The 72,089-nt window shown below is 39.7% G+C and overlaps 1 protein-coding gene across 1 annotated transcript; it reads right to left on the reverse strand.

The window, feature by feature from the left end:
- HACD1 (3-hydroxyacyl-CoA dehydratase 1) lies at positions 30,575–50,551 on the reverse strand. The gene is made up of 7 exons (XM_018057156.1): positions 50,243–50,551; positions 40,038–40,155; positions 39,837–39,855; positions 39,668–39,756; positions 38,035–38,156; positions 33,189–33,367; positions 30,575–30,749 (listed from the first exon to the last, which is right to left on the reverse strand). The coding sequence occupies exons 1-7, from the start codon at positions 50,497–50,499 to the stop codon at positions 30,667–30,669; spliced, it is 867 nt and encodes a 288-aa protein (XP_017912645.1). The 5' UTR covers positions 50,500–50,551; the 3' UTR covers positions 30,575–30,666.

A 72,089-nucleotide genomic window follows, 5' to 3' on the forward strand; every position in this document is an offset into this window, starting at 1 on the left:
CAACATGCATGAACATGGACAAGACCCTAAGGGAAAGAAGCTATACAGAAAAGGCCACCCAGGTCATATTCAGCTGTGTGCTTTAAATCCATTGGGGTTTTGAAAATGAGGGAAAGTCTCAAGAACATTTTCAGAAAAAGAAAACTGGATCAGAATGGCAAGACACTTTCATGCTTTGCAGCAGGTGGTAAAAATGGAAGTGGGCCTGAGGATTAAATTAGAAAATGAAAACCATAATGATTTCTCATTTGAGGGTTATGTGGGTGTTCCCTAGGAGAATGTCCTTTTTGGGGTAAAGCACAATGGAAGTTGTCATGTAAACCGGCACAGGTGGTAAATTAATGATGACTGGACATCTGAACGTACAGATGAAGAGTACATTGTACTTCTATTGCAAGTTTTCTGTAGGTTTGAAGTTACTAGAAAGCAAATAACTTTTCAAAACAAACATGTCAATGCCATGCCAGAAAAGTAGATAAGACATCAAAATTCATGATAGGGGACAAGCCATATCCAGATTCAGTTCACCCCAAAGGGTTAAGCTACTCTTGTAGGAATCCACATACAATGTTCCCACAGCACCTTTTAATGTTAGTAGTCACTATGTCTTGGGTATTGTGAATGAGTTGGGATACAGCAGAAACAACTGTATTTTTTAATTACAATTTTCACATTGAATCACCAAAAGGTAGAAATAATACATGAACTGAGTAAAGTTGCATGATACAAAAGTACTACACAAAAATCAGTTGAGCTTTTTTAAACACTAATAAAGAAGCAGAAGTATCGAAAAAATTAAGGAAACAATCCCACTCACAACTGCATCAAAAAGAACAAAATACCCAGGTATATGTCTAAATAGTGATGTGAAAAACCTGCATAATGAAAACTGTAGGACACTTGTAAAGAAACTGAAGAAGAAACAAAGAACTAAAAAAAAATTCTTTGGTCAGGAATTAGAAGAATATTGCTAAAACATTCATCTAGGGTTTTCCCTGGCGATCCAGTGGTTAAGACTCGCATTGCAATGCAGAGGGTGTAGATTCAATCCCTGGTCAGGGAGGTAAGATCCCACATACCTCAGGGCCAAAAAGCAAAACCATAATACAGAAGCAACTTGTAAAAAATTCAAAGAAGACTTTAAAAATGGTCCACATTAAAAAAAAAATCTTAAGAAAAAAGCTCATCCAGCCAAAGCATTGGATACATTCAATCTTGAACAAAATGAAAATGGCATTTTTCACAAAAACAGAACAAATAGTCCTCTCAGTTGTATAGAACCAAAATGGACCCCAAATAGTCAAAGCCAATCTAAGAAAGAACACAGCTGGAGTCAACTTTGCTCCCTGACTTCAAACTACACTGCGAAGCTACAGAGCCAAAACAGGGTGGAACTGGCATAAAAACAGGCACCAGAGGAACAGAACAGACAGCCCAGAAATCAACTCCACACGTCTATGTCCGTTGGGCTTTCCTGATGGCTCCATGAGAAAGAATCCGCCTTCCAAGGCAGGAGACGCAGGTTCGATCCCTGAGTCAGGAAGATACCCTGGAGAAGAAAATGGCCACTCACTCCATTATTCATGCCTGGAAAATCCCATGGACAGAGGCGCCTGGTGGGCTACTGTCCACAGGGTCACAAAAGAGTCACAATTTAGCAATGAAAACAATAACAATCTGGTCCACTAATTTATAACAAAGTTGCCAAGGTCATATACTGCAGAAAATTCCTTCAAAAATGATGGCAAGGTAATACTGTAATACTTCAAGGTCCTGGCTAATGCAAAGAAAGCAAAACAAAAATAAGGGTTTTAGCACAAGGAAGAGATAATTAGTCATTATTTAGAAAGTGTCTGTAAAATCAGGTACAGAATCAAAGTCTTTAAAATTAAGAAGCATTCAAAAAGATAACACCTCCAACATCAATTTAAAATCCAATGTTATTTCACGTTATCATGAAAGACCCAATACAATATATGTTTTACACATTAGAAACTGTGGTGCTTTATATGCGATCAACCTACCAAAGTTGGAATGATATTTTGAAAAATTTCTCTTTAGGTTCAAAACATGGTCAGCTATGATAGAAATTAGAGTGAAATTAGAAAGGTTTAAATAAAACAGAAAACGTTTTATGTTCTGAAAAAAAAAAACAACCAAAAAATGATGCCAAGGAAACTAGATACCACACACCAGCAGACCACAACCTGTTTGATACCAGGGACGGCTTTGGAGAAAGACAATATTTCCACAGAGCAGAGAGGGGGTGGGGATAGGTTCGGGATGATTCAAGCACATTACATTTATTGTGCCCTTTATTTCTAATCTATTGCCATCACTGATATGACAGGAAGTACCGGTCTGTGGCCCCAAGGTTAGAGACCCCATCACACACCAGAGAGACACACTAGGAACAGTCTACACCACAGCCAAAAAACTACCTGAAACCCACATTTTTCCACACCAAGCCCTTCCTCTGGGGGCTCCTATGAAAATTAACCCCTCCCTCCTCAGCAGCCAGCCACATTCAGAAAACTGCTCCCCAATTTTTCTTCACCTTTCACTCCAGCAGTCGCGCCCCTCAGCGGGTCCTGAAGACACTGGGTTCCTGTCTGCGTGGACAGGACCCAGAGTTTTCCAGAAGCTCAAGCCTCAGTGTGTTCTGAGGACAACGACCTCCTGTCTGTGTCCCCTCAGTCAGGCGTCGTCCAGAACCCAAAGCCATGGTGTGGAGACTCCCAGATCCAGGTCAACCAAAGTTGTGACGATAACTGGCCTTGCAGGAGGCCACAAGTTACTATGAGATTCCGTGAAAAGAAGCCGTGGGTGCTGAGGCCGACATGGTGCGTAGCAGGAGGACCGATGTGGTTTCACAGGTGGGTTGGCCTCCTGGTGTCCGTCCGTTAAGGGCGGGGCTGTCATGAGCGGGGCGGGGCTTTCCAGGGCGGGGTCGGGGCGGAGTGGGGCGGGGTCGGGGCGGGGCAGGGCGGGTGGGCGGGGGTGGGGTGGGGCGGGGCGGGTGGGCGGGGTGGGCGGGGTGGGGCGGGGCGGGGCGGGGGGCGGGGCGGGGCGGGGGGGCGGGGGCGGGGCGGGGGCGGGGCGGGGCGGGGCGGGGGCGGGGCGGGGCGGGGGGGCGGGGCGGGGCGGGGGGGCGGGGCGGGGCGGGGGGCGGGGCGGGGCGGGGCGGGGCTTGGGCAGGGTCGCTCCGCCCACCCCTCAGGGCTCCAGGGCAGCTTAGTTGCGGCAGAGTGGAGATAGGCAGCCTGGGGTTGGGGCTCTGCGGGGACCTGGGCTCCATTGCACGCAAGCGGCACCGTCAAAAACATTAAAAAAAAGAAAAACAAAACTGGAGGCCCTTTTATCAATAGGCACCAGCCCATGGGCACCTTATAGAGAAAGCAAATCTGTGATATATCTATTTCCTTTGAAAAATATGGACGTTCTTCAGCAGCCTGTTTGCTTTACGTCCTGGGCACCAGCATCCTTCAGTATTTTCTTTGGCTTTATGAAAAAGTCTTTGCCAGTGGAACCTCTGTGAATGCCACAGTCACATCTGGCCCATAAAACTTCCTACATGTGAATCTGTACATCTTTTCTGTTAGGCTCCCTGGATATAGACAGGCTTATTGTTTTCCGACGCCGTATGTGAAATATGACACAGCCATGGGAGAGAGCCTGGATCCCCAGTCACTGTTTGGAGCGAGCTGCTCACAATCCATTGTTGACTTTATAGTAAGTTTCTAAGACATTTGTATATACTAGTTAGAAGTGCTAGTTTTCCTCTGCTACCCCTTGACTTTTAGTTTGAGGTTTCTAATTAACTTTAGCAAGCAGTTAGTAAGAAATAAGCTGAACCTTTGTCCTGCAAAAATTCCACATCAGAACTTTGTAGTTCCCATGCACGTAACCCTGATTCTATAAGGATAACCCTTTCCCTAAGGATGTTAATTCGACTTAGTATGGCAATCATTTTGCAGTATATACTTAGGCTGGATTATTGTTGTACACCTGAAACCAATATAATGTTATAGGTCAGTTATATTTCAATTAAAAAGAAAACTTCCAATTTGTGCTCTGCCACGCCCCTTCTTATGTTTTCATCTAAGCAAAAACTCATACTTTTGGTGTCTAATTATCATATCAATAAGCATTTTAAAATGTCCTACCTGATATGTTTGGAAGCAGGAGCATCACTGGTTGACTGCTCCACAACCAGTTAAACCAGGTGGGTGTTTGGCAGACATAAGTAACCTATCTAGCAGCTAAAGGAAGGTCAAGAGCAAGGAAAAAGATGTCTGAGAGTTTATGGCCAGGAAACACATTCATGTGTTGAAATTCAATCCCTGTGTCTCTTATGATTCAAAGAGTTTAAAAGTCAGCGTGGTTTGGAAAATTCCAAGAGTACAAAGGCTTTGAAGGAGAAGGCTAAAAAGAGTGGTCCAATTTCTTGGCACCACCAGATTGAGTTGACAGAGTGTACTGTCCTCAGCAGGGATGATAACACAGAGACACAGGCCAGCACTGGCGACCTCCTCCCATGCAGACGTCACTCTTGATCTTGGCATGATTCTGAGTCCTTAGCATAGCACCCCAGCAGCCACTAACCATCAATCAGTGAGTCGAACATGAGAGATTGCCTCCACTGCTCCAAAGCCTAGGAATTTTCTCTAAAACTCCTGCAATTTTAGTTAAAGGCTGTTTGCCCTCAGACAGTGGAGAGGGCCTTACAGAGCTGACAAAATTATTTAAGTGCCTTGAAACAGGAGCACAGAATCGGAAATTGGAACTTTCAAAGCAAAAAGGAAAATACTTTCAAAATCTTAAAAATCACAAATTTCACCATTAACTTTACCTGATACAAATAGAACAGAAGTGTGTAACTTTCCATCTATGTTTAACTTATCAATTCAATTAATCTAATCAAAATTGATGTGTGATCGAAGTATTATTAATTTTTTTTAATTTTCATTGAGATGTAATTGATTTACAGTGTTGTGTTGGTTTCAGATATACAGCAAAGTGAATTATTTATACAAATATATATACATATGTGTGTGTTAGTCGCTCAATCATGTCTGACTCTTTGCTGACCCCACAGACTGTAGCCTGCCAGGCTTCTCTGTCCATGGGATTCTCCAGGCAAGGTTACTGGAGTGGGTTGCATACCCTTCTCCAGAGGATCTTCCTGACTCAGGGCTTGAATAGATATATATATCTCTATTATATATGTCTATATCTGTATATGTCTATATATATATAATATATATAATAATGTGTATATGTCAGTTCCAATCTCCCAATTTATCCCTCCCCCCCTTTACCCTCTGGTAACCATAGCCTATTTTCTACATCTGTAACTCTATTTCAGTTTTGTAGATAAGTTCATTTGTAGCCTTTTATTAGATTCCACAAATAAGATTTGTCTTTCTCTGTCTGACTTACTTCACTCAGTATGAGAATCTTCAGGTTCAGTATTAGTTATTTTTATACTTAACCATATAATACTTGACAGTTTTTCTAGAAAAAGTACTATTAAACAACACCCAAATTAAATATCAACTATAATATGACAACATGTATGGATTGCTTCACCCCCTTGCCTCTACAGGTCCCCTTTCTATCACAATGTGCCCTGTTCAGAATGACCATCATATATTAGTTTTGTATCTACTTCTATTTCATAATCCAGGCTCTTCCTACACCTCCATCCTCATGTCCATCACTTCTCAGAAGGCACCTGTGTACCAGCCACAAAGAACTACTTGGAGTTTCCCAAATTCCTCCAGAACGGTATGCCCACGGCTGCAATAGCCTCTACCCAACATGACCTGTCCCATCTCTTCCACTTCTATGGAACCCACATAAGCCTCCAAGCCGCCTGACCGCCTCTGTGGACTCTTTACTGGGTTAGCTGCCTCTCTTCTGTGCCTGCCTCCACTCCGCCATAGCATCCTCACAAAGCGCTCAACACACATAGTTTTAGTTCCAAGCTGACTTTTTAACGGACTGTGACACCCTTAAGAGTAGGTTAAACCTCCCATCTTTCCATGCCCAGAGCACAGTGTTAACATATAGTTGTTTAATGAATTTGTTATGAGATTGGTTGGGTGATTTCTGCAGATCAGAGCTGTTTTGAAAAATAATGCCCAAATCACTTGTTAACCTAACTACACACCTCAGAAATTTTTAGTTTGCAAAACTCAGTGAAGCAGCATGATTACTAAGATCTTGTAGATTTTAGATTTGTTAAGACTAGGTTTTTTTTTTTCAATTACAATTTACCAGCAGTAGTTTACCAGAAGTTCCTAATGAAGTGCTTCTCTTTACTCATCAGATGCTATTTACAATAGTCAAGACATGGGAAAAAACCTAAATGTCTATTGACAGCTAAACGGATAAAAAAGATTTTATATACACAATGGAATACTACTCAGCCATAAAAAAAGAATGAAATAATGCCATTTGCAGCAACATGAATGGACTTAGAAATTATCATACTAAGTGAAGTAATTCAGGAAGAGAAAGAAATACCATATGATATTGCTTATATATCAACTCAAAAATATGATAAAGATCAACCTATCTACAAAACAGAAACAGACTCACAGACATAGAGAACAGACCTGTGGTTGCCAAGGAGGAGTGTGGAAAGGAAGAGTTGGACTGGGAAGTTGAGATTATCAGATGCGAGCTTTTATATATAGAAGGAATAAGCAGTAAGGATAAACTTTAATGCCTATCATTCTAATGAAAACTTTAAGCTTCACCAGATAAGAATTCATCTTTTCCCTGGTGTATAAAAGTGTGGGTGAAGATTTGCGCTTAGGCTCTGAGACGATGATCAGTCAGTCTCCTGCCAGACTGGCCAACAACTGGAGAATGAGACCATGGACTTTTCCCTCACAACATCTCCAACACAGGCAAAGCAGTAGATTCCATGAGTCCCTCTTCATGGACCAAAATAGCTGTAACAGGTAATCAGAGCCCTAATTCCCATGGCAATGACTTTTAGGCTAGGAATGCACTCTAAGGGTACATACTGTCTTAAAAGAATAAATCAAGCTACCCAGGGAAGGAAAGGATCTGACCTAAGGCACTTCTGATTGTTCTTTATCATCCAAAAAGGAAGATCCTCACCTGGAGTCTTTCTACTTCTAGAAAAAGATCAGAAAACTACAGCCTGATTGCTAAACCCACCCACCACTCCTTGCTGTAAATAATTTTTAAATTAAAATAATTTTATTTTCCCTCCCCGATGTACTCACATTTCTTTGGGCCTCTACTTAGCACTCAATATTGATTGCTGTTTTTCAGTTGCTAAGTCATGTCTGACTCTTTGCGACCTCATGAACTGCAGCACACCAGGCTTCCCTGTCCTTCACTATCTCATGGAGTTTGCTCAAATTCATGTCCATTGAGTTGGTGATGCCATCCAACCACCTCATTCTCTGTTGCCCCCTTCTCCTCCTGCCCTCTATCTTTCCCAGCATCAGGGTCTTTTCCAATAAGTTGGCTCTACACATCAGGTGGCCAAAGTATTTGAAGCTTCAGTTTCAGCATCAGTCCTTCCAGTGAATACTCAGGGTTGATATCCTTTAGGATTGACTGCTTTGATCTCATTGCTATCCAAGGGACGTTCAAGAGTCTTCTTCAGCACCACAATTCAAAAGTATTAATTCTTTGGTGCTCAGCCTTTCTTATGGTCCAACTCTCACATCCATACATGACTACTGGAAAAAAAAACGTAACTCTGACTAGATAGACCTTTGTCAGCAAAGTGATATCTCTGTTTTTTAATACACTGTCTAGGTTCATCATGGAGAAGGCAATGGCACCCCACTCCAGTACTCTTGCCTGGAAAATCCCATGGATGGAGGAGCCTGGTAGGCTGCAGTCCATAAGGCTGCTAAGAGTCGGACACGACTGAGTGACTTCACTTTCACTTTTCACTTTCATGCATTGGAGAAGGAAATGGCAACCCACTCCAGTGTTCTTGCCTGGAGAATCCCAGGGACAGAGGAGCCTGGTAGGAGGCCACCTATGCGGTCGCACAGAGTCGGACACGACTGCAGCGACTTAGCAGCAGCAGCAGCAGCAGCAGTTTCATCATAGCTTTTCTTCCAAGGAGCAAGCATCTTTTAATTTCATGGCTACAGTCACTGTCCACAGTGATTTTGGATCCCAAGAAAAGAAAGTCTATCACTGTTTCCATTTTTTCCCCATCTATTTGCCCTGAAGTGTTGGGACCAGATCCCATGATCTTAGTGTCTGGAATGTTGAATTAAAAAAAAAAAACTGTATTGGTTTTATATACATATATATACGTATATGGGGCTTCCCTGGTGGCTCAGAGGTTAAAGTGTCTGCCTGCAATGTGGGAGACCTGGGTTCGATTCCTGGGTCGGGAAGATCCCCTGGAGAAGGAAATGGCAACCCACTCCAGTGTTCTTGCCCAGAGAGTCCCATGGATGGAGGAGCCTGATAGGCTACAGTCCATGGGGTCGCAAAGAGTCGGACACAACTAAGCGACTTCACTTCACTTCTATATATGCATATATAAAGGATATATATATATCCTTTTGGATAGTGGCCTACTGTATGAGAATGCAGAATTTTTTTTTTATTGCCCACTCTCTACAGTACCCAGCAGAGCACAGCTCAGAATAGATCCTCAATAAATATCCATGGTAGGCTTAAATTGCAAATTGCTCCTGCAGTGACAAGAGTCTTAATATTGAGAAAAGATTTTCAGAATTTGTGGTTGGTCCCCACCCACACATACCAGTACACACACGTTATTTTTCAAATGCATTTTCTTTTTTGGGTATTATTATTATCATAGTCTGTTTAGAAAAAAAACCCCACCAAATCAATGTAAGTTTTTTAAAGGTCATATTCAGATACTCTCCATAAATATAAGCCTCTCTGGAGCAACACTTAGAAAACATTGCAAAGTAAATTAGATGTTTTGTTCCTTTGAGGCCAAGTATGTTTTCATTTCTGTGAGCAAATAAAAAAATATTGATTTTTCCCTTTCTTTTACTAAGAAAAATTCTTTAAAATACAATAGGCAAACTGCTTCCATGCTACAGAAAGCCAAATGTCTAAGGGCACTGAAATATAAAAATTAGCACTGCATCTCATAACTTAAGGCTATCTGAAGGGAAAACTGATGAATGCCGTGATTTGAAAACTTGAGGCTGGCTAGTTTTTTTTCTGCTTAATATAAGAAATGCCTCCAGTACCCACTTCACTTCCATATATTAATATTATTGGCATGAATGTCTTTTCCTACTAGATTGCTGTCCTCAGAGCCTCACTTCACTCCTATGTATTGAAATTATTGGTATGTTTTTCTTCACTAGATTATAAATTCCTTGAGGGTTATATTCTTGAAAGTTGTTGGAATTTATAAATGGATTTTTCCTCACTAGACTTTAAGTTTCTGGAGGGCAGGAACTGTCCTTTATGTATATTCCAGCAGCACTGACCATTGATCTTTGCACAGAGCATTCACTCAACAAATGTGAAATTCATCTTGCCCCATGGCTACTACTCTATTTGACTTCCTTTGTTTGCTAAAAGGACCTATCCCAGACTTAGAATCTTGTATTAACTGTAACGGGACTTCCCTGGTGGCTCAGATGGTAAAGAATCTGCCTGCAATGTAGGAGACTGGCTTTCAATCCCCAAGTTGAGAAGATCCCCTAGAGAAGGGAATGGCTACCCACTCCAGTATTCTTGCCTGGAGAATTCCATGGACAGAGAAGACTGGCGGGCTACAGCCCATGGGGTTGTAGAGAGTTGGACACAACTGAGTGACTAACACACACACTCTCATTAACTGTAATGAAGGTTCAGAAGCTGTAGCACAGATCCAAAGTAACAGTCATGCATTTATTTATAAACTTTTAATTTTATATTTGAGTATAGCCGACATAACAACGTGATAATTTCACATTGTGATAATTTCAAGTGGACACCAAAGGGACTCAGCCATACATATACACGTATCCATTCTCCCCCAAACTCCCCTCCCATCCAGGCTGCTACAAAACATTGAGCAGAGTTACCATGCTTTATGGTAGGTCCTTGTTAATCATCATAGTTTATTTAATTTTTACTTTTTTGACTGCATTGTATGGCTTGAGGTATCTTAGTTCCCTGACCAAAGATCAAACCCAGACCCTCAGCAATGAAAACACAGACTGCGAGGGAATTCCCCAAAGTAACAATATTTGAAATGATCCAGGTGTAAGCTTCCCTCCAGGGGAGCCCTCCCTGGGCAGGTGACTCTGGGATGCTGTGTACTCATTTTTCCTGATGTCTGTTGCATAATTCTATGGGGTCCAGTTCACACTGTGGACCCTGGGAAGGATACCCACTATGTCATTTCCAACTGCACAGTCATATTCGGCAGCCCTGTACCAGCTCCACGATGGGAGAAATCCATGCTCCTATTTCCTATTGCTCTGTTATTTCTGGGGAGCTCCAAGCTGGATTGCTCCAAGCATCATGCTCCAAGATAGATTGCTGCCACTGCATCCACATTTCATTAAGAGCAGAATTACTGGAAGCTGCCTGTGTCACTGCTACTCATATGCCATCATCTAGAACTTAGTCATACAGGCATGCCTGGATGTAAGGGACCCTGGGAAATAACTTTATTCCCCGCGGCAAGTTGTACCTCAAGGGTTCAATTACCATAAAAGAGGAGAACAGATTTGGGGGATGACTATAAGTCTCAATTACAAAGTAGAATGTCACCTTTCATTTGTCACTTAATGTTTCTAGTTTTGCAATCTTTATTCCAGCTCTCAGTCTCCTCTGTTCCTAATAACCAGGAGAATTTCATTTGCTGCCTGAATCTCTGCAGTATCACCTGTGAAGAATGACAGCTTTGTTTCTCTCTTCCTCATGCTTTTTCCTCCTCTCCTGTCACTAGGCAGGACCTCCAGGCCAAAGCTGAATTGAAAACGTAATAGCAGACATATGTTTCCTGTTACGAGAAGGGAAACATTCACTAGAGCACTAGTCCTCAACCTTTTTGGCACCAGGGACTGGTTTCGTGGAAGACAATTTTTCCACAGACGGGGCGGATGGTGATTTCAGGATGAATCAAAGTGAAAGTGAAAGTCTCTCAGTCATGCCTGACTCTTTGTGACCCCATGGACTGTAGCCTGCCAGGCTCCTCTGTCCATGGAATTCTCCAGGCCAGAATACTGGAGCGGATAGCCGTCCCCTTCTCCAGGGGATCTTTCCAACTCAGGGATCAAACCCAGGTCTCCTGCATTGCAGGCAGATTCTTTACTGTCTGAGCCACCAGGGATGATTCAAGTTCATTACATTTATTGTGCACTTTATTTCTATTGTTATTACATCAGCTCCACCTCGAGCATCAGGCATTAGATCCTGGAGGCTGGGAACCCCTTCCCTAGATCACCTTCATTAAATATGACATCTGCTGTGGATTTTTTGTAGATAAAAGGTACTCGTTTAAGAAAATCCCTTTCATTTTCAACTTAAAGCACAGTGTAGCTACAACCAAGAGTTTCTAGCGATAAAGTACCTTTGGGACTCCAGGATCCCCTTTCTAATGCCTCTGAGATTTCTTTGGATACTTAGAGACTCAACAGTCTCCTGCTTGAGTGTTTCTATTAAACAAACCCTGGCTTTCTGTCAATAGGATATACATTTAAGACATTTAATCTCTATCAGTATAGCAATGTTTTGTCATTTGTTTTATTCATTCATGTACTCTTTATTTCACAAAAGATTTTAGAAGATTTATTTATTATATATACCAAACTGGGAAAATACAAATACAGATAGAAAATAACTTCATGGAATGTCTAGCTAGTATAGAAAATCATCACTAGGGTGTAATTAACACATAACCTTATACAGATCACATGCTATAGTATTATTAAATTTGACCTGTAAATTTTTTGGATGTTCTTTATAATCAGTTTTGTACCGACTGTAAGAAACAAGTGTATCAGTTATTCACAGAAAATAAAAGATTTCCTAGCACTTTAGTTCAGTTCAGTTCAGTTCAGTCGCTCAGTCATGTCTGACTCTTTGCAACTGCATGAATCGCAGCACACCAGGCCTCCCTGTCCATCACCAACTCCCGGAGTTCACTCAGACTCACGTCCATCTAGTCCATGATGCCATCCAGCCATCTCACCCTCTGTCGTCCCCTTCTCCTCATGGCCTCAATCCCTCCCAGCACCAGAGTCTTTTCCAATGAGTCAACTCTTCACATGAGGTGGCCAAAGTATTGGAGTTTCAGCTTCAACATCAGTCCTTCCAATGAACATCCAGGACTGATCTCCTTTAGGATGGACTGGTTGGATCTCCTTGCAGTCCAAGGGACTCTCAAGAGTCTTCTCCAACACCACAGTTCAAAAGCATCAATTCTTTGGCCCTCAGCTTTCTTCACAGTCCAACTCTCACATCCATACATGACCACTGGAAAAACCATAGCCTTGACTAGACAGACCTTTGTTGGCAAAGTAATGTCTCTGTTTTTAATATGCTATCTAGGTTGATCATAAATTTCCTTCCAAGGAGTAAGCATCTTTTAATTTCATGGCTGCAGTCACCATCTGCAGTGATTTTGGAGCCCCTAAAATAAAGTCTGCCACTGTTTCCACTATTTCCCCATCTATTTCCCATGAAGTGATGGGACCAGATGCCATGATCTTAGTTTTCTAACTGTTGAGCTTTAAGCCAACTTTGTCACTCTCCTCTTTCACTTTCATCAAGAGGCTTTTTAGTTCCTCCTCACTTTCTGCCATAAGGGTGGTGTCATCTGCATATCTGAGGTTATTGATATTTCTCCCAGCAATCTTGATTCCAGCTTGTGCTTCTTCTAGCCCAGCGTTTCTCATTATGTTTCCTAACACTTAGGATTTGGAAAAAATTCTTTAATCTCTTCACATAGGTAATGTAGAGGACATTATCCATACTTAGAGAAATGCAGAAGCAGATTGCCTGTGATGGTTTATTGATTCCTTCAAGGTAATAGGGCATTTCCAGAGCAAAACTCACTAAACACAATTTTTCAAGCTACCTAAATATTTGGGACTAAGTAGCCAGTTACTAAATTAGCCAGTTAGCTAGTGAAGTAATGCTCAAAATTCTGCAAGCCAGGCTTCAGCAGTACATGAACCATGAACTTCCAGATATTCAAGCTGGTTTTAGAAAAGGCAGAGGAACCAGAGATCAAATTGCCAACATCTGCTGGATCATTGAAAAAGCAAGAGAGTTCCAGAAAAATATCTATTTCTGCTTTATTGACTATGCCAAAGCTTTTGACTGTGTGGATCACAATAAACTGTGGAAAATTCTGAAAGAGACTGGAATCCCAGACCACCTGATCTGCCTCTTGAGAAACCTGTATGCAGCTCAGGAAACAACAATTAGAACTGGACATGAAACAACAGACTGGTTCCAAATCAGGAAAAGAGTACGTCAAGGCTGTATATTATCACCCTGTTTATTTAACTTATATGCAGATCACATCATGAGAAACACTGGGCTAGAAGAAGCACAAGCTGGAGTCAAGATTGCCGGGAGAAATATCAATAACCTCAGATATGCAGATGACACCACCCTTATGGCAGAAAGTGAAGAGGAGCTAAAGAGCCTCTTGATGAAAGTGAAAGAGGAGACTGAAAAAGTTGGCTTAAAGCTCAACAGTCAGAAAACTAAGATCATGGCATCTGGTCCTGTCACTTCATGGGAAATAGATGGGGAAACAGTAGAAACAGTGGCAGACTTTATTTTAGGGGCTCCAAAATCACTGCAGATGGTGATTGCAGCAATGAAATTAAAGGACGCTTACTCCTTGGAAGGAAAGTTATGACCAACCTAGACAGCATATTAAAAACAGAGACATTACTTTGTCAACAAAGGTCCATCCAGTCAAGGCTATGGTTTTTCCAGTAGTCGTGTATGGATGTGGGAATGGACTATAAAGAAAGCTGAGTGCTGAAGAATTGATGCTTTTGAACTGTGGTGTTGGAGAAGACTCTTGAGAATCCCTTGGACTGCAAGGAGATCCAACCAGTCTATCCTAAAGTAGATCAGTCCTGGGTATTCATGGGAAGGACTGATGCTGAAGCTGAAACTGCAATACTTTGGCCAACTGATGTGAAGAGTTGACTCATTGGAAAAGACCGTGGTGCTGGGAAAGATTGAGGGCAGGAGAAGGGGATGACATAGGATGAGTTGGTTGGATGGCATCACCGACTCAATAGACATGAGTCTGGGTAGGCTCCAGGAGTTGGTAATGGACAGGGAGGCCTGGCATGCTGTGGTTCATGGGGTCACAAAGAGTCGGACACAACTGAGCGACTGCACTGAGCCAGTTACATTCTTCCTTGTTCTGAGGGGGTGGGACATGCAGACTTTTTGTTAACCTATAATCTTAAAACTTTCTTCAAATAAGTTTGTAAATCTCCTTTCTAGGATTTATTTTAATATGACTTGTGTAGTGCACATTTGAGTTGCAATTAATTTCTAGTAAAGGCTTCCTGTGACTGCTTAAAGACAGAGGGACATCCCCAGTGGTGCAGTGGTTAAGACTCCCTGCTTCCCAATAAATGCTGGAGAGTGTGTGGAGAAAAGGGAAACTTTACACTGCTGGTGGGAATGCAAACTAGTACAGCCACTATAGAGAACAGCATGGAGATTCCTTAAAAAACTGGAAATAGAACTGCCATATGACCCAGCAATCCCACTGCTGGGCATACACACCGAGGAAACCAGAATTGAAAGAGACACTTGCACCCCAATGTTCATTGCAGCACTGTTTATAATAGCCAGGACATGGAAGCAACCTAGATGTCCATCAGCAGATGAATGGATAAGAAAGCTGGGGTACATATACACAATAGAGTATTACTCAGCCATTAAAAAGAATATATTTGAATCAGTTCTAATGAGGTGGATGAAACTGGAGCCTATTATACAGAGTGAAGTAAGCCAGAAAGAAAACCACCAATACAGTATACTAATGCATATATATGGAATTTAGAAAGATGGTAACGATACCCATGTATGTGAGATAGCAAAAGAGACACAGATGTCTAGAACAGTCTTTTGGACTCTGTGGGAGAGGGTAAGGGTGGGATGATTTGGAAGAATGGCATTGAAACATGTATATCATATGTGAAAAGAATCACCAGTCCAGGTTCGATGCATGATACAGGATGCTTGGGGCTGGTGCAGTGGGATGACCCAGAGGGATGGTACGGGGAGGGAGGTGGGAGGGGGGTTCAGGATGGGGAACATGCGTACACCCGTGGCAGATTCATGTTGATGGATGGCAAAACCAATACAATATTATAAAGTAATTAGCCTCCAATTAAAATAAATTTATATTTTTAGAAATCTTACTCTAAAAAAATAAAATAGAAATTCATGCTATCTAAAAGCCTGAGCTTTTAAACACTACACTATATTGCTCCTTTTTATCATCTTACATTGCAAACTTAAGAAACAATAAATATATAATTTTACATTTTCCAGTAGTCATGTACAGATGTGAGAGTTGGACCATAAAGAAGACCAAGTGCCGAAGAATTGATGCTTTCAAACTCTGGTGTTGGAGAAGACTTTTTAGAGTTCCTTGGACTGCAAGGTGATCCAACCAGTCAATCCTAAAGGAAATCAACCCCGACTATTCATTGGGAGGACTGATGCTGAAGCTGAAGCCCCAATACTTTGGTCACCTGATAAGAAGAGCCAATTCATTATAGAAGACCCTGATGCTGGGAAAGATTGAAGGCAGGAAGAAAAGGAGATGACAGAGGATGAGGTGGTTGGATGGCAACACCAACTCAATGAACATGAGTGTGAGCAAAATCCGAGAGATGATGTACAGGGAAACCTGGCGTGATGCAGTCCACGGGGTTGAGGAGAGTTGGACACGGCTGAGCGACTGAAGAAGAGCAACAAGCATATTATGTAGAAATATTAAGGAATATCATCAGAACAATGTAAAAGAAAAGAAAATGTTTTAATCTACAGAAAGGAGTTTAGGGCAGGGAAAGACCAACCCAAGTGACTGCTATTTCTCAATATAAGCTTGCTGGAATTTTTTATTTAGGTACTATATACATGTATAATATAATAAAAAAATTATATAACAACAACAACAACAACAAAAAGACTCCCCGCTTCCAATGCAGGGCACACAGATTTGATCCCTAGTTATGGGACTAAGATCCCAAATGCCACGTAGCAGAGCCAAAAAAAAAAAGATAGACAGACATAAATGAATCATCACTCTCTGCATCCAGAGGTGGCTTCTTGTCCTCTCCCCTTGACTCCAGGTTGACCCTAGGTCTGCCTGAACAACAGAATGGGCTTCAAGTGATGCTGAACCAGTTCTGAGTCTCACCTTTATGAATACAGCTTCTCCTCCTTGCTTCCTTGGGCTTCCCCGGTGACTCATTTGGTAAAGAATCTGCCTGCAGTGTGGGAGACTTGGGTTCGATCCCTGGGTTGGGAAGATCCCCTGGAGAAGGGAACGGCTACCCGACTTTCACTTCACTCCCCTTCTTGCTCAGGGGACGCAGCCTCTCTGCACCAAGCTACCCCAGAGAAGCCAAGACCAGACAAAAAAATCCATGCGAAAGCCAGCCAAGAGGCCCAGCTCAGCTCCCAGGTGACAGCCACATGTGCGAGTTATCACGGGTGCTCTTACCCATTGAGTCCCAGGTGACTGCAACCTCAGCTGACATCACATGGAGAAAAGGAACCCCCCAGCTGAGCCCAGTCAACTCAGAGGCTAGTGGGAGAGTAAAATGATGAGCTTTAAGCCACTAAGTTGTTTTGAGATGGTGGGGTCTTTTCTTGTTTTGCTGTACTGCACAGCTAGCAGGATCTTAGCTCCTCAACCAAGGACTGATTTCAGGACCCAGCAATGAAAGTGTGAGTCCAACCCATGGAAAGTCGTGGAGTGGTTTCTTTACAAAATACTTCTCATCCACATTTCAATTCACTGCATGCAGTCTTGCTCTGGCCATTCACACTCCCGCAAGTCTGTGCCAGTAAAATTCATAATTTAACAAATTGTTGGGAAACACGATAGACATGTCCCATTCTTGCCTTTCTGAAATTCCCACTGCATTTGATTACTGATCTTTCCCTGTTTAAAAAATGCATGGGTGATATTTTCATATAGTTCAGAAACTGGAAAGCTTAAAATTGTCACCAGCAAGAAGCTTCCTCAGTTTTTTTTCCACACTTGGCCAATTCCACTCCCATCTCTGCCCCAAATAGGTAAAAATCATTCGTATTTTGTAAGATATCTTCCTTGAGTTTCTATGTATACAAACAAATATACATTATGTTTCTCCTCTTCCCACTTTTTAAACAAAATATGCATCTTACACACACTAGTCCATATTAACAACACATCCTGGAGGATTTTTACATGGTAGGAACTTGATTTTTTAAATCATATTCCTTAAAAAAAAAAAAAAAAACTTCTGCCATATGACTAGTTTTAGATTAAAATGCTGTTTATCCCACTGAAGAATTTCTAGACCACCCACAAAAATGTAAGAGATTTTAGAACATAGGTGGCTCTTTCCTTTTCAGATTCACAAACAGCCCCCCAAAAGCACTATTTCTGAGGCCTGCCCTTACAAGGAGACAAAATAATCAGTAAGTAGATCATAATGGGTTTTTCCTATTTCATCTTGTGTAAGATTTTTTTGATTGTAGTGTAAGCGCCTGACATTAAGCTTCTGATTGCTGAAGCATCTATTTCAGAGATGTCTATCTCGAATAAACACATTGCCAGATGCACAACAGGACAAAGGGTCAGGCACCCCCAGTTGTGAAGTCCCCCTTTACAAAAGCCCTGGGTAACCTAGATAACTGATGATACTTGAGTGTTCCCACTTTCCCCCTTTCTGCACTTTAATTCCTGCTCTTATGTCTTAAATTCACCTATAAAGAGTGAACCCAAGAAACCCTAGATACCGCATCCGTGACCCCAGTAAAGGCAGAACCCAAGTTAGCTCTCCTTCTCTCCCCACGATCTTGCTGTGTGGCCCTGTGATGTGTCTGTGTAATCCACAGAGACTTGTGAGTCACAAACCTTGTCTTTTCAAAGTCCCCTGGTGGTTGTTGCTGAGGTGTGTCTTGCAATCGTATCAAGAACCACAAGCGTTGGGCCAGCCACACCATCACAAGACTGGCTCCAGTCAGTGGAGTGTCTGTTGGGGCTCCCCCAGGTGGTACGGGCTCAGGGCATTTCTAGTTAATAGCATAAAACATAACTCTGCCAAACAAATATTTCAATTTCAGAGTTTAAGTAGACCCATGCTTGTACTTGAAGAGACAATGGAGACAAAAATAGAGAAAAGAATGGGACCCGAAACACACAGATCACCTCCACTTGTGATAAGTTCAAGAGACTTTCCCATCTCTGCTCAGTGTTATGTGACAGCCTGGGTGGGAGAGGAATTTGTAGGAGAATGGATACATGCATATATATGTCTGAGTTCCTTTCTGTCCACTGAAACTATCACAACATTGGTTAAAATCGGCTATGAGTGTCATCGTGTGCTTTCAGTTCAGTTCAGTTCAGTCACTCAGTCGTGTCCGACTCTTTGTGACCCCATGAATTGCAGCATGCCATCACCAACTCCCGGAGTTCACTCAAACTCACGTCCATCGAGTCGGTGATGCCATCCAGCCATCTCATCTTCTGTTGTCCCCTTTTTCTCCTGCCCCCCATCCCTCCCAGCATCAGGGACTTTTCCAAAGAGTCAACTCTTCACATGAGGTGGCCAAAGTATTGGAGTTTCAGCTTTAGCATCATTCCTTCCATAGAACACCCAGGGCTGATCTCCTTTAGAATGGACTGGTTGGATCTCCTTGCAGTCCAAGGGACTCTCAAGAGTCTTCTCCAACACCACAGTTCAAAAGCATCAATTCTTCAGCACTCAGCTTTCTTCACAGTCCAACTCTCACATCCATACATGACCACTGGAAAAACCATAGCCTTGACTAGACAGACCTTTGTTGGCAAAGTAATGTCTCTGCTTTTCAATATGTTATCTAGGTTGTCATAACTTTGTGTCCAACTCTTTGTGACCCCACAGACATCCCTGGTGGCTCAGACAGTAAAGAATCCACCTGTAATGTGGAAGACCTGGGTTCAGTCCCTGGATTGGGAAGATCCTCTGGAGAAGAACATGGCAACCCACTCCATGATTCTTGCCTGGAGAATCCCCAAGGACAGAACCTGTCAGGCTACAGTTCATGGAACTGCAAACAGTCAGACATGACTGAGCAACTACTTTATTATTTTATTATTTAGACTGTAGCCCACCAAGCTCCTCTGTCCATGGAATTATCCCAGAGTGGGTTGCCATTTCCTCCTCCAGGGTATCTTCCTGACCCAGGGATCGAACCTGCGTCTTCTGTGCTGAAAGGTGGATTCTTTACCACTGAGCCACCGGGAAGTCACTTTTAAAATCAGCTATACTCCAGTAAAAAATATAAAGTTTAAAAAAAATACCAAGAGACCACTGGTGGTCCAGTGGCTAGAACTTCATGTTCCCAATGCAGGGGGCCTAGGTTTTCATCCCTGGTTGGGGAACTTGATCCCACATGCCACAACTATGACTTGGCACAGCAAAATAAATAAATAATCTTATTTTTAAAAAAGATCTTTCCTTTAATCTTGTAACAGTAATGTATATTCAAGTAAAGCAGAAATGAAATGTTTCCCTGACATATACACAGGCATCCCACTTTGGTGAGAAGGTCTTGTTCAAATTATTCTCGTTAGAACAATTTGAGATTCATAAAAGGTAAAAGTAAATTAGTTCTTACCCTACCCCATACCATAACACTCAAAATTTCAAATGGAAAGAAAGTTACACAAGCCATAGAAGGATAAGAAAATTACTTAAGATTTTAAGATGTCTAGGTCTTTTTAAGCAAAACATAAAACCAGGGGAAACTTTGGCAGATTTTGTACCTGAAAATTTAAATCTCCTGTAAGACAAAAGCCATTATAAACAAGCTAAACATAAGTGCACCATAGAAACACATGTGACAAAGAATGCACAGATATATATATATATGTGTGTGTATATATATATGTATGTATACATATATATATGTATGTATGTATACATATATATGTGTATGTATGTATACATATATATGTATGTATGTATGTATACATATATATGTATGTATGTATACATATATATATATGTATGTATGTATACATATATATATATGTATGTATGTATACATATATATTGGAGAAGGAAATGGCAACCCACTCCAGTACTCTTACCTGGAGAATCCCATGGAGGGAGGAGCCTGGTAGGCTACAGTCCATGGGGTCACAAAGAGTCGGACACAACTGAGCGACTTCACTCACTCACTCACTCACTCACTCATACATATATATATATCTGCTTATCCAAATCAATAAAAACGACTAAAATTCAACAAAGGTGTGGGCAAACAATATGGGAGGGCAATTCACAGAAAAAAATACAAATAACTAATAAATACATGAAAATACACTCAATTTAAATAACTGGGTAAATATAAATGGGAAAAAATGAAAAGATTTGCAGTATTTAGTGTAAGAATATGAAGAAACAGGTGCTCCCATACCCTGCTGTTGGGATTAAATTGATATAAAATTTTTGGAACACAATTTAGTAGCATCAATCAGAATTTAAAATGGGTATTCTCTGTAACATAACAATTTTACACTGAGGAATCTCTCTTACGTGAATACATCTGTACAAAGGTCCAAAAGTCCTTGAGACTGTTACTTAACTTCTCCAAGTCTGATCCTTCATTGATAAAGTATGCATTAAAATATGCATACCTCATTTGCTTATTAAGTGAGATAAATGGTCTGGTATATAAGTGTCAATAAATATTATATATACCTATTATACATTGATATTACAATTATCAGCATTATCATCTCATTATTTTCAGGACTTATCAATAATTATAAACAAAAATGTCCATCATATGTTAAGAAGTAGCATGCATACGCACATATATATACACATGAAATCTCCAAGACATGTGAGCAAAATCATATAAAATGTTTAAATTGTTGCCATTTATGTAACAATTTGTGTATGTGTCTGTGTGTGTGTGTGTGTGTATGGAAAGCAGAAGAGAAAAAATAAATGTGTTTTATAAAGGTCTAAAAGATACCAAGCTGTTATGTATGCCTAAAGTATTGGAACAAAAGGGAAAAGTGAAGAGACATACTTTTTCACTGAGTCACTCTGTATTGCCTAGATTTTGATCTTTCTGAACAGCCAATAGAAGCTGCAATGTTCCTTACAAAACCCGTGAACTTATCTGAAACATAACGGTTGGACCATATGACTTCAGTCAACTCTAACCAATGTGGTCATCTAGTTTTTCAGATTAGAAATGAAAGAAGATAATGTATAATCTAGATTCTGCACACCACTTAGGATGTCAGAGATTTATATCTATTTTTTTAATGGGTTGTATTTTTTTTAATGAGGTTGCTGAAGGTTTCTGGAAAATCATTTTATTGCTAAAAACGGCAGATTAATGAAGCATTTCTGAACAAAATTATTTCATCTTATTCTGATGAAGGAACTCTTCATTTGAGAAACCTATAATACTTTTACATCCTTTAATACCATACACACAAAGTACAAGTGTCACTGAGTCATATCTGACTCTTTGCATATAGTTAACATATTAATATTTCATCCTCACAATAACCCTATGAGGTAGCAACTACTATTATCCTATTTCACTGCTGTGGAAATAGGAGAAAGGGCCATAGGCCAGTCAGCTGGGACCTAAACCCACCACGCATCTCACCGTCTATGCTCGTCAACTACTCCGCTGTACTGGTTGGGGCCTAAGCATATACTGTGCCTCGCTCAGTCATGTCCAACTCTTTGCGACCCCATGGACTGTAGCCCACCAGGCTCCTCTGTCCATGGGATTCTCTAGGCAAGAATATTGGAGTGGATTGCCCATTCCCTTCTCCAGGAGATCTTCCCAACCCAGGGATCAAACCCAGGTCCCACATGTTGCAGGCACATTCTTTACCATCTGAGCCACCAGGAAAGCCCCAACTATTAGTAATGTGCTGACACAAGAGAATTCTCTAAAAAGATCTTCTGTTGTAAGGATAGTGCTCACATCCTTTCAGCACAGGGCCTCCTGTCAGTCTCAAAGCTCACCTCCTCTTCCCCTGCTCCTGTGAGCGATGCCAGAGGGCCAGGTTGGCTGGAAAATATCTCACTACAACTTCTGCATAATTGGAAATATTCACTATCAAAAGGCTCGCCAATCAGATTACCACATATATCCTAAAAGAGATAATGTCTAGGTTGCTCCTTTCCACTGTTCTGCTAAATGAAACTATAATCTTTTTTTTAATTAAATGATTTTATTTATTTATTTATTGGCTGTGCTGGCTCTTGGTTGCTGTGTGGGCTTTTCTCTAATTGCAGTGAGTGGGGACTACTCTCCATTGCCATGTGCAGGTTTCTCAATGCGGTGGCTTCTCCCGTTGACGAGCACAGGCTCTAGGGCACACAGGCTTCAGCAGTTGCGGCATGTGGGCTCATGTATGGACTTAGGTGAGCCACAGCATGTGGGATCCTTGTGGACCAGGGATTGAACCCATGTCTCCTGTACTGGCAGGTGGATTCTTTACCACTGAGCCACCAGGGAAGCCCTAGCCTTCTCTTCTAATTCAAGATAAGGAAAACAGCTAAACAGAAGCCTTCATTCAAAAAGATAAAAATAGAAAAAAACATAGAAAAAGAAAATTCCACCAAAACAATTCCCTGGATGTGATATTAAATTCTACCACAGAAGTGAGTGAGTTTGATATGACACCAGGCACAATATAGTTATAAAACCATTAAAAGCAAATTGTCATTAATTCCAATTAGCACTGATTATTTCTATTTGCCAAGCTCTGTGCTACATAGTTGTAGATGTTATCTCATTTGCATCTCAGGCAATTAATAACCCCATTTTACAGGAGACGACTCTGAAGCTTAAGAAAATTAAGTATTTCCCCCCAAATCTAGCACAGGTCTCACTCCCAGGCTCCAGGTCTTAACCATTATACCTGTCATCATTCTATTGCTGAAAATAGCTGATTAGAGAATTTTAAAATATCTAATAATAATAACCTATGGTATTGCTTATAACTTTGTTAGTATTTTTCAGGAAATGTATCTGTGGACACTTTACCCCTAAATAAATATTTATAGCTTTTGATGAATCCATTTTATTCACTACACGACTAGAATTAGCACTAAAACAACTCAGCCTTAGTCCCACAGAAGTTCAAAATTAATGTGGTAATGATTTCTTCTTTTAATGTTTACTGAACAAAACACATATTTTAAAATAAAGAGTATAAATAAAATTAAAAAATAACTTTTGAAGAGTAGGTAGATTGCAATAAAATAAAATGTATTGCAATAGAAATAAGACCATGCTAATTAATATCTTTACTATGCTGAAAATAAAGTTGAGTGAGTGAAGTAAAAAAAAATAATAATAAAATAAGCAAACTGTTCTATGATATATAAAATAGATAACAAACAAGGACCTAATGTATAGAACAGGGAACTATACTTAATATTTTGCAATAACCTATAAAGGAAAAGAATGTGTGTGTGTGTGTGTGTGTGTGTGTGTGTGTTAGTTGTATCCAACTCTTTGGGATCCCATGGACTGTAGGGATCCAGGAGCCTCTGTGCATGGGATTTTCCAGACAAGAATACTTGTCTTGGGAATTTCAGACAAGCAGTGGGTTGCCATTCCCTTCACCATATATATATATAACATAACTGTGAATCACTGTGCTGTACACTTGAAACTAACACAACATTGTATACCAACTATACTTCAATTTTTAAAAACCAAAAATAAATTTAATTGTTAAAACACAAAAAATAAGCAAACTCAGTAAGTGTTTTCAAGGTATACAAGCATTTAAAGTTAAATCACAGGAAATATTTTAAAATACTTCTTCAAAAACCATCTGAATGTAATTACATAAAGTATATAATTCCATAAGCATAATATACAATAAGGATTTTTCAGGGCCAAAAATGCTTCATAACTATGAACATGTACAACTTGTAAAATAACCAACATTTTCACAAACCTGTTTTTATAGGCCTTTTTTGCTACCTTATGCTCATACCTAACTTTTTTGTTACCTATCACATTGTTAGTTCACACTGCCTACTACATATAGTATCAACTCTTCTGCAGAAAAAAAAAATTATCCTGAAATTTGCAAATTTCCAATTAAAAAATGTGATACATTTTAATGATAAAAAATCAGCTTTTATATAAATTATCTTATATATGTTCATTTTGGAATTGAAACAAAAAAGTAATACTAGATTTTAGAGCAAATGCTTATGCATAAAAGTCACAAAGTTATACCTTTGAAAAAAAATTTGATGTTAAAAATCAACATTCTCCAAGCTGAAAACTGTTTAAGTCATTTTTTCCCTTCTTGAGTGAAGTTATTGTAAATTAGTCTTTCCATTTCCTCAGTTCCTAAGATTAATTTATTTTGTAAAGTTTTTAATAAAGTTCAGTTAAAGTATACTCAATAAAACTAGCTTCGGAACATATCCATTTAACCACAAACCTATTTTAGTCAAGTGATGATTAAATTATAAATCACTCAGGCAAATTATAATTACTTTCTATTGTGCATATTTCTCAAAAACAGTAACACGTTTTTCAAAATCTTGAATATATTCCTTTTAAGAGGCGTGTGTGTCTTTAATTACCAAAAGAGACTAGAAGTTGTTCAATGAACAATACTGCTGCTGCTGCTAAGTCACTTCAGTGGTGTCTGACTCTGTGCGACCCCAGAGACAGCAGCCCACCAAGTCCCCTGTCCCTGGGATTCTCCAGGCAAGAACACTAGAGTGGGTTGCCATTTCCTTCTCCAGTGCATGACAGTGAAAAGTAAAAGTGAAGTCACTCAATCGTGTCCTACTCTTAGCGACCCCATGGACTACAGCCCACCAGGCTCCTCCGTCCATGGGATTTTCCAGGCAAGAGTACTGGAGTGAGTTGCCATTGCCTTCTCCATGAACAATACTACTAAACTAAAATCTAACTGTCATGATGTCCATTTATTTCATAAGATTAAATTCCGTACAATAAATAACCTGATTATCGCTCTGGATTTTAATACTGTTCTCTGTCTTATGCTCTACATTACTTAAGTGAACAGACAGATCAATTGCATGGCTATAAAATAATGCATACTTTAAAAACACATACAAAATGTCTTACTATCTCACACTATGCAAATATCAAGTTTTTCATCTATATAAACTTAAAGCTACGGTGTTCATTTTGGTGAGCGAAAACAGAACAATGAAGCAATGCTGATTTTTTTTAGTTACATAAGTACATACAATACAGTACTTGTAAGAAGTCACCTTTCTCGGCCCCCTGGTATCTCTCTAAGGCAGTGTTTCTCAAATGGATAGTGGAACCTCTAAACTGCCTATATCAAGCTGCCCAGGACCTTGCAAAAAATGCAGATTTCTCAGTTAACATGCCACTGGTGCAGAATCTCTAAGGGAGGGCGTCTGGGGTCCTAGGATCACTCTTATAGAAGCTGTGGTCAAAATCCTTTTTTCTACAGTCTTAATTCTAAAAGTAAAACCCACAAAATGTTAAGTGGATTTAAAGAACAATTTTAATTTTCAAGTTGTACAAATGACATTTTAAAATACAGGGGGAAGGCAATACCCTAAATCAAGAAATAAAATGTATTAAAAAAAATTTTTTTAATGTTTTAGTCTTGCTGCATGGCATGTGGGATCTTAGTTCCCCAACCAGGGATTGAACCCATGCCCCTGGCAGTGGAAGCTTGGAGTCTTAACCACTGTACCTCCAAGGAAGACCCAAAATGTATTTCCAGAGCATGCTCAACCTTGCATTATGTATCATTTTGGTAAAGCAGAATATCATGGTAAGAGTATACAATAAAGTAGAACAGAAACTGTAGTTAAGAACTTGTAAGCAAAACCAAAGTATATTAATTAATCACAGAGTTTTACAGTCTAGGAGCTTAAATATCAACATAAAGTTTGATTTCATAAAACGCCTGGAAATTCCATGTGTAAAAATCATTTAGCACTTTTTAATCCCTTAAAAAGACATCAATCTTCATGTATCAGAGCAAGGCATATTAATCAGGTTAAAAAAAAATCCCAATGCCACATTTCAAAGCCAAACTCCAGTGAATTAGACCAAAAAGACCTATGTGTTACTCTGCAACCAAAATATGAAAAAACAAATCACGTAAAACATCAAAGTTAGTATCACCAGTAAATGGGACAAATTGATATTCTTGTGGAAGAGTGAATAAATTAAAGCTAGTCATGAGGAAATATCAAACAAACACAAACTGAGAGACTTTCTCCAAAACAACTGTCCTGTACTGTTGAAAATGTTAAAACCATGAAATGAAGAAAAGCCACGGAATCATTCCAGACAAGAAGAGATGACAACTAAAGGAAGTGCCGGAACCTGGATGGGCTCTTGACCCACAACATATGTTCAGAACTTCCCTCTTGGTTTTTGAAGGACTGTAGTTTAGTTAGGTTTCCCTGGGGGCTCTGAGAGTCAAGTATTCGCCTGCAACACAAGAGACCTGGGTTCAATCCCCAGGTTGGGAAAAACCCCTGGAGAAGGAAATGGCAACTCACTCCAGTATTCTTGCCTGGAGAATCCCCTGGACAGAGGAGCCTAGCAGGCTCCATGGGGTTGCAAAGAGTCGGACACGACTAAAATGACTTCACTTTCACTTCGTAGTTTAGATATTCTGTCAGTTTTAATTTCCTCATTTGGGTCATCGTACTGTGGCTGTTTAAGAGAATGCCCTTGTTCTTAAGATCATACACTGAAGAAACGGTTCACAAAATATTTCAAATAGAATGTTACAACAAAATCACAAAATGTTAACAAGTAGGGATTCAAGTGAAGACTAGCATTCTTGCAACTTTCTTGTAAGTTTGAAATTCTTTCAAAACAAAAAGTGAACCATGTATTTTTAAAAGCTGAAAAAGGAACACTGGAAAAAAAGATAAAATTTTAAGAACATATTTTTAAGCTTCCAGTCTGGAGGAACAACAAATATCTATCTGTTTCATAGATTTAGACGAAACAAACTGAATTTTCAATTTCATTTAATGCCTTCATATTGGAAATTACAAAACTATGTTGCTCTTTTTATCGTATATATATGTATATTCCAGATCTATGTATATATTGATGGAAAATATGTCTACATTTTACACATTCATTTAAATCTTGCTTCTTACAGTTATTCTTCCTTCAGTGTCGCACCTTGATGATTTAACAGCTGCATATCTGTAAGGGCTTGAAAATAAATTTAAACCAGAATATTACCTATTTAATGGCAGTCTGATACACTTATACACATGAGTAACAAAGAACCTTGCCACATCTGGATGGGGAGAAAGGGTACATATTTATGTATGGCTGAGTCCCTCTGCTGTCCACCTGAAACTATCACAACCTAGTTAATCAGCTATACTTCAACATACATAAAAAGTTCTTAAAAAGCCAATAAACTCTGCCACATCAGGTTATCTATGCACTCAGTTTTGTTAAAGCACAAGTAATCATTCCACAGTGTGATTTTCTAACCAATCTGACCTGGTAATTATGTCAGAGGTTCACTGTGTATTTTGGCTAGACAGACGTATGCTAAGAGGAAGATGTTAATTCCCTAAAACAGTCCTTGGCACACAATGAGCACAAATATTCTTGGGGGCAGAGAGGAGGGGAAGGGATTATTGCATAATCATATCACTTCTGTGATATATCACCAGAAACCATGAGATAGTGGCATAATAATGAGATGCTTAATAATCTGAAGATGTAATGTTTCTGAGATCCTACAGATGTCAAAGAACAAAAGCCTTTAATATTTATTTTGGCATTTTTAACTAAGTTATAAGTATTAGGGAAGTTGCTTTATTAATATCAAACTGAGGTACTTCCCTGGCAGTCCAATGGTTAAGAATCTGTGTGGAATCTGTGCTTCCACTACAGGGGACGCAGGTTCAATCCCTGGTTGGGAAATTAAGATCCCACGTGCCACATGGTATAGCCAAAGAACAACAACAAAAATAACAAATTGAGAACCATGAAAAGTTGAAAAAAAAAAAGACTGGAAAAATTTTAAAATGCATATTATACCTATTATTGTGTGATATATTAAACTGTAGAGCTATGAAAAATTTAAACCTAGAATTGTAAGGAATGTGAAATCCCACTGGAAGTTGTTGGCATCAAAATTTCTTGGTACATGGTTTGTCAAATCCAAAATCTTCAGGACTGAATTCAAAATCTATTTGATTCAAGCCTGATGTGCATACTCAAAGGAATGTTATAGTGGCTTTGGGAGATTTTCCAAAAAAGATTCTATCACAGGAGACAAGTGCAAAGGACTTTCAAATATTTCTCCTTATTGCAATCAAATTACCATTTAAACACTTTATTTTCTACACAAAAGATGGCTGAGAATTAGCTGAAATAAAAGATCCCGAAGATAAACTAAATCTAAAGTTTAGGCATACTTTGAGCATATTAACAGTCTCTGAATAGTCTGATGTATTGCATTTTTATTAAAGTTGATCACAATTTCTACTTCAAGATATTCCATCACTTAAGGGGAAAAAAAAAGAGTATTAAATCTGCTGGTTAGGCGTACAAGGTGAATTAATGCAAATTTTAGGAAGAAGACTGAAAATACTTTTCATAAGACAGGCATCTAACAGGATAAACATGTGAACTTCTTATACTATGTTACCAAAGGGGAAAAGTCCCTGAAAATTTCTTCCATATAAAAATTCAAGATAAAAACAATCAAAGTCAAATAAATACAGAATGAACATTGCATTTTTGAAAATTAGTAACCTAATATTACAGAGAAAATACTAAAATGTAATAAAAGAAATAGCACCTTTTAAAAATCAAGTTATCTAAGATGTAAGTTTGCAAAACTATTCTGAACTACAAATTTCCACATGAAATCATTTGAAGAGGAAGTGATAATGCAAAACAAGCAATTCTGAAAAGTGAAAAGTTACATGTCAACTATAAATGGAAACAATACAGAACAATTAAAGCCAAAGTTATACCTACACATCTATAACAAGCAAAAAATTCCTTTTTTTTAAAGTCACATATTTAAAATTCTCTTTAAAACAGGTCAGGAAAGCAATATACTTTAATATTAGAGGGGAAATTTTTAAAGGATATACTTAAGAATTAAAGCATGATTAGATTATCTTCAGTGTATCTTTCTATTAAACATGTAGACAGAAGCTTAATTATGAGACTTTTTACTGGTCAACAAAATTCAGAATAAAATAAGTCTATTTTAGATCATATCCTAAAAAAGTACCACAAAGGTGTATCACAAGATGAATTTTATTAGATGATCCCACAGTATAGAGCAGCCTTTTTCAGCCAGAGTTCCCAATGTAACCATCAGACTCAATATTATCATTTTTCTTTTTACAAGTGAAACCAGGTATACACATATTCTTTCTAATCTGTTAAAATCCTTACAGTTGGAAAGGCTGACCTTGAGTAGTCAATTCAAATGAAAATAAATGTGCTTTAGCACTAATTTCAGGAGAAGGCAATGGCAACCCACTCCAGTACTCTTGCCTGGAAAATCCCATGGGCAGAGGAGCCTGGTGGGCTGTAGTCCATGGGGTCGCTAAGAGTTGGACACGACTGAGCAACTTCACTTTCACTTTTCACTTTCATGCACTGGAGAAGGAAATGGCAACCCACTCCAGTATTCTTGCCTGGAGAATCCCAGGGACGGGAGAGCCTGGTGGGCTGCCGTCTGTGGGGTCGCACAGAGTCGGACACGACTGAAGCGACTTAGCAGCAGCAGTAATTTCAATGGCCTAAACATATTTCTAAAGACTATTTTCCAACTGTGACATCTTCTTGAATATTTTTGACTTTTATATGGCTACTTTAAATCTAAATCAAAAGATTTATCCTAGCAAATTATATCCACGTTTCCAAAAGCTGTTATTAATCAAAAATGCTATCTGTTATACTTCAGAGAAATAGACCCTGGGTTCAAGAAATGCCAATACATTATTAACAAGTTATTATAATTCTGTACTTAGTTTCATTTATAAATATCACACAAATATCATTGGCAGGCATTATAACGTTAAATCATTAAACTAATTTTTAAATATTGATTTTAAAAGCTTTGAACCTATATAGCAAAAATTACTTAGTGAAACTTAAAAACTACTGAAGCTTTTGCCCCACCCCCACCCCAGGTAATATACCCAATTATTTTTTTTGATGATCATCACCTACCCAGGAGTTTATACTTGTAGCAAATGGAGCTGGCACAATCTGAAGACAAATACTGGCAAATACCACGTGCCCCAAGTTATAGTTTAAGAAATAATACAACCCGCAATATTTATCAAGTTGTTTATTCTTGTTATTAAAACTTGGACTCAAGTAATCCTGGTTATTCTGGAAAAAGCACCTTGTTGTGGGGATCATTTAATCATCCTTTTCGACAATCACCTCTCCATGAAGCACCTTTCTTCTCTGACGTAACATATGAAAGTAGAGTTGTGGAAACACTTAATGGAGAAAAGAGAACAAGGTAAGCTTTTGCTGGAAATGTTTTATAGTTGCAGCCTCTCAAACATGGTGATCTTTGAGAGCAAGCCCGTCATGCACCATGGCTACCACCCTAATCATTACAGGGCTCAGATGCCCTGAGCTCAGACATAAGGGCTCAGACATAAGGGTACAAATGGAGGCTCCTGTACCACATGCCTAAATGTTTTAATACCATAAACTGTCAATTTTTTTAGCAAACTTAAATATTTTCTTAAATATATCTTTGTAATGACATGGAAGGCCATGTTTGAATTGAGAACTCTGTAACACTGGATGGACCTAGAGACTGTCAGACAGGGTGAAGTAATTCAGAAAGAGAAAACAGATATCATGTATTAACGCATGTATGTGCAATCTAGAAAAATGCTACAGATGAACCTATTTGCAAAATAGAAACTGAGACACAAACATATGGACACCAAGGCGGGGGGTGGTGTGGGATAAACCAGAAGACGGATTGACATGTATACCCTGCTATGTATAAATTAGGTAATTAATGAGAACCAACTGTATAGCACAAGGAACTCTACTCAATGCTCTGTGGTGACAAAGAGGGGATATATGCATATGTATAGCTGATTCACCTTGCTGTACAGCAGAAACACAACATTGTAAAGCAACTAAACTCCGATTAAGAAAAAAGAAGATTTCTATAACTTTTAGGAATACTGTGCCAGAACAGTGTGGCACAAAGAAACCTGGCCCCTTCTCTGTGTTCTATCAGCTGCCCTATGTCATGAGGGGTTTCAGGAACATGTGTGTGGATGTCCAACCCCACACAACCCAGCTGCATCCATCCACCTCCCAAATAGCTTCCCCTTGTCTCAAGGACGTGCACACAGGTGACACAGTTAACCCTCAGGAGAACAGATTGGGGAAGAGAGCAAGGCAGTCCCTGGATGCATGCCCAGTGCCATCTGGGTAGCAAATTCCATGGTTCCAGCTTTCTAGGATGTGAACTGAAGGAAAGCGGTCCTGTGTGGAAGAGTGATCAGTGTGGGCCCAGAGCAAAAACCCCTACTGGTTGCGCATAAGGGTGGTCTGTTATCTACAAACACACAAATGCACATGTATTAGGTCAATTAAACAAACGGTTATCCACCCTGTCGAATTTGGAGAATTATTTTGAGTCAGTTTGAACCAGTACTTTGAATTATAGGGTAAATGCTAGTGGATGAGCAAATTAACATCAGCTATAAATAATACAAATGTCAAAATACATCTGAAAATGATACAGAATAACCAAAATGAATGAATCTAATGACAAAACAAGCTCTGAATATTTTGCTCAGGGAACTGTGGATAAGTACTTACAGAATTTAGCACAAATGGAGCCAAAATGCATGAAAGATTCTACTTTTTATTTAAGTAGGTACTATCCACCTTTATAAATGTAACCATCATATTATATCTAAGAGTCTAAATATATTCAGGCAATGTAGACTTAAAGATAACTGACCAAGTTTTGCAAATACGTCTGTAACATCCTGATTAGATCAGACTTGTTTTGAGTGCTAAGATAAGTGCTCAAAATATACTTTTATACTTGTAACTGGCAAAGCATTTAAAAGAGTCAGACATTACTTACAGACTAAACAACAACATCAAAACTAATATTAATCAGGTGAAAAACATCCCCTGCTGACTGACTGATCCTCCAGCAGAAGGTGGGGTCTCAGGTAACTGACAGCCTGATAAACTGAGAAGCTGCTACTGGCAAAGGCCAGTCTTCACAGGACACCTGAAAATGAGCTCTTACAAGTTACTGGTTTCATGGTTTCAAACCATGATCTCTTGGACCCTGGGTTTTCACAGACATGCCTTGGTGACTGTGCAGAAAAAGGGAACTCAAGACCTGAATCTGTAAGTATCAGGGGACAATGTGGTTCTGCTCCATGTGTGCTGCCATTCACTAGATGCTGGGAAAATCAGGGGAAGAAACAAGTATTATAGGCTTAGCATCCCTGAGCCCCCCTGAACTCGTTCTGGTAGAGACAAAGAAGAGAGTCAGACTGAGAAGAGAAAGGATCAGGGAATAAAAACATATGACAAGTCCGTTCTCTATGTCTGCCATCTCTCTCTATTCCTGCCCCACAAATAGGTTCATTGGTACCACTGATTCTACATATATGCATTAATATACAATATTTGGTTTTCTCTTTCTGACTTAGTCTGCTCTGTATCACAAGATCTATGTCCACATAAATCTCCTCTTTTTTTGGATTTCCTTCCCCTTTAGGTCACCACAGAGCACAGCAGAGTTCCTTGTGCATATAGTAGATTCTGGTTAGTTATCTATTTCATACATCATGGTATATATATGTCAATCTTCTGACATCTTTCGAAGCACTTTCACAGCGTAGGCTACATCAGAGTGCTAATAGATACATACTTACATGGTATATATGAGGCCATGGTTATAAGAAGAAAATAATAGTAGTCAAAAGAGACATTGTATTTATTGGGAAGTCTTATGGAGAACATTCCTGTTTTCTTCACATATGGTAAGGCAGCGTATATTGTAAGAAGTTCACCAGCAACTCCAACAGGATATAAGATGATAAAAAAATTATATCTAGAGAAAGAATAATCAGAATTATTTTTCTAGAATAATTACTGGGTTTTATAATTCTTTTGCTACTACTTTAAGTTTAAAAATTCTCCTTCCTATATACTTATACTAACCTCACATACAAGGTTAATCTTTTCTACTTTAATCATTCACTTAGTAATTTAATTATTATCACTTTTTTTTCTTCTAGCAGTTCCCATTTTAAACAGCAAGATCTTAATAAAGTAAGAAGTCAACTTACTTTATAGGACTTAACTATAAATTTTAAAGTCAATGATTGATTTTTAAGTATGATAAATAATACAAGTATTTATTACAGTCTATTGTAAAGTAAATATAAGCATTGTAAGGTATTATAAAAGTAACTGCTTGGGCACCTGGAATCATACTGATTTTTTTCCCTGCAGCTAGTCATTTGTTGATCCAATGCTATGTTTTTAAAAAGTGAGTTATGATTCTAATTTTAGATCTAAATTTTGAAACTGCCAAAATAGTTGTTTGGAGGCATTCGGAAAACCCTTTGTGGTTATTAATGAAAAGAAACTCCTATTTTAGAAAAGTGATAAAAACCATCTGAAGCATCATCAATAACTGCTAACCGACATATTGTCTAAAATTGCTTTTATGATAAAACAAGGAAGACAGGTCATTTCCTGAATCTGCATATTAAAGGAATAGTTAGATTACTTAAAATGGAGCTGAGAAAGTTCTAGTCAAAATCCAAATCACAGTTTGTTCATTCGGATTGCAGGTCGTCCTCTCACACACACTGGGCCTGCAAGTGCCTGGCATCACTTCCGCCTATAGTTAGAGGCACCCTGTGAAGTCTCCACTGGTGGACCAACAGGGCAGCCTCAAGCACCCCAGGTAATAACATTTCTCCATTTAAAAAAAATCAGTTTTCTCCAAGTCAGTTGCTCTATAATAGTTACCACAGAAGCTAAGGTCAAAATTTTGGTGGAAAAAGAAAGCAAGCAAATTGATCTGGATTTTAATCATTTTGTTGGGATTAAGACATACTTGTAAAGAGAAGTCAAATGTGTGAATACAGAAGGAGCTTGGAGACAACTTAAAAGTCGCCTTACTTCTGTGTGTCAAGGATATGTATGCAAAGACAAGAGATGACAGAGAAAGACAGAATTATTTGCCAAAATAGATGAACGGGTAAAGAAAGAAGAATGATTCTTCAACAGTCCCTGCATGCCCCTTCCTTGCCTTGTGCACAGTACAGTTCTCATCAGCCTTGTGCTGTTCTGTGTATATCACTTAAATCAGTCTTTTCCTATCTCAATTTAAAAGCACATAACTGAACATTTTATATTCCTTTCTCAAGTAAGACATTCAAACTTAAGTATTTTTTTAACTTTGTGTGGCTCTCAGATGACTTTTTTTGGGTAGGACTATTCTTTAATTGAAAAAAAATCACTCAAAATAAAGTATGTTAAAGTCATAAAAACAGTAATTATTTTCAATGAAATGGGGAGAAATTACATAATTTATTTGACTTTATTTGCACTTTAAAAAGGCTGTATGTCACCAATTCTCTAAGTTTTGCAGCAGCATGAGAGATTTAACTAATATTCCAAAAAAGATATGATGCTTCCTTACAGATTCCCAATTGTCATCAAAAAATTTTTTAAGGGAATGCATTTTTGAAAATAAAAAGAAATCAGTATGAAAACATAACAATATACATTTATCTATTCAGTGAGCTTTTCTAAGAACATTTTTGACAAATAAAGAGAATCAAATCATATCCAAATATCCAAATCATCATAGTAGGGCAATGCTTTATAAATAAGAAGCCATTTTTAAAGTGAAGTTTTATTTAAGAATGGCTTCAGCATTTGAACATTGAATGCTACTTTAGGTTAGTTTAATAAGGTGGGCAAATACCTATAGGAGTTTGGGATCTTTATGAGTTTTTACATGAAAAGTTAATTATTCATGATTATGATGAACTGACATGATATATTATGTTAAAATATGCATTTCAAAGTTGAAAGATTTTACAGAAACTTGTTTACCATTAAGGCAACTGACAAAGGATTTCTGACAGCAAATTTAAGCATGCAATGGTAGAATTTTGAACTTTTCCAGAAATTCAAGACATGCAAATGCATTCTAAAAGGCAGACAAAATATTAAAGACCATTACCTTCCACAAATTTTATAAATATAGCAAATAAAAAGAGACTATATCTTGAATTAGTTTTTTCAAAGGTGCTGGAGGGTCTGAAAGACTTGAGGTCATGCAAAATGACAATGACTCACATACTGGGATTAGCATCCAGCCACATTCCAAACTGCTAATCTTGTGAAAGCCCCAATTGCTAGAGTGATTAAATTTTCTGGTACAGGAAAAATAAAACCAACCAAATGCTTATAAATGGTAGTGCAACCTTCAGCAGATAAAATGTTTAAGCTCATATTATAATTTTAAAGCCTTATTTTATATACAAGGGCTTCCCTGGTAGCTCAGCTGGTAAAGAATCCACCTGCAATGCAGGAGACCCTGGTTCAATTCCTGGGTTGGGAAGATCCCCTGGATACAGTTACCTACTCCAGTATTCTGGCCTGAAGAATTCCATGGACTGTAGAGTCCATAGGGTCACAGAGTCAGACATGACTGAGCGACTTTCATTCACTCACTCACTTTATATACAAAATGGTAAGCTACAAAAAAAGAGCTAGAGAATATAAAAAAGTTTGAAAGGATATATATTGATAGTATAATTAACAGTGATTATCTTTTATAAGGGGAATATAGACAATTTTAAGTTTTTATTCTTAAGATAAAGTGTTAGGTTTTTAGTATATGGTAATCAAAAACCCTAACCAGAAGTAATCTAAATTCTGGCAATAGAGAACTGAGTCATTCATCCTATGGAATAGGACGCAGCATTGAGACAGACAGCAAGCTCTAAATGGACCTGTACCAATTTAAAAAAGAAAACAAGAGCTCCAACATATAAACAAAAATCAAGTATCATGTCATTCATTTATTTTTCAAAAACTCACATCTGTGTGTTCCCATTGTTAATAAGAAAAAGTCTGGATGGTAAACTCCCAACTTTCTCCAGGGAGAGGGCAGGGCGATCAGGTAGGAATACTAACAGAACTTTCAAAGTTTATTATATAGACTAAAAACTGTGTTTTTTATAATGAAAACATACTACTTTTGTAGCTAAATTTTAAAAATTTAAAGACTGAAGATACCATCAAACTCTTTTGTCCTACTTATGTGGGATATCTATCCATCCATGTATCTATTAAGGGCTTTCCTGGTGGCTCAGATGGTAAAGACGCTCTGCCTGCAATGCAGGAAACCCGGGTTCGATCCCTGGGTCAGGAAGATCCTCTAGAGAAGGAAATGCTATCCATTCCAGTATTTTTGCCTGGAGAATTCCATGGACAGAGGAGCCTGGAGGGCTACAATTCATGGGGTCACAAAGAGTGAGACACAACTAAGCAACTAACATACTTCATCTATCTACTAATATCTATTTATTATCTATCTACCTACCTACCTACTGGGTTGGCAAAAAACCCAAATGAACTTTTTGGCCAATCCAATACATAGCCATATATGAGACAAACATCTCTTACCCTAACAGCCTCCCTACATTTCTCCCTACCCAGTGTTTCTCAGACCTATTAGTCGTTTTATTTTTCTCTCTTGCATCAGAAGATAGAGATTTTGTTTTCCTCACACCTGGGTATTTTATTATTATTACTGTTATTTCTGATTATAAGTATGTAGAGAATGAAATGAACAAATCTATGCTGGTTTGTGATTTGTTCTCCAAAGAGCAGTCTTATTTTTATAATAACTTTGTAAAATATCAGCTGCTCAAGAATGCAAACTTTAAAAAGGACAGAATATATTTTACTTTAAAAACTGTTGCTTTGGGAGAGCTATGTTTAGAACCTTTGAAATATAAATGTTGTCCTCCTTCCAAATAATACAATTCCAAATAAGGATGATGTTTAAAAACTGTCTCTGCTACTTAATACACACACAAAGCTGACATTGTATATACAAGATACTAAAAGTGTGGATATGACAGGTTGAATATTAAGTTAATGACTGATTGATGTAAGGATCACTTTTAGCAATTACAAGAACATTATGTATTTAATTCAGTGAAAAATCTATCATGTTAAAAAAATTTCTAGGCGCTGAAAGTTTCCAATAATTTCTTTAATATCCATTTTGTTTCTAAAGCTCGCCTGTTTTATAGTTTTAGTGTTTTAGTTTATTTTCCTAACTTTGTTTTGTAGAATAAAGAGTTTGTGAGCTGTCAAAAAGAAAATTTTAGTCAATCAGACAAAATGCCGTATTTTAGGTCAAGAGTTGATTTAATATAATTCCACAGATGTATATCTTGCTTTCAAGGAAAAATGAATGACCAGTTTGGAATTTATTTAAGGATACTAACATAATTTGTCTGGCACTGCTTTCACTCAAGATATGGGTTAATATGACCTGTTCCCTAGTCATTTAAATTAAGCATTTAGAATGCAAGTTATAAACTGCTAATATCCAAAACGACAGCCTGCTAGCAACACACGGCTAAGACATACATTTTAATTTTCTGTGTTAGCTCAGCACACAAAACACACATGCGCAGCACCATGAGCAGATAAACTGCAAGACATCATCGCCACCTGGCCCATTTAATGAAGTATGGCAAGTGGTCGAGGAGACTGAATGTGTAGAAGGAGTAGCGAGTGATCTCTGTCACCGTCCATGCGACCAGAAAAAGCACCACACTCTCCTCATTCTGGATCTGCGGAATTACAGAGAAAGTCACAGGTTCATTGAACTTCTTTCTCCATGAATATTTTTTTTCATTATTTACTATGTGCCTTTTGTTATAATGGAGAGTTAGGGTTAGAAAGATGCAATACAGACAACTCAATGCAGTCACCACTACCTAGGTCTTTACCAACATCATATTTAAATACGCCGTTAACAGAGGAATGGTTGAATTTCTACTGGGTCCTCTCTGTCCCCTTTTGTTACAGCCAATAACTCAACCAACCCAGGACAATATCAGCCTCTCAGAACCTGTACGCACTGTCCAGAACAACATCTCTTTTTATTTGATTGATCTCTTTTATTTATCGGTTGGACTCCTGCTCTTAAAAGACAAGGCAATCTGAATGAGGGCCTGATTTTATACGTGTACATGTGTGTCCACTGCCATCTGTATGGCAGGCACTGGTTAGGGATCAGGCGGACTGAGTTAGCTGAGTGAAAGATTCTAGTCAAGAGGGTTGAAGTGTAGAGCAGTAAAGGGCAGAAGGTCAGCCATCTGTCCCCATGCAGACTGGAGGCCATGAGCCCAGCAGGCCATGGAAGGGAGGTTATGTGTCACCACAAGCAGATAGGACAAGCCAGGCATCTGAGGGAAAGGAGAGGAGGCCAGAGAGCAGTCCTCAAGTAGACAGGAGGCTCCAGAGGCTGTCAAAAAGGTCAGGAGGGCCCATGTGGGAAATGCTTCTGTCATGGGTTTAAGAGGCCCAATGGCTTGAAATGCTAAACATGGTGTTTGTTTGTCTAAAAGGCTTTAAGCCATTAATTAGACTGGAGTCTCTCTCCTGTCATGCTTCAATAAGTAGCAAGCTTATTTTTCTCTAAGTTCCTTAACTCTTCTTACTTTTAATTGAGTCTTTTCCAAGTATTCAGAGCTACAGAGCTAGATTAACTTTGTGTGTCTCTAGCTACAATGCTCGATGCTAAATGAGGAAAAAGGAACTGTTTATACTGACAACTTCAATTACATAATCAAACACAATACACACAACTTCAACAGAAAAGAAAATTCTCATTTCACTACGTGACAGAATAGGAACATTTTACTTCATTTTATTTTACTTATTTTAAAAAATTTTTATTTTATACTGGAGTATAGCCAATTAACAGCGCTGTGGTTGTTTCAGGTGCACAGGAGAGCGACTCAGTCATACATATAAATGTATTCATTCTCTCCCAAACTCCCCTTCCCTTCCAGGCTGCCATATAACATTGAGCAGAGGAACACTGATTTTAAAAACTGCAAAACTCCACAGGAGAGTATATTATGGCCATAAAAATGCCAGTCTGGGGGTTTGCTGGTGTTTCAAAGCCATTCTATGAAAGTGCTAAGTCAATGTACAATCCCACTTACATCCAAACCCAACCCTTCTTTGGCCAAGGGTTCTGCTTCCTGAAATATAGTCAGGTTAATATTTTGGGTTCCTGTTAATAAGAAAGCTTTCCTGCTGGCTCAAGTAGATGGAGTGTCATGTCACTTACTGGTTTTATACTGTGAGTAACGAGCCACACCATGAAGATTCTTGAACTCACTTGGACCCCAGCCACAAGCACAGAAGTAGGTACAATTCCTTAAAAAGAAAAACAAGTCAACCACTGCCCCAAATGCAATCTCTGCCAAACATTAAAATCAAATTTAAAAAAAACTCACCAATTAAACAGTGGACTATCTGTAAGCAAACAAACAAACAAACAAAAAAATCACATGTCAATAGCATAAAATAAATCCCTGTCACCTGGTTTTAAGTGAATCTATGGGGAGTAAGTAATAAGCAAAATAAGACTGATTCTGCTCCAACAGACATATTTTCAAATAAATATGATATAAAAACAAGCATCGTTGAAAACTTACCTCAAGCAAGGCAAATGTCTGGAAAAATTTAAGTGTCTTCTGAATACTTTTATATAAACCTTTGTGTGTTCCTTTTTCCATGTAAAAACGTACCATGGCAATAGCTAGTACCAACCACCTAGAGGAAAAAAAAAGCATTTTATAAAGCTCTATCAGAATGAAGTCTCCTGAATCCTGAAAAGATATGTCATAACTTATACAGTACTAGCATGTACATGTTAATATGCTCAGTTCATTATTCTATTTTCAAAAACCCACAGGAAGAAATGACAAACATCATTTTTACATTGACTCCTTAAGGAAATAAATAGGAGTGCGTAGCCCTTCCCGTCTCCAGGGGATCTTCCCAACCAGGGCATCAAACCTAGGTCTCCCGCATTGCAGGCAGATTCTTTTACCAGCTGAGCCACAAGGGAAGCCCAAGAATACTGCAGTGGGTAGGCTATCCTTTCTCCAGTGGATCTTCCTGAATCAAACTGGGGTCTCCTGCATTGCACGTGGATTCCTTACCAACTGAGCCATCAGGGAAGTCCGGATTCAAGATCAGCTACACACAAATGTCAAACAGTGTGCACTGTATTTTTGGTTTCAGCAGATAAACTAACAGACTGAAGAAGTAGGTTTCTCTACCAAAAATGAAGTCATTATAAAGTCCCTTTCATAACTATATAAAGATTTGATGTAAAGAGCTGTATGTGCATAAATATGCATTTTATACAAATATATAGTTATAAGTAAAAGTCATTAATAAGAACCATTAATGTTTTTTATAATTTCCATTAAATAAAAACAATTGTGGTGCTGCAGAAGGAACACATATAGAAGGTCAGATGTAAACCTGCTTTTATAACCTTTATAAACATTTTTATTTATTCACTTATTTATTTTTCATTTTTGGCTGTGCTGGGTCTTTATTGTCGTATGCAGGTTTTCTCTGGTTGTGATCAGGGGCTACTCTCTAGTTGTCGTGCACAGGCTTCTCATTGCACTGGCTTCTCTTGTTGTGGAGCACGGGCTCTAGAGCACAGGTTCAGTAGTTGTGGTACACAGACTTGGTTGTTCCACGGCATGTGGGATCTTCCCAGATCAGGGATTGAACCCATGTCTCCTGCATTGGCAGGCGGACTCTACCACTGAGCCACCAGGGGAAGCCCCAAGCCTGATTCTAAAACTAGTGGTTACCAAGTGGGAAAGGGAAGGAGAGAGGGATTAAGACAAGAATAGGGGGTTAAAAGACACAAACTACTATGCATAAAATAAACAAGGAACAAGGATATATCATATGGCACAGGGAAATACAGCCACTGTTTTATAATAACTTCAAATGGAGTATATTCTATAAAAATACTGATTCACTATGCTGCACACCTGAAACTAATATTGTAAATCAACTACACTTTTTTAAAAAGAGTTCATTTTCAAAAAAGAAAAAATGCACATCCCCACCCCTTTCAACTTGGTGGTGGTTTAGCCACTAAATTGGGTCTGGCTCTTGTGACCCCATGGACTGTAGCCCACTCAGCTCCTTTGTCCACTTATACATTAAATGTAGTTGTGGTGAATTAATGGTACTTACAAACACAAATCAAACCTGTGGACACCAGCTTTCTCACCAGTCAGATACTCAATCTCCAAGAGTCCCTGATAAGAGGTCATTTTTTCCATTGCAATTACAAAAGCACTTTGAAGTTTAAAAAAGTTGCATCACCTGTAACTTTTAAACATCTTTAATAACACACTCATGGAAATGAATAGCTGCCCCAGGCTTTTAGAAACAGTGGTCTTCAAAGTGACTAGTTAAATGGATTTATGAATTAAAAAATTATTACACAGTTTTAACTTTTTAATTAAAAAGCACTCATAAAATAGACAAATGGCTTAAAGGTGCCTATGAAGAAATGACTGATTGAGTGGGATGAAAAGCAGATTCAACAGAACAGTGAGAAAATAGTAGAACAGTAGTACTTCAACCTTGGGAATGCTCCCTCCTCAGCACAGAATGAGTAAAGATCAACCACTTTCTAGTGAGAATGCCATGAAATCAGGCAAATGTCTGAAACTATCACAAAGACCTTTGAAATGTAGAAGTACTGAAGTAATAGCAAGTACACTTTTAGAGTGCTTTCAATGTTCTAGACACTGTCCTATATATATATATATATAGTTAACATATTAATATTTCATCCTCACCATAACCCTATGCGGTAGCAACTACTATTACCCTATTTCACTGCTGTGGAAATAGGAGAAAGGGCCATAGGCCAGTCAGCTGGGACCTAAACCCACCACGCATCTCATAGCCTATGCTTGTCAACTACTCCGCTGTACTGGTCGGGCCCTAAGTATACACTGTACCTGGTGTGTTGTGCTTAGTCACTCAGTCATGTCCAACTCTTCGCAACCCCATGGATTGTAGCCCACTAGGTTCCTCTGTCCATGGGATTCTCCAGGCAAGCATACTGGAGTGGGTTGCCATGCCCTCCTCCAGGGGATCTTCCCAACCCAGGGATCAAACCCAGGTCTCCCGCATTGCAGGTGGATTCTTTACCATCTGAGCCACCAGGGAAGCCCAAGAAGACTGGAGTGGGTAGCCTATCCTTTCTCCAGGGGATCTTCCCGACCCAGGGGATCTTCCCAACCCAGGGATCAAGTGGGGGTCTCCTATACTGCAGGGAGATTCTTTACCAGTTAAGCTACCAGCCTGGGGATACTAGCTAATCATAAAAACACACGTATTTAAATTGCACTAATTTTTAAAGTTATACAGAGTGTTACACTCAGATATTTCAGCTGATAGTAGTATGCTATCAGGAAAGTTTGAAGGCCATTGTTCAATACAAGATAATCACCATGCAGAGACATCTAAGGACTTACCCTAAGGCTTAGAGTAAGTTCATGGTGGAGGTCTCTTAAAGCCCATTGCTGTTCTCTTTTTACTACACCATGGCTTCCTGGATTCAGCTCATGGTTTCACCCCACATTGGACCCAACACTCAGTCCTGTGCTGGTTTCATCTGAGTGTGCTCATCTGAAGGATGTTTTAGGTACCTTCCAGTTGTAAAATGTTATGATTTTCAATATCCTCAATTCCAAGGCCTTATATGACTTCTAGTAAGAAAACAAGCTTCATAAGTTGTTTTAATTCAGAGCTTCCCTGGCAGCTCAGGGTAAATAACCCGCCTGCCCCGACTGAAATGACTTAGCAGCAGCAGCCAATGTAGGAGACACGGGTTTGATCCCTGGACCAGGAAGATACCACACGCGCAAAACAAAAACTATTACACTACCAAAGAATTCATCAGAAGATTCATCAAGATGATAAGTTTTCTATATTTTAAAAAACAGGATATAAAAATCCAAGCATCCTTAACAGTAACACATTTTACTGTTGTCCCATAGGTGGCAGTATTGTACCAACTATTAATAGTACAGTATTAGAATACCACCACTCACCTGTTGGAAATAAAAGATATGAACACTCTAGGGTTATAAAGGACCATGGAACCATCTATGCTAACCTCTCACCTGTTTTTCAATAAATACAGCCAGAAGCTCATCTGAACTAATCCATTCTCACCTCCTAAGCCCTCCATCACAAAGGGTGAGGATCAAAATTTCTCTTACAGGGCCTGCATTTAAGTAACCCTGGACTGCTACCCCCATCAGTTGAGTCATTATAATTTTAAAGATTTCCAGAAGCCACTAGAGCTTCTACAATTCGGAATTCTTTTCTGGAAAGTTTTCTTAAAAAATATTTCAGAGCTATCAATTACACAAATATGAACCCAGACACTTTCAGTCCTTAACAAAACACTCTCTTTGGAAAATATAAACATGTGTTCCACATGTAGAAGGTTTCTTACGTGCTTGATTCATTTATTTATTCATTCAGCTTCAGCATCAACATTTATTGCTACGCCAGGTACTGTGCTAGGTCCTGGGGAATTAGAGATAAGACATAGTTCCAGTGAGTGGAGACAACACAACAGTGCAGCAAGGAGAGAGATGTATCATTTCCTAAACACCTTACGGCACTCACTCAACTCCTTCTTCTTACGTGCTATGGCTGTGATGACCCTAAAAAATCTTACTGAAGGTGGAGCTCTCTCTTCCAGATGTCTTCTGGTGCCTCTTTTTCTCCTACTATCTCTTGGAGACCACCTGCTTTTTTAAGAACTTGGTTATCTACACCTATATCTCCTATTTTTTAAAATTTCAACACTACTTAAAAAATTTTTTTATGAACAACTTCAAACATATACAAAGGTGTAGAGCATGAATGAAAGGTGTAGAGCTGAAACTCCAATACTTCAGCCACCTGATGCAAAGAACTGACTCAATGGAAAAGACCCTGATGCTGGGAAAGACTGAAGGCAGGAGGAGAAGGGGACGACAGAGGATGAGATGGTTGGATGGCATCACAGACTCGATGGACATGAGTTTGAGCAAGCTCTGGGAGTTGCTGATGGACAGGGAAGCCTGGTGTGCTGCAGTTCATGGAGTCACCAAGAGCTGGACACAACTGAGCAACTGAACTGAACTGAGAGCATGAATGGTACTATGAACCCTGTTTGCCACTGCCCTGCTTCAACCAGTATCATCTTTTAAATTTTTTAAATTCATTTGATTTTTTGACCACAAGGTATGTGGGATCTTAGTTCCTTGATCAGGGATTGAACCTGTGCCCCATGCAGTGGAAGCACAGAGTCTTAACGACTGGACCACAGGAAGACCCAACCAGCATCATCTTACAAATAATTTTGTTTCGTCCAGACTTCTATTCACTTCTCTCCCCACAAGCCTTCCTCTCTGATTATTCTGAATTAAATCTCATACATCCTATAATATGATTGATAAATGCTTAAGGATGTATTTCTCAAAGGTTTATTTTCCATAAACAGAACCAAAACACCACTATCCCATGTGAAGATCTGAATGAGAACTTCTTCAGTCACAAAACAGAGTTAAGATACAACTGTCTCAGAATTTTTAAAAATCATAATTGGGGGAATTCTCTGGTGGTCCAGTGGTTAGGACTCAGTGCTGCCAATGAAGGGGCCTGGGAGTGATCCCGATTGGTGAACCAAGATCTCATATACAATACAGCCAAAAAAAAAAAAAAAAAAGACTGAAATAAGATTCATTCACTGTAATTAGTTGCTATGTCTTTTGTGACTATGTCAATCTATACATTTTGCCTCCTTCCATCTATCCTTTCATCTCTCCTCCCTTCTCTTTCTCGAAAACTTTATCTGTTGAAGACACTGGGTGGTTTGAATGGATAAAATGCACTATTTACAATAGCCAGGACATGGAGCAATCTAAATGTTCTTTGGGGAGGGAGGTGGGAAGGGGGTTCAGGATGGGGAACACATGTACACCTGTGGTGGATTCATGTCAATGTATGGCAAAACCACTACAACACTGTAAAGTAATTAGCCTCTAATTAAAATAAATAAATTTATATAAATAAATGTTCTTTGACAGATGGCTGGATAAACAAAATGTGGAACATATATACAATGGAATATTACTCAGCCATAATGAAGGAATGAAATCGGGTCATTTGTAGCAATGTAGATGGACCTAGAGTCTGTCATACAGAGTGAAGTAAGTCAGAAAGAGAAAAACAAACATTATATATCAATGCATATATGTGGAATCTAGAAAAATGGTACAGATGAACCTATCTGCAGGGCAGAAACAGAGACACAGACCTAAGAGTGTGGACCTGGGGGCACAGAGGGTGGGGGATGAACTGGGAGAGTAGGATTGACATATGTATGCTACATTGTATAAAATAGCTAGCCAGTGGGAAGCTGCAGTATAACACAGGGAGCCCAGCAGTATAAGCCCAGCTCTGTGATTACCTAGAGGGGTGGCGTGCAGGGGGGTGGGGTGGTGGGGGGTGAGAGGGAGGTTCAAGAGGGAGGGGATATATGTATACATATAGCTGATTTATTTTGTTGTACAACATTGTAAAGCAACGATACTCCAATTAAAAAAAAAAAAAAGCTGGCACAGATCCACACATGGATTCATCCTCCCCAGGAATAAAATATATGTCTATTACTTAACATGTTGTGAAACGTACATGCCTGAACCTTGAGTCTGGTGCTCTGCTAACATACACTGTGTACACAGTGAGATTATCTCAGTTTCTGCACAAAGTGCACTTTTCAATTCACCACTAGGAATAGCAATTATCATTTCTAAACACCCACTATGTGTCAGGCATCTCTGTCGACCACTTCATATCCACTTAATTCCTTGTAATAATCTAGCAAAGTAGTTGTGTTGTTCCTTTGACAGATGAGAAAACCCAGGGTCAGAGAGGTTATGGAACTTATCTGAGGTTACCTGGCTAAAAGGGGTGAAAACATAACCTTCAATTATCACCTTCCCGTACTGCTTACAGGTTAGAATCCAAACATGTTAGGGAAGCATGTCAGGCCTGCGCGAAGGGGCAGGTTACCGGTCCATCTTTCTGTCCCAGCCTATGCTTCAGACCCACTTGTTTTCACCCCAACAGCATGTCAAGTGGTGTCACATCTCTGAACACTAACTCCTGCTGCTTCCTCAGCCCTGCCAAGTAAATAACACCTTTCTCTGATTCTCCCTACCTACAGACATGACACCTCTGCAGAACACTTACTTCATCCCGTCTTTCACTGCAATCTATAAATGTCCCTGGTAACGCTTCTCCAAGCACAGGGCCTAAAATATTTAGCTTTTGTCTCTCACTTGACCTAAGACAATGCATAAATACATGCAGGCTTCAAAAGTGTGTGTGGCAAAACAAAAAAGAAGAGAGAGAAAATACTCCTAGCCAAGCATCTATTATGAACAAGTACCATAAAAATCCTAATTACATTATTACTTAACTAAATCAATTCTATCCTGTAGTTCTACTCTGGGAATTCATCCTAAACAAGTAATTCAAGAGAAACAAATTAAAGGATAATATCATTAGAGTCATGATTTGGACTATCAGTGTAACAACTCTATTCACTTTTACATAACCATGAAAGAGTGTAATTTTGAAAACTACATGGAAATATTTGGTGAAATAGTGCATGAAAACTGAATATCCAACAAAGTAGATATTGTAACTACAATACTCTATACTATCAGTACATTCATTTACTCAACAAATACTGGGTTGGCCAAAAGGTTCCTTTGGGTTTTCCTGCAAGATGTTATGGAGAAACTCAAACGAACTTTTTGGCCAAACCAATATTTCTTGAGAGTTTCACGGCACTAACACTGTATAGGGTCTGAGAAGCAGACCAATAAGCAACAAGATGATTTAGTAAAATTCATCATACAGTTATATGGTAACAAGCATGATGGAGAAAAATCAAGCAGGCAAAGGGGATAAGGAGTGATTTGTAAGCAGCTGCTACTTATATGAAGACAGCCAGGGAAGGCCTGCCTGAGTATGGCAATTTGAGTAAAAATCTGAACAAAGTTACTCTCATGAGACATTACAAGGAAAAATGAAAAGTCATGCTGAGCTTATAGAATTAGGCAATTTCTTTTTTACAGTTTTGTAAAAATTTCATTTCTCAGATATTGTTTGATTTCAAAACTATTACCAAAAAAATCAATAAACCTTCCAAAGTTCTTCTAAAAGTGAAAAAACCAAGCAAATAAACGAAAAGAACCTCTGCATTAGCAGATGTAAGCTATTACATATAGACTAAACAAGGTCCTACTGTATAGCACAGAGAACTATATTCAATATCCTATGATAAATCATAATGAAAAAGAATATATAAAAACAGAATGTCCATATATGTATAACTAAGTCACTATGCTACAGAGCATATATACAGCAGAGATTGGCACCACACTGCAAACTAAACTTCAATTTTTAAAAAAATCAGTTGCTAGGATCCTAAATCTTAAATGTTCTCCATTCCAAAATAAATATGGCAACTATGTGAGGTGACAGATGTGCTAATCTTATGATGAAAATCACTTTATAATATATACATATACCAAGTAATACATCAAGCAATCATATTGTACACCTTAAACTCCCAGTGTTAGGTGTCAGTTACAACTCAAAAAAGCTGGGGGAAAAAAAAGCGGGCAAAAAAAGAAAAGAACCTCCAAACCACTCAATGTACACGTGTGTCCCACTTCGAATAGCACAGCTTTGCCAACCTCATCTGCACAATGTCTGCACTATGTCCCTTCAATTAAATCAGGAAGCTTCACTGCATCTCATGCCTATTTTCAGAACTCATCTCACTTGAAATAGCCACCTTCTACATATGCAAATCCTATTCTTTCTTCAAATCTCAACGCCTCTAGAAAGCTTCCAAAGAGTTAGTTACATGGATTATTCCATTTCTGCTCCCCTTGCCTTTGAACAACTGAGAGACAACTTTCTGGGGAAGCAGTGATTTTGCCGAGCCAGGTAGGAAGGTCAGGAATGAAGTTTGAGAACACAACGGAGAGAACATTTAACTCTGTTCCAGGTGGGGTAAGACACCCAGAAAACTTCAAAGAGGTGACTTGGTTAAAAGTAGTAGCAGGAACACAGGGAATATTATCCACAGGATGAACAGCCTGAGCAAAGACGGAGAGAACCGCGAAAATAAAATTGCAGGGTGCTTTGAGGGCAAAGTTGAGTGAGTGGAGATACCAAAAGCAATAAGACTGGGAAGAGTAATCAGGCAGCTATTGCCTTGAATGACAGCCTAAATCCCTTCCATTACAGTGGAGGTAATGCAGAGTCACTGAAGGCTTTAAACTGGAGGTATGCATTGATCTTCATTTTTTTAAAAGGTAACTCGGCCTTCAAAAGGGAAAGTGGCCTGGAAAGGAAAGGGACCGCAGACAAGTTAATAAACGGCAGGCTTCCCCAGTGTTTATTAACTGGATGAGACTAGCACAGAAGAGACAATTTTTTTCAGGCTGTAGCACACAGTGGGTACCCAACTGTTCTCCAGTAGCTTGTGAATCAATTAGTTTTCTTTTTCAAGATTAGAAAACTTGAGTGGAAAGCAGAAGTAGCAGGGCTCTGGAGTCGAACTGTCTGGGCTTAAGTCTAAGGCTGACGCTTACTGGTTGTGTGAACTTGAGCAAGTTACTTAATCGATTTGTGCCTCAGTTTCCCATTCTATCAAATGTAACATCATGCACCCCTCACAGTCGTAGAGGACCAATGATGACACATTACACCTAGATGGACGGACACAGCGCCTGCCCCACAGTGAGTCCTCGTTAGGCATTAAGCACAAAAGTACTCAGCACTGTCTCAAATCATTTCTTAAATCTCGGTCAATCACATTTTTCTGTAAGCTCTAAAGAAAGTTTTCGATATTAAGCTTTCCCCCCACATTTCCAGAGGTTAGTAATACTTCGTGGGATAACGGAAACAGCTTTTTTTTTTTTTTAAGGCAATGCCATTTAGAAATGGAAGAGCATTTCCCAGCAGGTTTTTAAAAGTCACTGCGGCAGCTCTTTGCAGAGCTATAATAGTCATTGTGTAACTTTAACTTGTAAATCGCACTCAAAGCCAGAAATAAAAGTACAGAGTATCAGTCACGGAGCCACAGATCCTGGACACCAGTCCCACGCTCCGATCCCGCAGGGTATCTGGAAAATCGTCCCAGGTAAGAAGCTCTCGGGCGCACTATTACTTAAAAAAAAATCGCAGAGACAGAAACAGTTAGCAAACTGCCCAGCGATCCGGAGCACGAGGTTGTGCAGTCCAGGGGCCGGCGACCGGGAAAGAGGGTTGGGGCCACTCTCCGGACAGCTCCGGGCTCGGGGGTGGCGGGACTCCGCGCTTCTTCACCAGCAGCGGCGGCAGCGGCGCCCGCGGGGGCCGCCTCCCCCGCGGGTCGGCCCCGCATTCCTGCCCAGGTCTATACTTAACCTCCGGCCCGCGCCCCGCGGCCGCAGCGCGCGCCGTGCACCGTATTAGGCAATGCCGGGCAAGCACGGCCCGGCCCCCCCGCCCCGCTCCATTCAAGCTCCGAGGCGCAGCGCCCCTCCCCCCACGACCGCCGCCCGCGCCCCCTTCCTGCGCCGCAAGCACCCCCGCGCCGCGACCACCCGCTACCCGCGCGCACGCGCACCCGGCCCCTCGCCGCCCCTCCCGGGAGCCGGGCACGCTCCGCCAGCGAGCAGAGCGCGCAAAGTCGGGGGCGCGGCGGCGCGGGAGGGCCCCCTCTGGGCGCACGTACCCCGCGGTCATGGCGATGTTGTAGAAGGTGAGCCAGATAGTGGCCAACAAGCCCAGGCGCCTCCGCTTGCCCACCGCCTCCCTCTCCTCGCTCGCCTCCGAGGCGCCGCCGTTGGTGCCGTCCTCCTCGCTGGACGCCATGGCGGCCGCGCAGCCGGGGGAAGTGGACGAGAGGGGAAGGGGAGCGGGAGGGGGCCCGGCCGAGCGCGCCGCTGAAGCGCCGCCGCCCGCTGCCGCCGCCTCCGTCAGGCGCCCCATGTGCCGCGCGCAGGGGGCTCGGCGCCGCCAGACCAGCCGCCCGCAGTGGGAGGAGCGGGCGCCCCCGGCCGCCGCCCCGCCCCCGGCCCTCGGGAGCGCGCGCCGCGCGAGGGCCTGGCCTCCCGGCCTGGGCGCGGGGGCGCGGGGGTCCTGGGAGCCTCTGGTCACGATCTGTTGCCCCGCTACCGGGGAAACCTCACTGACTGGGGAACCTCCACTTAGAAACGCGGGGGAAGTCTTGCTAGTGCACGGGAGCCTTGCTAGTGCACGGAGTCTAAACGCACCTGGACTTGGAGTAGCCCTGCCCCGCCCAAGACGTTTGTAAGATAAATTTCTGGTTGTGGAGAGGGGCCTAGGTATCTTCCCGCCAAAGACTCATTCTTAAGAGATTCTGGAGAAGGAGCACCCACTTCACCCTGTTTCGCTTTTCACGGCCAGTGGAGCAGGTATTCGGGGGCGGGAGGTGCAGTCGGATCGCCCCACCTGCGTGGATTCCACTGGAGCCAGTGGAGGCACTGATTGCAGTGTACGCGGAACACAGAAAGTCAGGGGGAAACAGGGCGTGACAAGACATCAAAGGAGAAAAGTTTGAACAGACAGAGGCAATCTATAGCTGTAAAGCTAACAAGAACCCTTCCCGCAGGAAACAGTATCCCACTGTTATCCACTCTATCTCCCTCAAAAAAAAAAAACAAAAACACAAAAAACCCTTCCTCCAGATACACATGCTCCTGATAGCTCTTCCTCTTTCCTCCTAAAGCACACAGTTAAGATGACAAGCTCTGGAGTCAGATTACTGAAATTCAACCCCCAAATTCGTGGCTCCACCAGTCTTAGTAGCTGTGTGAACTTGGGAAACTAAAATCTCTTCGTACCTCAATTTCCTCAATGAGAATAAATTTAAAACCTACCTCGTGGGGTCGTTGTGAGATTTAAGTGAAATAGTTCATGTACACCACTCACAGGCCTGACAGTTTGAGTCACCCCAAATCAGTGTTATCAGTGTTGGGACAATTCCCGGTTCGGTTCATCCAATGAAAGAAATGCTGCACGGGCCAAGGAAACCGATCTGCTTGTTAGGTCATTCTTGGCTACCCTGCTGGCTCAGTGGTAAAGAATCTGCCTGCAATGCAGTAAGTAGACGCAGGAGGCCTGGGTTCAATTCCTGGGTGGGAAAATCCCCTGGAGAAGGAAATGGCAACTCACTCCAGAATTCTCCCCAGGAAAATCCCATGGACAGAGGAGCCTGGTGGGCTATAGTCCACCAGGGTTGCAAGAGTCCAGCAGGACTGACTGAGCATGCTCTCCAGCTACCTGGAACCTGAGCCAGACCTCAGGGAGGGGAGGAGCATCTGAAGACCAGAGAGACCAAAGTTGGATCTGTTCCACACTGGGCTCTGATCTGGATGGGCCACCCAGGTGGCACTTCCAGCCTGATACAGGGAACTTAGACATAATTGAGCAAGACTTGCAATAGGGGAGGAGGCGTCTGAGGTGTGCCTGGGGAAGAAATATTGGCTAAAAATTGTCGAAGTTTGATGAAAACTATGAACTAGTGTTTTTAAAGTTATTACATTGGAAAAGAATAAATAAAACTATTTACAAGTGACAACATTGTATTATTAGAAAAACCTAAGGAATCCACACCCCAAAAAGCTACTGGAACTAGTTGTAGGATACAAGGTCAATGTTACAAAAATCAGTAAATAGAAATTTAGAGTAACACTATATAATACTTAGCATCCAAAACCATGAAATATAGAGTGATAAATTCAACGAAACACATGCAAGACCTGTACCCTGAACATGATAAATCACAATCAAGAGAAAGTCCTAATAAATAAGTATTACAGCTTCATGAATTGGAACTCAAATTGTTAAACTGTCAGTTCTTTGCGAATTTCAGCGGAATATTTCTTTAATTTGACAAGATAACTCAAATTTATACAGAAATGTGTAAAAAAGCAAAGTTGGAACATGCACATACCTGTTTTCAAAACTTAGTATAAAACTACAGTTTCCAGGACAGTGTGATAGGCACAAGGTTAGATATACAGATCAATGAATCAAGTCCAGGCCCCTTACATATAGTCAACTGATTTTTAACAAAGATACAAAGCTAATTCTTTTTAACAAACAGTGCTGAAACAACTAGGTACCACATTAAAAAAAAAAAAGGAAATGCTTGACCCTTACCTTACACCTTGCTGCTGCTGCTGCTACTAAGTCGCTTCAGTCGTGTCCAACTCTGTGAGACCCCCAGCCCACCAGGCTCCCCCGTCCCTGGGATTCTCTAGGCAAAAACACTGGAGTCGGTTGCCATTTCCTTCTCCAATGCATGAAAGTGAAAAGTCAAAGTGAAGTCGCTCAGTCGTGTCCGACTCTTCGCGACCCCATGGACTGCAGCCCACCAGGCTCCTCCGTCCATGGGATTTTCCAGGCAAGAAAGAGTGCTGGAGTGGGGTGTCATTGCCTTCTCCGACCTTACACCTTAGACAAGTATTAATTTGATGTGGGTCATAGACCTAAACATAAAAGATAAATCTCTAAACTTCTAGAAGGAAACAGCAGAATCTTCGTGACCTTGGAAGGCAAAGATTTCTTAGATACAACAACCAAAAAAAAAAAAAAAAAGCATTAATCTTAAGACATATGATTGGAGTTCATCAAAATGTAAAACTTCTGTTATCCCAAAGATACCATAAAAAAGTGAAAATATTCACAATATATGTATCTGACAAGGAACTTGTATCCAGAATATATTAAGAATACTTGTAACTTAAGAATACAATAACACTTTTTTAATTAGCAAAATATTTGAATAGACACATCTCAAAGAACATATGGAAATAATAGCACAAGCAAAGATGTTCAATCTTTTTTGTCACTAGGGAAATGCAAATTAAACCCGCAATAAGACATCACTACATCTAGTATTTATAAAGGTTGGCAAGGATGCAGAGCAATTGACATTCTCATTTATGGATAAAGAGAATACTACCTTGGAAAACAAATTGGCGATTTCTTTAAAAGATCAACATACGCTGATCATATGACCCAGCAATTTCATTCCTAGGTATTTAACCAAGAGAATGAAAATAGGTCTGTACAAAGACTTGGACACCAATGTTCATAGCAGCTTTGTTTATAGTAACCTCAAACTGAAAATCATCAATGTGTCCATCAATATGTGAATGAATAAACAAACTGTAGTATGTTCACACAACGAAACATGACTCAGCAATGAAAAGGAAGAAACCACTGTACATGCAACATGAATGAATCTCATAAACTCTACACTGAGCAAAATCAGAGAGAAAGACTGCATAGTAGATAATTACATTTATATGAAACCAGAAAAGGAAAATCTAAATCCAAAAATCTACAGTGACAAGAAACAGGAAAGTCGTTGCCTGGTGCTGGGGATGTGTACAAAGAGGAGAGACTGAGAATAGACACAGGAATCCTTTTGGAGCAATTAAATATAATATTGTTGACTGTGGTTTTACACAGGTATATATATTTGGTAAAACTCATCACAGAAAACACATAAAGCAGATGTATTTTATGTATATAAATTATTAATTAGAGTTGATTTTAAAGTGTCCTGAATAAGAAATATTTTAAAGTGTAACATTTACAATATTGATATGTTTAGCATAAAATCCAAATTTTGTGACAGAATGGGTTTGTGTATTAATAGTTAATATTGTTTCCTCCAATTGTTACTTTAAAACATTGAACATGACATGAGATGTAACTGATTTTCACAATGGCTGTATGTTTTTACAAAGTTGAATGTAACATTTTGGGGGGAAAAAAACCCAACTTTGAAATATCATAAGGTCAGGAGGCAACAGTTAGAACCGGACATGGAACAACAGACTGGTTCCAAATAGGAAAAGGAGTACGTCAAGGCTGCATATTGTCACCCTGCTTATTTAACTTATATGCAGAGTACATCATGAGAAACGCTGGGCTGGAAGAAGCACAAGCTGGAATCAAGATTGCCAGGAGAAATATCAATAACCTCAGATATGCAGATGACACCACCCTTATGGCAGAAAGTGAAGAGGAACTAACAAGCCTCTTGATGAAAGTGAAAGAGGAGAGTGAAAAAGTTGGCTTAAAGCTCAACAGTCAGAAAACTAAGATCATGGCATCTGGTCCCATCACTTCATGGGAAATAGATGGGGAAACAGTGGAAACAGTGGCAGACTTTATTTTTTGGGGCTCCAAAATCACTGCAGATGGTGATTGCAGCAATGAAATGAAAAGACGCTTACTCCTTGGAAGAAAAGTTGTGACCAACCTAGATAGCATATTCAAAAGCAGAGACATTACTTTGCCAACAAAGGTCCGTCTAGTCAAGGCTATGGTTTTTCCAGTGGTCATGTATGGATGTGAGAGTTGGACTGTGAAGAAAGCTGAGAGCCGAAGAATTGATGCTTTTGAACTATGGTGCTAGAGAAGACTCTTGAGAATCCCTTGGACTGCGAAGAGATCCAACCAGTCCATTCTAAAGGAGATTGGTCCTGGGTGTTCTTTGGAAGGAATGATGCTAAAGCTGAAACGCCAGTACTTTGGCCACCTCATGCGAAGAGTTGACTCATTGGAAAAGACTCTGATGCTGGGAGGGATTGGGGGCAGGAGGAAAAGGGGACGACAGAGGATGAGATGGCTGGATGGCATCACCGACTCGATGGACGTGAGTTTGAGTGAACTCCGGGAGTTTGTGATGGACAGGGAGGCCTGGCGTGCTGCAATTCATGGGGTCGCAAAGAGTCGGACACGACTGAGCAACTGAACTGAACTGAAGAGTACATAACATGCCAACAGACTTCTAGAACTATCCCTTTAAGATCGACATATATATACTATTGGTACTATGGCTCAGTGGTAAAGAATCTGCCTGCCAATGCAGTAGATGTGGCTTAGATCCCTGGATCAGGAAGATCCCCAGAGAAAGAAATGGCAACCACTCCAGGCTTCTTGCCTGGGAAATCCCATGGACAGTGGGAGCCTGGCAGGCTAGTCTATGGGGTCACAAAGAGTCAGATATGACTTAGCCACTAAAGAACAGCAACATCACAAGATTGATAACCAATGAGAACCTACTGTATAGCTCAAGTAATAATTCTACTCAGGGCTCTATGGTGACCTAAATGGGAAGGAAATCCAAAACAGTATGGATAAATGTGTACATATAGCTAATTCACTTTGTTGTACAGTAGAAACTAACACAACATTGTAAAACAACTATACTTCAATAAAGTTAACTTAAAAATAAATAAAACTGTCCCTTTAAAAGGTAGATAAATTATACTATGTACAAATAAGTATCAAAAAAGTACTTTTTAGTGGCTAAGAAAATTATACAAACAAATGTATGCAAAGATAATGTTAGAAACATACCACCTCTCATGCGACAGGCAATTCTATGGATTTAATCCATACAACAATCTTTACAAATAGGTATTATTATCTGCATTTTCAAACGAGGTAATTGAAGTCTGGGAGGATTAAGAAACTTGCCCAAGATCACAAGCTAACAAGTAGAACATTTGATGTTCTGCCTGACACCAAAGTCTCTATTCTATCATCAAATACAGAGTAAAAGAAACTTGAAAAGTGAATCGCACAGAGCTATAGGAGTAACTTGTTTGGGGGGCTCAGAAAAGGCTTCATGCAATAAATTACTCTTGAATACTTGAAGAATGAATCTGATTCTAACAGACAGCTGCAAGAGGATCTTGCAAGCTGGGGTCTCACCAGGAAAGGGCAGGAAAAACAAAGAAACTTGAGGAAAAGTGATTTGTGCCGTTTGACTAAGTCTTAAAAGCACCAAGAGCAAGGTAGTATAGAAATCCATTGAAAACCACTCTATTTTAAAAGGCAGTAGTGAATTTCTGAAAACTAAAGAGAAGGAAAATCATATAAAAGAAGCCTCTTTCCCAAGGTTAATTTGGCAGCAGTATAGTGAATGCTGAAGGCATGCAGGAAAGGAGATACTTCAGTCTAAGAAGTAATAAAGCCACCGACCTAAGAACTAGGTCAGTGGTCAACTGCAGCATAAAGCAGGGAGTGAATGAGGAAATATTCTGAGACACAGCAGTTCAGCTCAGTTCAGTTCAGTTGCTCAGTTGTGTCCAACTCTTTGTGACCCCATGAACTGCAGCACGCCAGGCCTCCCTGTCCATCACCAACTCCTGGAGTCCATCCAAACCCATGTCCATCGAGTCGGTGATGCCATCCAACCATCTCATCTTCTGTCGTCCCCTTCTCCTCCTGCCCTCAATCTTTCCAAGCATCAGGGTCTTTTCAAATGAGTCAGCTCTTCACATCAGGTGGCCAAAGTATTGGAGTTTCAGCTTCAACATCAGTCCTTCCAATGAACACCCAGGACTGATCTCCTTTAGGATGGACTGGTTGGATCTCCTTGCAGTCCAAGGGACTCTCAAGAGTCTTCTCCAACACCACAGTTCAAAGCATCAATTCTTCAGCGCTCAGCTTTCTTTATAGTCCAACTCTCACATCTATACATGACCTCTGGAAAAACCATAGCCTTGACTAGACGGACCTTAGTCAACAAAGTAATGTCTCTGCTTTTGAATATGCTATCTAGGTTGGTCACAACTTTTCTTCCAAGGAGTAAGCATCTTTTCATTTCATGGCTGCAATCACCATCTGCAGTGATTTTGGAGCCCCCCAAAATAAAGTCTGCCACTGTTTCCACTGTTTCCCCATCTATTTCCCATGAAGTGATGGGACCAGATGCCATGATCTTAGTTTTCTGACTGTTGAGCTTTAAGCCAACTTTTTCACTCTCCTCTTTCACTTTCATCAAGAGGCTTGTTAGTTCCTCTTCACTTTCTGCCATAAGGGTGGTGTCATCTGCATATCTGAGGTTATTGATATTTCTCCTGGCAATCTTGATTCCAGCTTGTGCTTCTTCCAGCCCAGCGTTTCTCATGATGTACTCTGCATATAAGTTAAATAAGCAGGGTGACAATATACAGCCTTGACGTACTCCTTTTCCTATTTGGAACCCGTCTGTTGGTCCGTGTCCAGTTCTGACTGTTGATTCCTAACCTGCATACAGATTTCTCAAGAGGCACAGCAGGTGGTCTAGTATGCCCATCTTTTTCAGAATTTTCCACAGTTTATTGTGATCCACACAGTCAAAGGCTTTGGTATTCAATAAAGCAGAAATAGATGTTTTTCTGGAACCCCTTTGCTTTTTCCATGATCCAGCAGATGTCGACAATTTGATCTCTGGTTCCTCTGCCTTTTCTATAACCAGCTTGAACATTGGAAGTTCACGGTTCACGTATTGCTGAAGCCTGGCTTGGAGAATTTTAAGCATTTACTTTGCTAGCGTGTGAGATGAGTGCAATTGTGGGGTAGTTTGAGCATTCTTTGGCATTGCCTTCCTTTGGGGTTGGGATGAAAACTGACCTTTTCCAGTCCTGTGGCCACTGCTGAGTTTTCCATATTTGCTGGCATATTGAGTGTAGCACTTTCACAGCATCATCTTTCAGGATTTGAAAGAGCTCAACTGGAATTCCATCACCTCCACTAGCTTTGTTTGTAGTAATGCTTCCTAAGGCCCCCTTGACTTCACATTCCAGGTTATCTGGCTCTAGGTGAGTGATCACACCATTGTGATTATCTTGGTCATGAAGATCTTTCTTGTACAGTTTTCTGTGTATTCTTGCCACCTCTTCTTAATATCTTGGAATCTCTAATTTTCTTGAAGACACAGCAGAGTCCAAGCAAAAGCTTTTATTTTCTTATTTGTTGAAGGAAAGTTGCCATTAAGATATGAAGAGACTGTCTATGTGAAATAGGTTACTTCATGAAGCAAGATGTGAGAGGATAAGCAATTAAGAAGATAGATGGAGGAATTCATTTTCAAAAAGAGAAAGGACACTTCTTTCTCAGACAGGAATAAAGGAAATGGAGGTGGAGATATTTTGAGGCAAGGAAAAAGAAAGCTGAGGTGGGAGCCTAATTTAATGCCATCTGCAGCAACATGGATGGACCTAGAGATTGTCACGCTGAGTGAAGTAAGCCAGAAAGAGGAGAAATATCACATGACATCATCTCTTATATGAGGAATCTAGTAAGAGATGATACAAATGAACTTATAAAACACAGACTCACAGACTTAAAGAAGAAACTTATGGTCGCCCATGGGGAAGGATGCAGGGAAGGGATAGTCGGGGAGTTGGGGATGGACATGTCCACACTGCTATATTTAAAATGAAAAAAACCAACAGGTTCTACTGTATAGCACAGGGAACTCTGCTCAATGTTATGTGGCAGCCTGGATGGGAGGAAAGTTTGGGGGAGAATGGATACAAGTATATGCATGGCTGAGTCCCTTTGTTGTTCACTTGAAACTCACAACATTGTTAATCGGTTATACTCCAACCTAAAAAAAAGTTTAAAAAGAATAAAAGAAAGAAAGGAGTCCCCAAAGCAAAGAAGATTTGAAATAGCATTTTACATATAACCTCCTTTCACTTCTCACAACATTTTTTATCACTCTACGCATTAACCCTTGTCTTTCAGATAAAAATGGATTACTCAGCTTACCTTCAGAGCTCTCTACAATATCCTAACCCTGGGGACCCAATCAAATGTTATCTCTTATTAAGTGCCTGTCACCAAAATACACTGACCCAACCAAGCAGGTCTGTTCATTGTCTGTAAACTGATCTGGATAACTTTTAGTCCAAATCTCCATTCTTTTCTCCCTACCCAAATTGCTATTTTCCCTTCTTTCATGTTTGCGTAAGTCTCATTCACTCTTCAAGGCTATATTCAATAGCAGGCCTTTCTATTGGCTTTCCCTGATGGCTTCAAATCCTGCTGGATCTTTATACTTCTGCAAATAAAACTCTACTGGTAATGTGTCATTAATTTTAGCAGTTAATTACATATCATCTTCTGCTTTTACTAAACTCATACTTGTGTGTGTTTTAGTTCCAAAAAAACTTCTATTTCTGGTTTATTGACTATGCCAAAGCCTTTGAGTATGTGGATCACAATAAACTGTGGAAAATTCTGAAAGAGATAGGAAAACCAGACCACCTGACCTGCCTCTTGAGAAAACTGTATGCAGGTCAGGAAGCCTCAGTTAGAACTGGACATGAAACAACAGACAGGTTCCAAATAGGAAAAGGAGTATGTCAAGGCTGCATATTGTCACCCTGCTTATTTAACTTATATCCAGAGTACACCACGAGAAACGCTGGGCTGGATGAAGCACAAGCTGGAATCAAGATTGCCGGGAGAAATATCAATAACCTCAGATATGCAGATGACACCACCCTTATGGCAGAAAGTGGAGAACTAAAAAGCCTCTTGATGAAAGTGAAAGAGGAGAGTGAAAAAGTTGGCTTAAAGCTCAGCATTCAGAAAACTAAGATCATGGCATCCGATCCCGCTCACTTCATGGCAGATAGATGGGGAAACAGTGGAAACAGTGGCAGACTTTATTTTTTGGGCTCCAAAATCACTGCAGATGGTGATTGCAGCCATGAAATGAAAAGATGCTTACTCCTTGAAAGGAAAGTTATGACCAACCTAGACAGCATATTCAAAAGCAGAGACATTGCTTTGTCAACAAAGGTCCATCTAGTCAAGGCTATGGTTTTTCCAGTGGTCATGTATGGATGTGAGAGTTGGACTATAAAGAAAGCTGAGCGCTGAAGAATTGATGCTTTGAACTGTGGTGTTGGAGAATACTCTTGTGGGTCCCTTGGACTGCAAGGAGATCCAACCAGTCCATCCTAAAGGAGATCAGTCCTGGGTGTTCATTGGAAGGACTGATGTTGAAGCTGAAACTCCAATACTTTGGCCACCTGATGTGAAGAGCTGACTCATTTGAAAAGACCCTGATGCTTGGAAAGATTGAGGACAGGAGGAGAAGGGGACGACAGAAGATGAGATGGTTGGATGGCATCACCGACTTGATGGACTTGAGTTTGGGTAAACTCAGGGAGTTGGTGATGGACAGGGAGGCCTGGCGTGCTGCAGTTCATGGGGTCGCAAAAAGTTGGACATGACTGAGCGACTGAACTGAACTGTGAAAAAGTTGGCTTAAAGTGTGTGTTTTGGCTGTGGTGAAGAACTGCATAGAGATCATGAACTGTATTTTTTAAAAATCCTTTTCAAAGGCCAATTAGTGTTTTACAAGTTTTCCCCCCACAGAAAGTGATTTGTTGTATTTAGAACAAAATAAGTTGCTCTGAGAACTTTTTTTTAGCAAAGAAAATACTTTTAGAACTTTAAAACTTTTTAGAACTTTTTTCAAACACTGTTTTTGTCTGCTGTTAAAGTAGGCTCTTCAATGTGGAAAACACTCCAGAGGTCAGTACCTGGGCTGGATGGCACAGCTCACAACTGTATCATCCATGAAACCTTCACCACCATCAAGATAGTAAACACATACATCATTCCAAAGAACTTCTTTGTGCTCCTTTTAAATCCCTTCTCTTACTCCTCCTCAGGTAACCACCAATCAGCTTTCCATCACTTTAGATAAATTTGCATTTTCCATAATTTTATATACATCTCTTATATGTGGAATCTAGGAAAAATGTTACAGATGAACTTATTTGCAGAGCAGAAATAGAGATACAGATGTCGAGAACAAACTTATGGATACCAAGAGGAAAAGAGAGGGTGGTGGGTGAATTGGGAGATTGAGATTGACATACATACCTTATTGATACTATATATAAAATAGATAGGGATTCCCAGGTGGCACCAGTGGTAAAGAACCCATCTGTCGATGCTGGAGACACAAGAGATGAGGGTTTGATCCCTGGGTCAGGAAAATCGTCTGGAGAAGGGCATGGCAACCCACTCTAAGTATTCTTGCCTAGAGAATCCTATGGCCAGAGAAGCCTGGCAGGCTACAGTTCATAGGGTCGCAAAGAGTCAGACGCAACTGAAGTGACTTAGCACGCATGTACACAAAATAGATACCTAAGGAGAACCTACTGTATAGCACAGGGAACTCTATTCAGTGTTCTGATGAGACCTAAATGGGAAGGAATCCAAAAAAGAGGCGATGTATGTATGTATATAGCTGACTCACTTTGCTGTACAGCAGAAACTAACACAGCATTGTAAAACAACCATACTCCAATAAAAATTAATTTAAAAATAAGTGAAATTATATGTTATGTGCCCTTTTTGTCTGTCTTCCTTCACTCAGGATAAGTATTTTGAGCAGGTCCAGCTTCACAGGCATGTGGCTGGTGCAGTCCTATAGGATCTTGTATGTAAAAGGGCTTGGCACTTGTTTTAATGCTCTGCTGTCACTGTTTTGAAATTTTTAATAATATATGAAGAGGGAATGCATATTTTCATTTTGCTCTGTGTTCCACCAATTATGTAGTTGTGTTCCACCAATTATGAATTAGAGATTCATCCATGTGGCAGTGTGTATCAGTAATTTACTCTCTTTTATTGCTGAGAAGCATTCTATTGCATGGATATACCACAGTTTGTTTATCTATTTACCACATAGTTTATCTACTCATGTTTACATATTTGTTTTTTTTTTCCTCCCAGTTACAAATAAAGCAACTATGAATATTTGTTGACAAGTCTTTGTACAGAGACACACTTTCACTTTTCTTAGGTAAATACTTAGGAATGGGATGACTGGGTCGCATGGTTGATATTTGTCTAATTTTCAAAGAAACTGCTAACGTGTTCTCCAAAGGGATTGTACCATTTTACGTTCCCACCAGCACAGTGGAGGAGTTTCAATGGGTCTACATCCCAGCCAACACTTGGTATCGTTAGACATTTTACATATTTTGATTCATTCTGCCCTGAAACTTTGAGCCACCTTCATAACTGTAGTTATCTCTTTTGAAAATCTGTAGCTTATTCTAACATGCATGAAAGCCTCTGAAAAGTCTTTGAATGGTAAATGCTGGGGAGGAGCAGATTTCTTGGGGATGTCTTTATTTTCTAACATCCTTCATGATACACCAGATGCAAACTATGTCAGCAGAATCACCATAAACCCCGAACCAACTGATGAGTGTTGCTAATCCAGTTACCCAGTCATTAGCAGTTATTAGGTTAAAGAAAATATATAATCCTTATAATAAGAAAGGGGTCAAAGTGGAAGTCAGAAATTGAGTGGCAGTAAGAAATTACATTAATAGAAATAGAGCTATTTAAGTGAACTATTTCTGTCTTGAGCTTTAGAATTTTGTGCTGAAGGAATTTGCCTTTTCTTCTTATCTAGGCCATAATATGGGAATTCCCTGGTGGTCCCGTGTTAGGACTTGTCACTTTCACTGCTATGGGCCCAGGTTCCATCCGTAATCAGAGAACTAAGATATTGCAAGCTGTGAGGCCTATATATATTTATTTTTTAAAGAGAATTGGCTATAATAATATTCCCTTATTATCCTCTTAATATGTGTAGCATCTGTAGTGATGCCACTTCTTTAATTCCTGAAACTGGTAATTTGTATCTTTTCCCTATTTCCCTTGTCAATCTGACTATAGTTTTATCAATTTTATTTATCTCCTCAAAAAATGAACTTTAAGTGTGGTTTCTGCTATTGTTTCTCTGCTTCCTTTTTCATTGCTTTCCTCTCCGATGTTTAATACTTCCTTCCTTGTGCTTTCTTTGGGTTTCATTTGCAGTTTTTTCTAGATCCTTAAAATGAAATCAAGATAATTGATTAGAGAACTTTCCTCTTTTCCAGTATATATGCTATATGCTGTGCTGTGCTTAGTCACTCAGTTGTGTCTGACTCTTTGCGACCCCATGGACTGTAGCCCACTAGGCTCTTCTGTCCATGGGCATTCTGCAAGCAAGAATACTGGAGTGGGTTGCCATACCCTCCTCCAGGGGATCTTCCCAACCCAGGGATTGAACCCAGGTCTCCCACATTGCAGGTGGATTATTTACCATCTGAGTCACCAGGGAAGCCCAAGAAGACTGGAGTGGGTAGCCTATCCCTTTTCCAGGGGGTCTTCCCAACCCAGGAGTCAAACCAGGATATCCTGCATTGCAGGTGGATTCTTTACCAGCTGAGCTACCAGGGAAGCCCATATATGCTATATTATATTATAAATATCCCTCTAAATACTGCTATAATTGCTTCCCATAAATTTTGTTATATTATATTTTCAGTGTCAACCCATTCTCAATACTTCCTATTTTTCACTTTATTTCTCCTCTAACCATTGGGTTATTTAGAAGTGTTACTTAGTTTCAAAATATTTGGGGACTTTTAAATATCCTCCTGTAATTTATTTTTAATTTAATTCATTTGCACTCAGAGAACATACTCTTTGCCAACAAAGGTCCAGCTACTCAAGGCTATAGTTTTTTCAGTAGTCATGAATGGATGGGTGAGTTGAACGATAAAGAAAGCTGAAGAACTATAAAGAAAGCTGAGTGCAGAAGAATCGATGCTTTTGAACTGTGGTGCTGGAGAAGACTATTGAGAGTCCCTTGGACAGCAAGGAGATCCAACCAGTCCATCCTAAAGGAAATCAGTCCTGAATATTCTTTGGAAGGACTGATGCTGAAGTGGAAACTCCAATACTTTGGCCATCTGATGCGAAGAACTGACTCATTGGAAAAGACCCCTGATGCTGGGAAATAGTGAAGGCAGGAGGAGAAGGGGACAACAGAGGATGAGATGGTTGGATGGCATCACCGACTCAATAGACATGAGTTTGAGTAGACTCCGGGAGTTGGCGATGGACAGGGAGGCCTGGCGTGTTGCAGCCCATGGGGTCGCAAAGAGCTGGACATGACTAAGCTGAACTGAACTGAATTGAACATACTCTGTATGACTTGACTCCTTTTAAATTTCTCAAGATTTGTTTTATGGCATGGAATATTCTCTATCTTGGTAAATAGTCATGCACTTGAAAAGACTATGTAATCAGCTTTCATCAGATGTAGTGTTGTATCAGCTTCATTTAAGTCAAGTTTGATGATAGTATTCAAGTCTTCTACTATTGAGATGGGGAGTTGAAATTTCCAACTGTAATCATTTAGTCTAGTTTTCAGTTGTTTCAGGCAAAATGATAAATCCAGTCTCTGTTATTCCATCTTGGCTAAAGGCAAAGTCTGAAAAGTATTTTCCTTTTTCTTCTTGACTTTAGCACTGCTGCTGCTGCTATGTCACTTCAGTCACGTCCGACTCTGTGCGACTCCATAGATGGCAGCCCACAAGGCTCCCCTGTTCCTGGGATTCTCCAGGCAAGAACACTGGAGTGGGTTGCCATTTCCTTCTCCAATGCATGAAAGTGAAAAGTGAAAGTGAAGTAGCTCAGTCGTGTCTGACCCTCAGCGACTCCATGGACTGCAGCCTTCTAGGCTCCTCCGTCCATGGGATTTTTCCAGGCAACAGTACTGGAGTGGGGTGCCATTGCCTTCTCCGTGACTTTAGCACTAAGATTGTCATTAAATAGTAGTGTAAAAGTGGGCATTCTCCTGTTGCTTCTTACTATAGAAAAATCATTCTTTTCACCATTGAGTAAGATGTTAGGTCTAAGTTTTTTGGAGATGACTTTTGTCAGGTTGAAAAAGGTTTCTTCTACTCTTTGTTGTTTTTATCATATCACAAAGGTTTTGAATTATGTCAAATAGTATTTTTCTGTGGCTATTGAAATTTTCATATGGTTTTTCTCTTATATACTGTTAGTATGGTGAACTATGTTGATTGATCTTCAAATACTAAAGTAACTTTATAGTCCTGGGATACACTACTTGGCCATGATGTATTCTCTTCATATTCCTATAAATTTATTTTTTTAAGGATAGTTATATTTCTATTAATAAAGGTATTATTTAATATAATTTTATAATATTTTAAATTATATTTTAGAATAATTTTGACAATTATAACATCTGATTTTGGTGTCAGGATGCTTTTGGTCTCATACAATAATTAGGAAATTGTTCTCATTTGGTGTATTTTCTAAAAGATTTTGTAAATGTTTGATATTATTTCTTCCTTAGAAGTTTGATAGAATTAACAATTGAACTCATGGGCCTAGAGATTTTTGTAGAGTGTAATTAAGAATTTAGTTTCTGGTACTGATATATATATGGGCTATATATATATATATGGCTCGGAAGGTAAAAAAATCCACCTGCAATGTGGAAGACCTGGGTTTGATCCCTGGGTTGGGAAGATCACCTGGAGAAGGGTATGGCAACCCACTCCAGTCTTCTTGCCTGGAGAATCCCCATGGACAGAGAAGGTGAGCGGACTACAGTCCATGCGGTCACAAAGAGTTACGATTGAGTGACTAAGCACACACACTGATATATATATATATAATATAAATAATATATAATTAATAATTATATTAATATATAATTAATTATATAATTAATAATATATATTTAATAATATATAATATATATTTTATATATATATGTGTGTGTGTGATGCTTACTCCTTGGAAGACAAGTTATGACCAACCTAGACAGCATATTAAAAAGCAGAGACATTACTTTGCCAACAAAGGTCCATTTGGTCAAGGCTATGGTTTTACCAGTAGTCACGTATGGGTGTTGGAGTTGGACTGTAAAGAGAGCTGAGAGCTGAAGAATTGATGCTTTTGAGCTGTGGTTTTGGAGAAGACTCTTGAGAGTCCCTTGGACTGTGAGGCGATCCAACCAGTCAATCCTAAAGGAAATCAGTCCTGAATAATCTTTGGAAGGACTGATGCTGAAGTTGAAACTCCAATACTTTGGCCATCTGATGCGAAGAACTGATTCATTGGAAAAGACCCTGATGCTGGGAAAGATTGAAAGCAGGAGGAGAAGGGGATGACAGAGGATGAGATGGTTAGATAGCATCACTGCCTCAATGGACATGTGTTTGAGTAGACCCTGGGAGTTGGTGATGGACAGGGAGGCCTGGTGTGTTGCAGTCCATGGGGTCACAAAGAGTCAGACATGACTGAGTGACTGAACTGATGTTATCAAATTTATCAGCCTAAAGATTCTTAAAAGAATATTCCTTTATGAATGTTTTTTGTAATGTTTTAATTACAGGATCTATAGTCATGATGCTTCTTTAATTGTTGATACTGGTAATTTGTTTCCTCATTAATCTTTTGATCTAGGTAGAGTGCTATCAATTTTGACTTTTAAGAAGGTTGAATTTTGATTTTATTGACTTTGTGTTTTATTGATTTCTGGTTTTATCTTTATTATTTCCCTTTTCTACTTGAATTCTATCTTCTTAAGGTAGGAGCTTAGCTCATTGATGTTAAGAGTTTCTTTTCTAATATCTAATGCTTAAAGTATTTCCTCTAAGCATTACTTTAATTGCATCTCACAAATGTTGATTGGTTGTTTTCACTTTCAACTAGTTCAAAATAGTCTCTGATTTTCCTTTGACTCAGATTATTTAGAACTGTATTGTTTAATCCTTACATAAATTGAAAATTTTCGGAGAGCTTTCTGTTACCTTTCTAAGGTAATTGTTTTAGTCAAGAAAACAATCTACTTAATTTTTATCCTTTAAACTGTTTTGAGTCAAGTTATACAGCCAGCATATTGTTTGTCTTTGTTACTGTTCTTATCTACTTGACAAGAATGTTTGTCTTGCAGTGTTTGGGTGGGGCCATCACAAATGTCAATTTGGTCAAGTTGGTTGAGAGCGTTCTTTGTCTTCTATGTAATTACTAATTTTCTATTTGTTCTATCTTTACCTGAGAGAGGAGTATTAAAATAGATAACAAAACTCTGGATGTATCTATTTCTTCTGTCAGTCCTGTAAATCTTGCTTTCTCTTTTTCCAGTTCCGTCTTTAGGTTAAACACATTGGATATTATTATGTCTTCTAGTGAATTTATGCCTTTATCTTTGTAAAGTGTTGTTCATTATCCCATTTGGTAATTTTGGGGTTTTCCCTCCCTGGGCATAATCAGAAACTGACTCTAGACAGAAGGCTGCGGCAATCATAGGGCTCATTGCTTGTTTTTTCCTCCTTGGGATCACAGACTGCTGTTTCAGGTCTGCAATCACTTGTTTCATATATTTTGTCCAGAGTTTTACTTGGTTTTGGTGAAAAGATAAGGCTGGAGCCTGTTACTCCCTCATGGCTGCTAATGGCAGTGTACCAATTTAATCATGACTTATTTTATTTATTACATTTAACAAATGTTTATGGAACACCTATTGTTGAAAGCCTGGGAACCCAGAGATAAGAGAGTCAGGCCAATGCTATGGAAACAAGTAAAAAGTTACAATAGTGTGGCAGCTTTCATATATGGCCCCCAAATTATTTAATACTCTTTCCACGGAGAGGTGGGTTTTATTTCCTTTCCCCTTGAGTGTAGATGCTGCAATTGCTTGTTCAGTGGAATATGACAGAAGCACTGCTCTGCCTACTTTCTAGTTCAGGTCTTTAGAAACTGGGAGCTTCATTTTCCTGCCTCTTAAAATGCTCAGTCCAATGTGCTAACACACGGGAGGTCCCCTGCAGGTGTTCCGGCCAACAGCCCCAATGACCCAGCCGATTGCCAGCGTCAACCACCAGTCATGTAAGTGTGCAAGCTTTCAAAAGACTGTAGTCCCGGTGAGTGATCCCAGGCTTGAGCCCCTCTTACTGACCTTGTATGGAAGACAGGCAAGCTATGCCCACAGAGTTCTGTCCAAGTTTTTTATTTGCAGCAAAAGAAATGATTATTGTTGTCCTAGGTCAGAAACTTTGGGGTGATTTTTATGTCGTAAAAGATGCTTAATATAATACCATTAAGTGCTATGATAGAAATAGTCAATAATCAACTAACTAACAAATACTTACTATGTGCCTATTACAGTTCAGAATTGGAATTCGAGTGGAGATTTAGAGACGGTATAGAATCAGAGCAGGACAGTAGAAAGAATTGCTTGTTTGATGACATGGAAAGTATGGGGGAATCTGAAAGACTAAAGTAGAAGGTTTGAGAAACTAGTTTTAAAAAAATGAGATTTTCAGGGGCCAGTTCTATAAGAATGTAATACTAAGGAATTAGGACTTAATTATTTATTTAATGACACATTCCCCATCAGCTATACTCTATAAAAGAACTTTAACCTGTTTTTCCAGCATCTAGTATGGTACTTGGTACACATAAGGAGTTAATAAATATTTATTAAATGACTGACTGAAGAACCATGTGATAACTTTAAAGGAATAACATAATCAGATTTTTGTTTTAGAAAAATCATTCCAGCAGGGGTATGGAGAAATGTAGGTGTATTTACTCAGCTGTTATAAGAAAATATGTTAGGCTAGGGGCTTAAAGAGATTTTTAAAAAACAGTTCTGGAGACTGAAAATCTGAGATCAGGGTACCAGCATGATCAGGTTTTGGGGAGCACTCTCTTTCTGGCTTGCAGACACGCTGCCTTCTCACTGCATCCTCACATGGCAGAGGAGAGGAGAGAGAGTAAGCTCTCTGGTGTCTGTTCTTATAATGGCACTAATCCGATCACAAGGGCCCCACCTTCATGTCCTCATATAAAGGCGTCCCTGGTGGCTCAGAGGTTAAAGCGTCTGCCTCCAATGCAGGAGACCCGGGTTTGATCCCTGAGTAGGGAAGATCCCCTGGAGAAGGAAATGGCAACCCACTCCAGAGAATCCCATGGACTGAGGAGCCTGGTGGGCTGCAGTCCACGGGGTCACAAAGAGTCGGACACGACTGAGTGACTTTACTTACTTACTTACTTATCTACCCAGAGAAGGAAATGGCAACCCAATCCAGTATTCTTGCCTAGAGAATCCTGTGGACAGAGGAGCCTGGTGGGCTGCCATCTATGGGGTCACAGAGTCAGACACGACTAAAGTGATTTAGCAGCAGCAATTATCTACCAAAGGCTCAATCTCTAAACGTTATCACATTGGTAGTTAGGACTTTAACATATGAATTTTGTGGGGACATGATTCAGTCCACAGCAGTAGGAAAGGAGAAAAACATAGCAGGAGATAAATGTAATAAATCATCTAAAAGATGATAGGAGTGTGAACTAAAGTAGTGTTAGTAAGGTTCCTGGGATATATATATTTTTTAAACCTTAAAATTACAGATTTTTCCTGGAGTAACTCTATTTGCATGGAGGTGTCTTCTTTTTTTTTTTCAAAATCAAACCAAAAAAGAAAAAGGGAATAATATATCAAAATTAACCACAGAATCTAGTAAACACATATTATGGAAACACTTGAATGTTTCTTTTTGTCTGGTGCCCAGTCCTGTCTGACTCTGACTCCATGGACTGTAGCCCACCAACCTCCTCTGTCCATGGGATTTTCCAGGCAAGAATACTGGAGTTATCCAGGGTATCTTCCTGACCCAGGGATTAAAACTGCATCTCCTGTCTCTACTGCATTGCAGGTGGATTCTTTACCGCTGAGCCACCAGGGAACCCCCTGAATGTGTCACTACAATGTTTTAAAAACTATGCTAAAAGTCAAAGTGAAACTCATGTAGTTTCAATGTTTTAAGGGATAATCATGGAAAGGCAGCTTCAAAATACAAACCACTTTCACTTTTTCTATTTGGTTTTGTTAAATAATATTAAAAATGCTTCCATAGCCTATTAATCATAAAGTCCTCAAATGGCTAACAGCATTCTTCCAGGTCAGAATACATGTATAATTCTATAATGATTACTAGGTGTGTTATTTTACTTTAGTATTTCTAGAGCACACATACTGAAGAGCAAGGCTTGAACAATTTGCTCACTAGCTTACTGCTGGCAACAGAGTTCTTCAGTGACGCACAAAGCACATCCAAATGCTTCTTCATAAATATCTGGCTCTGATACAGGGCAATTATGATTAATGTGTCCCAGACACACGAACGTTTGGGAACTTGAGGTGGACAAGTTGTCACCTGATCCTGTCAGTCCAGTCATCAAAAACCGGTTTTTCAGAGAGAATTTTCCACTTCACTGATTAACAGTGATGTTTTGGAAGAATTTTATACTTGTCATAAGGAAACATAAGCAAGCCTTGGTATTGGCTCCTTAAACTGTAAAGAATGGGTGGGACTAACATACTACATTTTTTACACAGTTGTGTTAACCATTTTTCTGCTTTTCAAAGAAACATAGCTCATATATTTGTAACACAGCATTAAAATATTTGTAAAATATAAACTGTCTAAGAACAAAATATCATCACAAATCTTACAATTCACAGATAATCAAAGTATTCTCACGTATGTCCTTTTAAACTGAAAATTTGGGGTACTGCATAATCCTATATGGTTTTGTAAGTGACTTTTTAAAAGGAATATACTTAGATGTCATTCTGTATAAACACAGATCTGCATTAACACTTTTGGAGAATTTTTAGACTGTGTGTACTCTGATCAATACGAATTAAAATGATTACTTACACTTATTTAGTGCTTACTATATGCTGGGTAAAGAGCAATACTGCATAGGAACCTGGAATGTCAGGTCCATGAATCAAGGCAAATCGGAAGTGGTCAAACAAGAGATGGCAAGAGTGAATGTCGACACTCTAGGAATCAGTGAACTAAAATGGACTGGAATGGGTGAATTTAACTCAGATGACCATTATATCTACTACTGCGGGCAGGAATCCCTCAGAAGAAATGGGGTAGCCATCATGGTCAACAAAAGAGTCGGAAATGCAGTACTTGGATGCAATCTCAAAAACGACAGAATGATCTGTTTGTTTCCAAGGCAAACTATTCAGTATCACAGTAATCTAAGTCTATGCCCCAACCAGTACCACTGAAGAAGCTAAAGTTGAACGGGTCTATGAAGACCTACAAGACCTTTTAGAACTAACACCCAAAAGAGATATCCTTTTCATTATAGGGGACTGGAATGCAAAAGTAGGAAGTCAAGAAACACCTGGAGTAACAGGCAAATTTGGCCTTGGAGTACGGAATGAAGCAGGGCAAAGACTAATAGAGTTGTGCCAAGAAAATGCACTGGTCATAGCAAACACCCTCTTCTAACAACACAAGAGAAGACTCTACACATGGGCATCACCAGATGGTCAACACCGAAATCAGATTGATTACATTCTTTGCATCCAAAGATGGAGAAGCTCTATACAGTCAACAAAAACAAGACCAGGAGCTGACTGTGGCTCAGATCATGAACTCCTTATTACCAAATTCAGGCTTAAATTGAAGAAAGTAGGGAAAACCGCTAGACCATTCAGGTATGACCTAAATCAAATCCTTTATGATTATGCATTAGAAGTGAAAAATAGATTTAAGGGCGTAGATCTGATAGAGTGCCTGATGAACTATGGAATGAGGTTCCTGACATTGTACAGGAGACAGGGATCAAGACCATCCCCAGGTAAAAGAAATGCAAAAAAGCAAAATGGCTGTCTGGAGAGGCCTTACAAATAGCTGTGAAAAGAAGAGAGGCAAAAAGCAAAGGAGAAAAGGAAAGATATAAGCATCCGAATGCAGAGTTCCAAAGAATACCAAGAAGAGATAAGAAAGACTTCTTCAGCGATCAGTGCAAAAAAATAGAGGAAAAGAACAGAATGGGAAATACTAGAAATATCTTGAAGAATTTTAGAGATA

The sequence above is a fragment of the Capra hircus genome, chromosome 13 (assembly GCF_001704415.2).
Source record: "Capra hircus breed San Clemente chromosome 13, ASM170441v1, whole genome shotgun sequence".
NCBI lineage: Eukaryota > Metazoa > Chordata > Mammalia > Artiodactyla > Bovidae > Capra > Capra hircus.

Excerpts from the sequence above, each read along its gene's own strand:
- HACD1 (XM_018057156.1), bottom strand. The coding sequence starts at position 50,499 with ATGGGGCGCCTGACGGAGGCGGCGGCAGCGGGCGGCGGCGCTTCAGCG. Across the intron at positions 40,156-50,242 it reads AACATCGCCATGACCGCGGG|GTGGTTGGTACTAGCTATTG; the intron begins GTACGTGCGCCC and ends TTTTTCCTCTAG. Across the intron at positions 30,750-33,188 it reads CATGGCCTCATATATACCAT|TGTTTCCACAACTCTACTTT; the intron begins GTAAGTATGTAT and ends TTCTCCATTAAG.